The sequence below is a fragment of the Gavia stellata genome, chromosome 9 (genome assembly GCF_030936135.1).
Source record: "Gavia stellata isolate bGavSte3 chromosome 9, bGavSte3.hap2, whole genome shotgun sequence".
In the NCBI taxonomy this organism is placed as follows: domain Eukaryota; kingdom Metazoa; phylum Chordata; class Aves; order Gaviiformes; family Gaviidae; genus Gavia; species Gavia stellata.
Genome location: NC_082602.1, coordinates 14,643,139 through 14,715,227, shown reverse-complemented (window position 1 = coordinate 14,715,227; position 72,089 = coordinate 14,643,139).

Sequence of the window (72,089 nt, the reverse complement as noted above, 5' to 3'; positions counted from 1 at the left end):
CTAGAGCTGCTTCTGTTTATACCCACCGGAGGGTTTAAAGGTGGGCTTATCTCACAGGCTGGGTCATGAACTGCTGTGCTAGATAGATCCATAGCTGCTGCTATTGGTGATATTCCCCAGGTCGTAGTTTCTTGTATCATGGAAAGATCTAGCCTTCTTTACACTTTACCTGATTGTCTAGGTGACTTCAATAAAAACCCTAAAGCTGGTTTAGGAAAAAGAAAGAAGCATCAGAAAAGAATGGGGTCCTGAAGCTTTTCTTTTTGATGAAGGACAATTGAGTTGTATATTTAATGTGAACAAATGGCTTGGATTTGCTGCTTTGAGTCTGCATATAGTGAGGAAATATATTGCTGTGGGATTATTTCAAAAGTTCTGCTTTAAAAAAAACCACAAAAAAAACCTTGTACACAATGAGTGTACTGTAATTTCTACCACAAGGCCCTATGTAAGGCCTTTTTTTAAAAAAAAAATGTTATCTTGTGTTAGATGCTGGCAGGGTACACTGACTTTTTAAAATTCCTGTACTGCATGTAAAGTAAAGGTACAAATGATATGGCTACTTTAGAATGGTAGGATACTTTGTTTTCTGCGGGGACTCAGGTATATAGCTGCTGTCAGCTTATATCTGTCTTTTAAGGAAAATGGTAGGATAAGGGTCCAACACCTGGGTACATGCAGAGTTCACAACTGCACATAACAGTCTTTGCCCAAATGTCTTGTAATTGTAGCAGTTTATAAATGCGTTGGATATGGTATGTGTATTTCTGTGGGAGTGTATTGGGTTTGCGTGGCAGCGCTTTGGTAGCAGGGGGGCTACAGGGGTGGCTTCTGTGAGAAGCTGCTAGAAGCTTCCCCCATGTCTGATAGAGCCAATACCAGCCGACTCCAGACCCGCCGCTGGCCGAGGCCGAGCCCATCGGCAACGGTGGTAGTGCCTCTGGGATAACGTATTTAAAAAGGGGGGAAAACAACTGCGCAATGGCAGCTGGAGAAGAGAGGAGTGAGAATATGTGAGAGAAACAACTCTGCAGACACCAAGGTCAGTGAAGAAGGAGGGGGAGGAGGTGCTCCAGGTGCCGGAGCAGAGATTCCCATGAAGACCATGGTGAGGCAGGCTGTCCCCCTGAGCCCATGGAGGGCCACGGTGGAGCAGATATTCACCTGCAGCTCGTGGAGGAGCCCACGCCAGAGCAGGTGGATGCCTGAGGGAGGCAGTGACTCCGTGGGAAGCCTGTGCCTGGAGCGAGTTCCTGGCAGGACCTGTGGACCCGTGGAGAGAGGAGCCCACGCTGGAGCAGGTTTGCTGGCAGGACTTGTGACCCCACGGGGGACCCACGCTGGAGCAGTCTGTTCCTGAAGGACTGCACCCGTGGGAAGGACCCACGCTGGGTTCGTGAAGAACTGCAGCCCATGGGAAGGATTCACGTTGGAGAAGTTGGTGGAGAACTGTCCCCTGTGGGAGGGACCCACCCTGGAGCAGGGGAAGAGTGTGAGGAGGAAGGAGCAGTAGAAATAGCGTGTCATGAACTGACTGCCACCCCCATTCCCCGTCCCCCTGTGTCGCTCGGGGGGAGGAAGTAAAGAAAATCCGGGGTGAAGTTGAGCCCGGGAAGAAGGGAGGGGTGGGGGGAAGGTGTTTTTAAGATTTGATTTTCTCATTATCCTACTCTCATTTTGGTTGGTGATAAATTAAACTAATTTCCCCAAGTCGAGTCTGTTTTACCCTTGGTGGTAATTGCTGAGGGATCTCTGTGTCCTTACCTTGACCCATGAGATTTTCGTTACATTTTCTCTTTCTCCTCCAGCTGAGGAAGGGGAGTGATAGAGTGGGTTTGGTGGGCACCTGGTGTCCAGCCAGGGTCAACCCACCACAGGGAGAAAGGAAGAATTTATTTACTTCTGACTGTTTTAATGAGAAGGTGCTGGAGGTGCACAATGGCAAAGTGGGGAAAGCATTTTCCATGGAAAACCAGGCACAGATGTAGATTCTTTCGCAGGCTCCTTGTGAAAGCGAAACCCTGATGACCCTAATGTCCACCAGCTAGCAACTCGAAATTGCCAGTGGGCTTCTGGAACAGCATTTTCCTTTGTGCTGTAGGTTGCATGCTATGGCAAGCCTTAGCCATGCCAGCTCTGTGATACAGTTGGCTCAGGAGAAATTATATGTTAGGTTAGAGGAATGTGTGTGTGCTGTGGAGAGACCACAAACAGGCAGCGAAGTCTCTGGGGCAGTTTAAGCTGGTGGTTTTCAGCAGCATTAAACATGGTCAGTCAGTAGCTTCTATATTTGCATTGACTATTTACATATATGAACTAACATCACTGCACCTGATCACGTCTTAGTCTTCAGTACTCAGTACTGGTATCATGAATATGCACGAGCTATGCTGGTGGGGAAAGGTATGAAGGATGCGGTTTCACACAACCATGAACCTTGTGCTCTTGACATACTCTCCACAAATAGCAATACATTTTGGTAATGTACAAAACTTTATCTTGTTCATTGCTTACTACATGGGACTCTCAAGGTGTCGCATGTGCAACACAGGAGTACTGTACCACTGAGTCATTGCATCTGAACTCTCGGTTGAGAAAAGGTCACAAAGATAATCTGAAATTCAGCTCTCGTTGACTTCTTAAACTTGAAAGTTTAAGCCCTACCTGTCAAAATTGCTGTTCCTTGTGCATTGTAGTTACTGGTGCAGCTTGGGTGCAGTTTGAGCTTGAAAAGTGAGATACAGCCTTCCCTGTGCTGCCTGTTGTGCTTCCCAGTGCTAGTCGTGATTTCTTTGCTAGATCCTTTGTGGACAGAATCACAACCCCATCTGCTCTTCAAGCTGTTTCTTTATTTTTAGGTTCATGCTGTACTTGTGTCTCTTCCCCTGCAGCAGCAACATACTTTGCCTCTCTGACAGAGGCTTAAAATATAAGAATGGTGATACTGGTTCAGACCAGGCAATGGCTATATTGCTCCTTACCCTCACTGCTCAGTATGTTCTGGTGGTCTGAAACACTACCTTGCTCTGACAAAGTAACTGCATGCTCGCATACAGATTGGAAAATGCTTCCTTTGGCCCTTATTCAGGGAAACCCAGATTCCTGTCAGTCAGAAAGGTTTCGGTTTTGCTTTAACTTTTTTAAACCCTCTGTTGTGAGCGGGCATCATTGGTCAGCTTGCAATCTATTAGAAAAGTGCGTTAATGTGGGTTTTTTAATTCTTGATATTTCACCAAATCCCAGGACCATATTTGTCTGCTGCTTAATTCACTTTTGTAAACAGTGAGCACAGCACCCTGTTCTGATGCTTATGCTGTAGAGCCTGTTACATAAGGAAATACATATGAATACTTTGAAGCGTAAGGATTCGTCATTTTTGGGAGACAAACGATTGTCCAGTCTTTATCTCTGTGTGTGTATATATATTAAAAATATATAAAACTCCTGTGGTCATAATTCTTGGATTTATTATTGTTTTAGAATTATTAGAGAGGGGCTAACTTATTTTTTAGAACAACCTTAAGGAGAATGTGCTTTAAATGTTAATCGTTTTTAACTTCACATTACGTGATTTGTTAACATTAACATTTAATTTAATGGAGTCAAAAGATTAATGCCGGTGTTTATTTCTAAAAAAGGCAAAGATGCTGCAAGACAGCATTTAGTTCTGCTGTGCTTTAGAAAAATATTACTGAGGAAAATATTCACGCTGCAATCATACAAATATTCCTTTCCTTCCCCTTGCCCCTCCTGCAATATCTCCATTCTCTCATTCCTTATTCCTAAAAATAAGCCATAGGGTTCTAATGGAGACACTGATTAAATATTCTGCTCTGTAATTTATGCAAAAGCGAATCCCAACAGGAATCAGGGACTCTGAAAATCTGTTGTGAAATAATTATCCTGAATGACATTGTAGAAATGGTCCATGAGGATGTTGTCAATAATACATTACACAAAATCTGTTTGAAATAAACCTTGAAAATTACATGATATTCATGGGAACCTGAAAGAATTATCAGTAAACAAATTTAATCAGCTTGATGTTATGCATACCACTCAACCTCTTATTATCTGATTATCTAGGTTTTAGAATGCTATGGGGAATTGAATGACAATTAATACTAAGATAGAGCTGTAGGAGCTCATGTGGTGGCTGCAGGACTACCTGATTCTCTTAATTTTCGCTCAACTCCCTTCATTTGCATTCATTTCTTGCTGCCACACTCTTCAGTGACACCCACTGATGGTGACCTGGCTGTTTGTTGCTGCAGCCATTCCCTTAACAAGAAGGCACTTGTTAACAAAGAGTGAACCTGCTTGACAATGAAATCATTCTAATTCTTCCCACATACTGTGAAATGGTTATACCAATGTCTAGACATTACTTCTTGTGATATCCAAACTGCATTGAGACAATGGAAGCCAAACCACAAAATAAAGTGCAGCTTAAACTACAAATTAAATCATGTACAGATTTATTGATGCTTCTTGCAGTAAAAGGCAGGACCATGGTGAACTCCATTGCAAGTAAGTTCAGAAGAGGTGGAACCTAGTTGTGCTTCACTGAAGTCAGTAGAAATTTTGCTACTGACCTCACAAGGAGAAACAGGATTGGAATTTCATTCCCCTGACATCCGTGTTTTCAGGTTATTGGTTAGTAGATATCCACTGAGAAAGTCTTACACAAGACAAAACATGCGAGAGTACTTGATGGGAGCTTCAAAACTTCCCTTTAGTAAATAGGAAAACAGTGCAGACTTTATTGGTATGTCTTCTTGTTTGGGGTCACACATATGCTAGCACCTAGGACTTGACTTAACCTTAGTATACGCTTTCACAGTTGTGTGCATGCATTGATTACAGGGATTTTCTGCCTAGTGAATGTATTTGGATTAAATCACGTGCAATCATGTCCCTCTTCAAGATAGTACTTCACTCTGTTCAGTGGTTTTGAATATTCAGGTGAGAATGCTGCCAAGAAAAGAAGCATCCTTTCACAGAGAAGACGCAAGTTTTACTAAAAATGATTCCTTCAGGCTGGTTTATGTCAAGATGGCAGAAATGCAACCAGATGTATTTTTAAAAGGGATCCCGGAGGAGGCAGGGAAGCAAAAAATCAGTTGATATTCAATAAGGTTTATAGCTTTGCCCAAAGACTGTCTAACCTTCAGGCAAGTCACAACAGAAATGACTTTTGCAACTGCAAATGATAGATATACAATGATTTCTGAAATAAAGGGCAAGTACTTTATTCTTGATATTAGCAAGATGTGTTCTACTAATTTTTTGGAGTCTTGAAATATTTTTCCTTGACATTAAGATCACCACAAAATGTACGGACTATCTTGTATTTAGAAGAAGAGTGATATAACCTTTTGAAAGAATATTTGTCTTCGTGGTAGGGTTGTGAAAGAACTTAGAATGGAAGAGATACCTTTTTCTGTGATGTTTAGCTGTGCTGAAGCAGGATAGCATATGTTGAATGTGGCACCTGTCCATATTACATTTCAATCTGTATCAATCTGAATAAATATTGATTGAAACAATATCTGCTTCACAAACTCTTACTTTTCTTTCAGATCTTTTATCCAGTTCTATTTTCTCATTTTCCAAGTTCAATGGTTTTACCTTTGCAACACCGTAGCTGAGCTGTGGAAACTTAAAATGAAAATTAATACTCAAGTGGAGTAGCTATTTTTCTGTTCTTATAATAAGAAGAACACTAAAAAAATTAATGGCATTTTCTTAACCTTAGAAAAATATTACTTCAGGCTGGAAATAAATGAAATTGTGAGGCAGAAGATAACTTCTATTACCAAGGAAAAATGCCTTAACCCCTCTCTGAGGGAAGATGACAGAGGCCAACCAGCTGGTGTCAGGAGGAGACATGATTTAGGTCTACTATAGTTGTATCTAGTTAAAGTGATGTCTTTGCTTAACTGAGTCAGGTTCATATTAACAGAGACAATATTTAGTGTAGTCCACTAAAGGTCTTGTTAAAAACCCCTTCCTGTTAGTAAGTGGGGGTGGGGAAGGATGGGATGGGACTGCAAGAATTTAGGACTAGTCTATTAATAAGCTATTATGAGAATAACTTGCTAGGTTTTAATGGATTATTCTGGATTCTTTTAGTATGGAGAAAGGAGTGAAAACATGTCTAGAATCAAGAATGCTGTATGTCACCTAAGCTAGGAAAACACAAATTTGAAGACGACAAAAATTCTGGTTTCAATTATGAGGCTTTTATTTTACATAAATCTGTACCTAAATCAAGCAGCAACTTAGTGCTTGATTGTTTTGATTCCAAGCTATGGGTGGTCCACGTGCAAGGAGTTAACTAAGTTTCCTGGCAAAAGCTAAGAGCTATAAAAGTCTTTGAATTGTTGCAGGCATGCTCACAATAAGAAGTTGCATGGAACTTGCCTGCAATCGATGCATGAACTGCACTGTCAAAGGCTATACAGGAAGGAGAATCTCTAACAACTCCCTTTATTGAAGTGCTTTACTGAAACAATTGGTCAAAGACCTTTCTCTGGTGACTGGGGTTTAATTATAGGTCAGTACCTATACAGATGATAAGGACAAAGTTATCCAAGTCATGTGTATGAATTGGAATCTTTTTTTTCTGGTTGAGCTAGAACACTGCCTACCAAAATAACATGAAATGAGGTGCTCGTATCTTGCCAGCATTCAGGTTTCTTGGTGCGCTGTTAAAATCTGAGCAGTTCCTTTGCTTAGGAAATTACAAAATGTAGAATTGTAAAGATAAATCTATAGAAAAAAGACAAAACAGGTACCTTCTGACTCCTTTTACTAAGTACTTTGTTAAAGCTCACTTTGAATCACTTGATCTTTTCTCAGCCTGTTTCTTGTTGATAAGCTTAATTGGGGGGCATCCACTCACATTGATTCATGTATTTAAATCCTGAAGTTCCTTGCTGTTTATTTAGAAGCTGTGATCTTCCCCTATTCCCTTTGCAAGCTTGGTAAGCTCAATTTACCTTGCATGCGGAGGTTTATGAAGAAAACAGTACTGCCCAAAAGACTAAGATGTCTTACCTAGTATTCCGGTCACTGGAATACTCCAAAAGGCCTTACCTGATCTTATATGTAAAACTGTATCTCTTTCTCAGATCAGTTTATATAATTTTTCCCATTAGTGTGAAGTATAAAGGATACATCATTAATGACCTGATTCTGCTTCCCCCCCTGCAGTAGTGCTTCCATTTATGCAAAGAATATTGGATGCATAATGACTACAGGAAAATAGTGTTACGTATTGGAAAAGGTTTCTGCACACAAACAGTAAGTCTCTTCTTGTGTCTGTGTAGCACTGGTCATTACAGGTGTTTCAGTCAGCTGGGTAGCTGGTCTTCAATACTCTCTCTGTTGCTTACTGTGTTTCTCCTTCATTTAAGTAATACAGACAAACCTTTTAGTGTATGGTTGCTGGCTGAATAATTTTCTGAAATCAATAGAGTTTTAGCAGATACACTAGAGCATAATTTCATCTTTTAATATGTATTTTTATACAAATGGGATTTTGTAACACTGTGTAATGTCAGATTTCTTTGTTACCTTCAGAATATTTTGTTCAACACAATGCAATACAAACCAAGATTGGAATGCATCTAGCTATGAAAGGGTGGGGGGAGGGAAAGGCAGTAGGATGGCACTACACATTTATGGAGTAGCTACCCTGCTAAATGAGCAGATGAAAGCTTGCTCTTCTGTGTGGTTTGACATTATCTGACACTGGTTTCTTTCAGCTCTTGACAAAGTAGTGGTTAAAAGGAAAACATGGTTTGGTGACGGTCCTGTTCACAGGTAGTCCTGAGCAATTGGGCAAGGAAAAACTGAACCTTTATTGAAACTGATACACAGACAGACAGGTGAATAAGTGACTGGAAAAATGGTACATCACACAACATAGATCCCAGCCTCTGTCTCCTCACATAGGCAGTAGTATAAATAAAGATTCGGTATCCTCTTAGTATTTCTACAACAAACTCAAACTAGACTATTAAATTGTTCCTCTCTCCCATTCTGGCAGTTAAAATCTTAATATGAATCCAAAAGCCTCCAAATGTGACAGTGAAAATACAGCTTTGCTCCTGGTTTTCCCACATGAGTGGTATTCTAACAAGGCTAATGCAACCCAGCACTCCAGGTGTTTTTTTCATTATTTCATGTCCTGCAGAAGAACTATAGCCCACTTGAGAATGGATTCACTTAACTCAAGTAGTGGAATAACAAGCACAAAATATTTGTGAGAAAAGATGAACGATATGGATAAATATAATTCAGTGAAGTCTTGTAATAATGTAAGTCCGTGAAGAGTGGTTAATCTGGTCAATGAACTTTTTATAACCCATCTAAATTAACTATGCTAAATTAACTATCTAAATAAACTATCTAAATTAAATATGCTGTCTCATGTATACTAAATAAATTTTAAAATAATACTATATTGACAGAGAAAATAAATAAGATTTCTTACTTTTTCACATGAATTAGTACAAACTGTGATTTTAATCCCAAATAAGATCTGAGAAGGGCCGTTTAACTAAGCGAATCCATGTTAAGTGCTCAAAACTGAAACCCCACCTATTAGGTATTGTTTAGACTTACCTTGTCCTGTGATTAACCTCTGTCTTGTCTAGAATTGTTAGAACATGCAAGTCTTTGACTAGATATTCAGATTTCCTTCTCTGACATTACTTTACTTGTCAGAGACACTTTTTATTACCTTATTAGCTTCATGAAGTTAATAAGACTTGGCAGCTCTGGCACAAGGGTGAATCAACAGAACTTACTTTGCAAGGTCATGGTTCACTATTACATGAAACCTGAGAACATGACATCCTATTGCGGTGCATGTTAAACATACCTTAAATGTTTGTTTTGGTATGGGAGGGATGTGGAAATACTGTACTGGGCAGAACAGCATCATTTTCTAGTTTTAAAAATTAAACTTTTCTTACCTGATTCTTTTTTCCCTTTTTTTCCTGTGTTAGGAATGCCACCTTCCTCATCCACTTTTAAGCATGCTTCCTACATATGCATTTTGCCATGCATTGAAAAGGGAGCAGAAGAAATTCAGATACTCACAGGTATTCTATTCTTCAGTTTTTCTGGATGTGACTAAGCCCTTTTTTCTCCCAGTCTTTGATGCCACTGTCAATTGGCCTTCCTGCTCTGTTACCTTCTATTTGACATCCTGAAGCTTTCTCCCTCCTTCAAGCCATCATTAGTCTTCCTGTAATTTCTCTCTGACCTTCCCTTTGGGAAATAACTGAATCTAGCAATATGTCTTCTGAGTGAATATGTCAGTTTTTCAAAGCATATCTGTCACTGCCTTCAGTATCATTCAAGTACAAGGCCTTTGGTCATCTTGGATTTTTATTTCTCTTTTCTGTGACTTTTCTAATTACCATTGTCAGGACTGGACTCGGCTGAATAACTAGTAACCAGGTTTTGGGTGTCCTGGGTTGCCTTAGCCTCAGAAGGGCTGTTAGCTTGGTGTGCTCTGCCCATCAGTGCAACTCCTCACAGACATGCTCTGCTCATCTTTGCATCTGAGAGCTCACCAGCACATCAAGTGAGGTCCTGTCCCATGGGCTTTTGAGGGGAAGCGTCTGTTATGGCTGAGGTCAGATTGCAAGCCCAGGGTATGAGGGATGAGTGAATCTGCGTTTTGAAAAATCAAGCTTACAGGCTGTGAGGTAGTGCCATGACTTGGGGATATGATTGGAGCTCATCTAGTGATGCAGATTTACTTGTTGCTTATCTAGTTCTATATGTTTGTCCATATGTGTTTGTTCTTGTTTTAATCTTATAATAAAATTGGAACTGGCTTCATGCTTTACACCTTTATCAGACCTATTTTATACCAGTTTTTCAAGGACCAGCTGAAACCCGTTGCTTTCACCATGACATAGCCAGGGAAAGCGTTGTCCTTTTCCCACAACTTCTTAAGAGCCCAAAATAAAAGTAATATTCAGGCAATCATAATTGATCCATTCCAGGAAAGCTGTGGCGATCAAGCTTATTGATGCAGGCCTAAACCGTTCAGCAAATCCTTTTTATTAGCAGACCTTTGAACAGAATGGCAAACTAAAATGTATGTAAATTTGTGAAAAACTATCCACAATTACTCAACCACTTCTACAGCCGCCTGTAATGTTTCTCCAGCAATTGTCCATTGTTGTTTCCTCTGTTCTTGTCTGTATTGTCTATTTGCCTTAAAATAACTATTGCAGTCCAGCTGTGAGGTGAGTGGGTAAAAAAAGGATTTTATGTATACGTATCTGTACCTGTATGTGTATGTATACATACTGAATATTTGTGGTAAATGTGTATGTCTGAATGTCAGTCTGCATACACACATCTAGGTAATATAAATATGTGCACACTTGGACTCACTCACATAGAACCTAGTCCTATAAGCACTTACTAATGCTTCAGTTTATCAGTGAAATTAATGTGAATAAAGTCTCATGGTAGTAAAAGCCAGGTTTATGTATGAGGGCTTCCAGCATCAGCCTATGAGTTCCCAGGAAATGCTCAATGATTTTTAGGGATGACTGTGCTGAACAAGGGGAAGTCAATGCAGCCTGTAGTAGTAAGTGCACCAATTGGCCATCGTCTCCGTTATCTTTGAAACAAGGTTGGTTTTACCTTTCATATATGTGTACCTATCTCCAGTTAAAAGCAGCCACAGATAGAATAAGAGTTAGCACCTCCTTTCCTCCACTGTAGTTAATGATGATTGTTGTCTGATAAATTATAAGTAGATGCCTTGACTGTTGAATCACCTGAATGTGGACTGCAGGCAGAATTGGTATAGGAAAGCTGGCGTATTTCACTCCTGGCTCCTTGGATCTTTTATAAAAGCAATGCTTACTGTGTCAGTTGTACCATTTTGCATGTTTATAAAAGATAGCTAAAACATGTAAGTGCTGCAACCAAATACACAAATTTCCAGCATTTTCATACTGGCACTGGCAGTAACTCTGTGAGAGCACTTTGGGGAGGAGAGGTAAGTTCTTATTCAAAACTGAACTACTGTACACACATTTATAGTCCTGTGTCAGAATGGAACGGAGGAAATGTTTTGCTCTGGGAGAACGGAGTTTACTAGTGGATTCAAGTGTTACTTCAGCAAAATATGATAGTATTGGATGTGGCAATATCACGGTATTGTTTTATTGGCAATTAGATTCCAAACTGGCAGGGATGTATGAATATAAGCCTCAATTATGGGACCGTGGTGTTTTAATGCCATCTGTCAACAGTTTGCTCCTTATGCCACAACATGTGTACCTTTGGAGAAAAAAATGATTGAAGAGATGGAGTGAAGAGGTAAAGCACACCAAACTGTACTCTCTTTTTTAACAAATGCTGTCATTTATGGAGTTTGATGTGGTACAAACAAATTTACATTTGCAAAACCACACAAGCTGCGAGGTTTCCTGGTTCATGTGATATATTGTGAAGATAAGCAATATATACTGCTTGTGATCTTTTTGATACAAGAATGCTTGCGAAACCTGATACAATATGTGTATAAAAATGTGTCCATAATTCCTCTGAATTATTGGCTGTTGTAAATAATGTCTTGTAAATGAAGCAATCCTACCAGTATGGGGGTTTTACAGATGACTGTGGAACTCCTTGCAGGAGGGTGCCCAGTTGCCAGGTTAGGTCATTGTATTATGATTGTTTATGATCAATTTATGTTCTTGATTATTATTTTAAGTACTGGAGAAATTTGCTACCAACTGAACTTTTGTTAATTATTATTTTTCCACTAATGGGTAGCACTTGGATTCCCATCCAACTGCTGGACACTCTTGAGCTTCTGGCTCTACAAATACAATAGTGAACTTGCTAAGATGAGGTAAGACAGGTGGAAGCAGATACAACAGCTAAGGAGGTGGGTGTAGACGCACAGCATGTCTTGCCTCTAATTCCAGATCCCAGCACTGAAGTGAAATATCCAGGGAGCTAAATCTTAACTTCAACACTTATTGTAAATAGCACTTATGTAAGATGTATTTTAGTATGACACAATTAAAACAAAATTAATATCCCCTAAAAATTAGGACTCACTGTGCTTAGGGGCAAAATAAATGTGTTGGAAGAAGAACCTGTTGTAGAAATTAGAGTTGGTATCAGCTTGGTTCTGATCTGCAACTCAGTTCTTAACCTAATAGTTGGCAATAGTTTCCACATCCTCTTTCAAACTTGTTTTTCTTCTACAGATCCAAAAGCAGGCATAGATTATGTACAGTTTTTATTAAACCCCAAGAGCTGGGGATCCAATGTGTATGATGGTGGTGATGATGAAATTTTTGCTCTATCCATGTTCTTCTTAAAGGGGGAAAGAGAAACTTCGTTGTGTACCTGGGGAAGATGTAATATAAGGAAGTAATCGCTAACATACTGTGAGATGTTATCTCTAAAGCACTTTGAGTCACTGTAAAAGTATGTGATTGGATAGTATTTGTATTGTCTAGCTTTCTGTTCTCTGTGAAAGATGTCTCTATATAATGTGTATTATGTATTCAAATATACACAGGCACATATGATGTCTGAATATACATTTATATGAATTCATTTGAGCTGTTAGTGATGGTAAATACTTTTTTAATTGAATTAAAAACAGGCTGTATAATTAGTAGGTTTTGCTAAGGTTTTGCCCAGGATGGGGTCAGAATTGAGAAATATTGGAGGTGAAACACTGATAACGATTTAAATCTTTCTTTGAAGTCCCATATTATATAGCTTCTCCAGACTGTTTCTCTCTTCCTGCACATGAAATGTAATTTAGATTCCTTGGCTGTGTCTTCAGGGGAAGGAATATGTTAGAGTAGATGTTACCATTTTAAATGGAGCAATTCTGAAGGCTTTCAAATTAAATACCCTTTAGTGAAAACTGTGGTTGGGTGGAAGAAGAACTAGATCCCTAGTTTTTGTTGCTCAGCTGTTCCTACTTGAACAATAATCCCACTGATCTGGGTTGCTTCTTTTCTTCCTCTGCCAGATAGCACTAAGTGGGTTTTTTGTTAAGAAGCAGTCTAGAGACTGCAGAACAGAGCTGGCAGTGCTATAGCTTCAGTCACAAGCCTGATAGGGAGAGAATCTGCTGTCAAGCTAAAGCAAGCTGAGATGAAGGTTGGGTCAGGTTTTATACAGAGTGAGGCAAAGCTAGCATGTTAAAATAAGGAAATGGGATGGGGGGAGAGGAATCAACAACAACAAGAAGATAGCCCAACAGAGAGAATATAAGAAGTGCAGGAAAATTGTATCAATGAAAGGGTAAGAAAATTGGTGAGGCAGAAAAATTGAGGAAGGTTAGTTACAAATAAGGAAACCTATTTAGGAAGGGTGGGGTGTGTGTGAATAAAAAAATCTTAGTAATGATTGGATTAATTTTCTGTTTTTAAATTGAAAATATAAATGTATTCATTGATTGTGGGGGGGAAAAAAGAATAGAAATGGTGAGTGCTGTCTTTGATTTCTAAAATAGCTTTCCACATCATCCTGTTTGTCTAACTTTGACATTGGTATTGCATATTTTGACTATTTTCTGCCATGCATCAAGCCTCTGACTAGGCCAGTAGACTGCTGATAAAAATATTTGAAGATTTCTTCTATTTCCCACTAGGTATAAGAGTTTACTATGTTTTTACCTTCAGAATTGCTTAGAAATATTTGCTTAGGAGATAATGATGTTCTCCACTCCTCATGATTTGCTCTAGATAAAAGTTGTTTATGAATGTAGCAGTGCTTTGGGAATCGTGCATGGGCCCCAGCATAGCACACGCACGTCTCCATGGACTTGAATGATCTCACTGAAGTTGGCAAGACTCTTCTGATGCTTAAAACTCTTTGGGTGTTTCAGTATCTTGTTCAGCATCTTGCTGACCTGGCATCCTGACATATTCCTACAGGTTATTCTGGTTGAGTGAACAAAGAAAATGATAAGGTGAATTATAGGGCAAAGTAGATAGTTTTCTCATAGCTTGGAGTTGTCGCTGCATACAACAATGCTACAGGAGGAATAAATTTCTTATGAAAAGGATAGTAACATTGCTAAAGGGCCTGAAGCCTGTAATACCTGAGAAAATGAATTGGTTAAATAAGAAATGACAAAACAGTTGGTAGTTGAAGTTCACTCTTGCCTCTGAAAGGTCAGGTTTGATGCTTACTATTACCAGCTGCTCTGGCTTATTTTATGATAAAATCTATGCTTAGATATTTTTTTCAGACTTGATTAAAAAGGCTAAATGTCTGAACTTTACAGCTAAACATAGGCTTTCCAATCCTAATATTTCAGAATAAAAGTGCAAAAAATGTGCACCTTAAAAGCTGAAATGTAAGCTGACAAACTGTACCATGGAAATTTTTTATTTTGATCTGGATTTATGGTTTTGAACTGTGGGATCTTCCAATTAAACCTGACAGAGAACTTTTTATGCACTTGTGGCTCACTTGTCAAAGAACCACCTTTTCAGGGAAACGTGCTAGTTCTGATGCATTGTTGGCAATGTTTCTCAGTAGAATCTGAATGAGAAAGTAACTGAGAATGGCCCCTCTTGTCTCCCTCTCCATATACATACCTGCTTAGGGCACTTCTCTGGGTTGGAGGTTCAAGCTCTGCTCTATCTTTGACTCAAATTATTGGCAGCCTGAGGAAAGATCTCTTTTTGTCAACCCCAATTGTGTTAAATAATTCAATAATCTCTGTCAAAGAAAAGCTGACAGACTGTAGTCTTGTGACTAACATCTTGCCTGGCATGTAGGAAGAATGTGAATTCTACTCCAGAATTGGTGTGTGTACTACATCTTGATGGAAAACTCTTTGGTTGCTTGTCTACTGCTTATCCACAGATGGTTCTGCCTGTTCCTATTTCTGTTCTGCTTGCATAAACATTTCAAAAGGTCCTGGAGCTGACCAAAGACTGAAGAAATCAAGTGAAAATGGCCCAGAATTTTTGGCAAAACACACTTTCTGTTTTCACAGCTAACCATTCTGGCAATACTGGATTTCCTGGTTTAGAACCATGCTGGACTTGCTGTCCCTATCACTGACAATAAATACATTGTTCCTTAGGGCCAACAACTTGCAATCTCTCATGATTATGACATTCTCCATAGAGTTTTCAGAGATGATTTAGATATGGCATATAAGTACTAGTAAGTCATTAATCTAAATATTTGCGTTCCACTGTAAATTTTCTACACAAACTTCTACTGTGAAGCTGTGAAGGTAATACTGCTTGCCTATAAGTTAGGAATCATCCTCCTGTCTCTGCTGCTAAATTGCTGTGAGTGAAAGGTCAGATAACGTATAGGTTTAAAAAAAAGGAGAAAAGGTGTCAAAATGTTACAGTGTTGAAGAATAAGCTAACTTGATTTCCTCCATTTTTGCAACTGTACTACCACGGAGGTTGGTTCAGTGCTACTGCCCAGCAGCCGGATGGGACAGGGGCCATAGTTGAGCTGCCAGCCTAATCTATGCTTGCGGAGCAAATCTCAGATTTGTTTTCTGTCTCGAAACTTGTACTCTAGTAGTGCTAAAAGAAGCTATAAGTCAGTAATTGCACACAAAGTGTCTCGTGCATCCAAGCTACACCTACTTGGAGCCTAATGTTGACTTTTACCATAGTTCAGTCTGTCCCCTAGTAACATTTTTGTCACTCAAGTGATTGAAGGCTAAGTGGTTCTTCTGTGAGCTCTAGAGGTTTTTGCCACTTGGTATAGCAAGTGAGATGGTAAAACCTGGGGGAGGGTATTAAGATAGAGAAAGAAAGAGAAAGCTCCAAGTAGCTCTTGACAGATGGTGCTCGAAAATGAGTATCTCTTTGGCACCATGAATGCTCCCTGAGGGGTTCTTCATTCTCCGAGTCTTTCTCTTTCTTTTTTCCCTTCACTTGCTCCCTGACACTTCCCTTCATTTGCTGTAATTTAAATGAAAGCACAGAAAAGGCATATTTGGTTTTAATATGTAAAGAGCTACTCCTGGGTTTGAAGCAGCCATTTAACATGCAGGATGAGTGAAAAGAGAAATGGAGGCTGGGGCTGCTGGCTGTCAGTTCCTGCCACAGCAGTTGCTGCCATTGCTTGGCTGCTATCAAAGATTCATCAGGGGGGAAGTCGCTGCTTTGCAGACAAAAATAACAGATGGTCGTTCATGTTTGCCTTACTCTGGGGGCCTTGCCACAATGCATGAGGTCCAAGAGAATTTGCATTACTGGGGGTGGTTGCTTTTTGTGTGTGTATTCATGCATATTTGAACAGATTCTTTGTTTTTGGATTTTATAAACTTGCTAATGAATTTAATGATGAACCTATAGATTTCCTGAGATGCTTACAGGATGTGTTGGTTTTGAAGTGAGTTTTAATTAAATTTTCCAGTGCTCATCCACAATTTAGCACTGTTCTGTTGCAAAACAAGCTTCTTACCACAGGTGGCAGGGCATGGATGTGACTCAGAAAAAAGGCTCTTCCTGCTGCCAACCCAAATAAACATGGTTCATTTTGGAAAAATACTGATCACATTTTTTTGTCTTCAGCAAACTAAATACTGTGTAGGCAAAATAAATGTCTGTTTCAGCTGAAGATAAATAGAGCAGAATAAAATAATTGGGGTTTGAAATATTTTATCTTTATATCTTTAAAGTTACAACATTTTTTTCTTAAAACTAATTGGCTTTATCTTTACAGAGTTCTGTTACTTAAATCTTAGCATCAAACTCCTCAAAATCAAGTACCTCTCAAATACTGTGTATGGCCAAGAAATGTGACCTTTAGTCTTTTTGTCTTCATTTTTTTAATACTAAGGTTTCCTGTTAACAATGTCTCATTTGGTATTCGGACTTGTTATATAACTTAAAGTCATTGTCAGCTATCATTGAATGTATGTCTGAAGAACTGGCACTGCTAAGAAGCAAAGCTATTAATGTTCAACAACCTACCCCCCCATTTCTCACTGTATTAACAGTTTTCTTTTAGATATTTTCAGGGTTTCTTTCATGTCATAGGAGAGTTAACATTTTAACTAACAACTTGTATTTCTTGCATAAAGAAAACTTCTGCTTACCAGGATGGTCTGTGGGCTCGTTAGAGCACATGGCCAGATCTTGCCAATGCTGCCAATGAAATCCTTTCCATAGGTTGATCCAGGAGATGGTCAACAGCTCTGTAAAACCATTGTGCTCCTTCGTCCTTTGGGCTCTTGTTTTGTAAACAGGTTTGAAGAAGATTTGGGTTGATCTTCGCTTAAATTATTTTTGTATTCTATGGATATTGCCTTTGTGATTTGGAAAAGTATTGTTTCTTATCTAATGTGCAATTTCACTTCCAGTGGTTTTGATGGTGTTCCTGAAGCTTGTAATCAGCCACAACTACAGGGGCATGTTGTAAGCTGGTAATTCTAGCAGTATTTAATTATCTGAGTTACTTGGCTGCTTTGTCCTGCCCATGTATTCAGATGAACTGTCTGTCCAGGTTGGGTCAGGAAGGACTTAATTCGGAAGACAAACCACCATTGAGGGTTTATTTATTGTTGGGTGTGTTTGATTCTTTAAGCTGTTTGAAACTGTTTCCTTCTGTTTCAGGGATACAAAGCATTTTGCAGTGCCCTCTGCTTTTGTTCTCTTCCTGTTGTGGTGCTACAGACTTACCTTTTGCTATAAAAATAGTGAAGGGATGATTAGTGTCCAGTGGGACATGGGGTACTTGTGGATTATTCCACACTAGCAATGAAGTTCATAATTCTTAGCAATAGTACTCAGTGACACCATGGGTTTGGCTTCACTCTTTTCTTAGGTCTGCCTGTATATGACTCCAGCAGACAAAGAAACTATGAAACTTGTAAGAAAATATGGCATGTGAAAATTGTAATGCTTGGACTTAATTTTTTTTATGCTGTCAGTGATAGATTTGAATAGTACACAAACATACCATATTAAGCATACTTTATATAAAATAAGTTGGGGTTTTTTTTCCTGAAGGAAAACTACAAAGAACATGAGACTCGGAGTCTCTCGAGTGGAAAACTTCATGTTCATAACTTTCTGATTCCTAGCTCATTGAACTTTTTTCCTTCAGTAGGAATATTTTCATGGAGATATTTTTCCCTTCATCATGATGTGTCATGTGATAGGATTGCTGAAGTATGTGAAGCATGCATGATTTCCCTGGTACAGGCAGGCTGTAGTTCTGAGACTTTCATAGGACTAATCCTCTGGTAGGTGAATTATAGCTAGGAATGCTTCATACTTTTAAGGCAAGAGAAGGGTAATAAAACTGGGTCTTCCAGCCACTGAGCTTGAAGTTGAAGACTGGTCTCCCCAGTTTTCACTGGCAACTACAGAATGCATGCAACACATTCATATGACATTTTATTTTTATTGCTGATCTCAGTTTTAACTTGCTATTTTCCTTTGGCTATGGAAACAGGAGGCATCCATAGGGTGCAGCTGCATTAAATTTACATGCTGCTACAAGCGCTTATCTTCATTTAATACCAAATTGTAACTACAGCTTTAAACCAGTTTTTTTAATCCTGGTCACAATGTTAGTCTGTTTATTTTCTGAAGATGTCATGAAGATGTGTTACAACATGACGAGAGACCTTGATTTACTTTCTCTGTTAGGTCTAAAGGAAGTTCCTTATAAAGATCGGTTTGTCCACCTCAACTTTAGTGAAAACTTCTAGTCTGGGAAATGTTCCATGAGATCTGTGCCACAGTGTGTTACTCCGCCTCTGGAAGCAGTCTCTTTAAACAGATTTTTAAAAAATTATTTTAGAGTGTATATGTGAGTGTGCAGTTAATGTGGAGTGTACTTATATTCAGGAACTGCAGTGTATTCTATTGCAGGAGCAATGGTGAGGAGTAAACCACATATCTAGACCCAGTCTATTGTTTGGCCCCAGAGGGGTTCTGTCTGAGACAAAACAATTGTATACATGTATTTGGTGAACTTGTGCACACCATGCTGGCAATGCATGTTTGGTTTCCCCACATAGGTGGATGTGGTAGTTTTATACGGTACACATTTCATACTGAGATTGTGTGTGCCAAGGCAGTGATTCTTCCCAGTTGCTTTAACTTTGAAAGAATACTGAGCAAAAGTTGGTAATAAAACCCTATGCTAAAAACCTTGATTTGCTGCTATCAAAGAATGGCAATGAGGCTCTGTACCTTGTCAGGAGCCTGTAGATCCTGATTCCTGTCACCTGTCTGCTTTTAGAAACAATCACCTAAGTCTGGGAATTGTTCCGAGAAAGCTGTATGGGTAATAGTATTTTTAGACTCAATCACCTGCATCTGATAGGATTTCTAGTATGATGTGGTTTTCTTCTCCTCTTGAATGGCCAGTATGGCCTCAGCTGGCCACTGCTTGCTTCCTACATGGCAGAAGAGAAGGAGGTAAGACGTGCATTGATAACTGGGTGGTGGTTGGCTTGCTTGAATTTAGGAGTGAATTTCATGCTAATCCAGTGGCTATTCCAGCATGACTGAAAATGCATGTAAATAGGGTTAGATTCTTTAGTATGGCTGGCTAATTCTCAAGTGAATTTTGCTAGATGAACTGTGTAATCAAGTCATTGTATTATACAGCTACGAGACGTGTACTCCATGTATAGATGTTTGGTAAATGAGAATTATTACCATAATTTTGAGGTCAGTAGACCTTTTAATGTTAGAAGGAGAAAGAGGCTGCCTCTCTGCGGTGGTCATTGTGATGAAGGCCAATATAATCGACCAGCAAAAGCCTTTGCGCTATATTTTTAGATACCATGGTCAACTGGTAAAACACATTTTGCTATGTTAGTCAAGTTTTTTGAACTCTAAAACCATATAAATTAGTTGACAACACAAAATAACATAGTTGGTGGCTTGTTTGCCCAGTGATGAAATTACAGCTCTTCCAAACTAATGCTGATATACTTAGGATTTTTTCAGTAATGCTTCTCTAAATCTGCTTCTGGCTCAAACATAGCTATGAGCAAATTTTAAAACTATTATACATGTGACTAATAGTCAGACTGATGCTTTGTAGCATCAGTGAGGGTCTACTGAGGGTTGTATATATTTGAGCAGAGATTTCAACTCTGTTACTCGTTATTGCATGCAGTTGTTGTTGTTACAAGTCAAGTACATATCCAAAAACTTGAACACTTAAGATTCTAAACCTCTAGAATCTGTGGTGCTTGGTGAATACATTAGAATGAAAGAGGTTTTGAGAGAGCTATGTAAAAGCTTGATATTTCAGCAAGAATTTTCTGGAAAAATACTGTTTTCATTTTTCTATGACCATTTACAAACTTTCCAAACTCTTATACTGAAAAAAAATTTACTGATACACTGCATCCCAGGAAAATTCAAGTAATCTTTAGTGTCAGTACTCATTTGATCCAAATATGAAGAAGCTTTAAAAAAAACCACATAGGAAAGCAGAGTTTCCAAACCTTTTTTTTTAGCTTTTTAACGACTTGAGCTTCCTTGGCTCCACAGCAGACAAGTACATGGGCATGATTTAGAATTCAGACACCCAGATTTCATGCCTCTCTTCAAATAAGGCAAACTTTTGCTCCCTTATGTGGAAACTTTCCAAGGAGATGCCTGGTTTTTTGGAGAGGTTTTTGCCCCTAAAATACTGAATTTTTTTTCTCTTTCTGCTCCAATTGGAAGAGATAATAAAACCATCTGCATGCAGATGATTCTTCTTCATGCATTTCATCTTCCTTGTCAAAATAGTGTTGGCTTTCTTATTGTTTGAATGCTCGCAAAGTGTTTTGTGACCCTGAGATAAGAAGATATTAAGTGTAGTTTGGTGTAACTTGGCCATTTATAGTGTGGTCAAGAGGATAATGCTTTGCGGTATCATAACTGCTGTATGTGTTTGATGGAATCAGTAAGTTGGAAATTTTTAGTTAATAGCAGATGCTTCACAGGAATAAGAAGCCGTCCAAAAGGCAAAGAGGAAGTAACTTCCCAGGCAGTAGCATGAACTCTTGGGGTTGTGACGTGAAGAAAAGCTGTTGTACATATCAGCAAAGCTTGTATCTAGCTAGTCTGGGTTTGACAAAACTGTGGCGTGTTCAAACTGGGGATCTTTTCAAGTATATTGAAGGCTCTGAAATAACTCCTGGACAAAAATTAACTGTAGATACAGTTAACTTAAGAGAAGTTTTCATCTTAGTGTGTTAAAAGCTATGCTGTGAAGTCTCAGGTGACAGCAGTGAGAAGCAGCAGGGATTTTTCCCCTTAAAAAGGGTTAGTAGCTTTTGCATCTAGATTGTTCTTTTACAAGGTGCAGAAGGTAAGACCAGGTTGATGGTTACACTGTAAGCACATGCAAATAACATTATAACAGAAATAATTAAGCTAGCAGCTATGTATATTTACCTACAACAGTCCTGAAGCAGATCTGAGATCCTTAATATAATTTTAATATGAAAAGAAACTTACACACAGAGTATGAACCAAGGCAGTTATGTGCTGGGAAGAGGTGGGAACAATCTGAGAATGAGCTATAGAAGACATAGATATACTTGTGGTTTGGCTGTAGCTGACCACACATCTACCTAGTCAGTCTTTCAAGAATGTTTGAACTGCCACTGTAAGTTGAGTGAATGATACTGCACTTGTACCAAGGTCACTTTGTCAGGTTTGTTATTGACAAAGCAATACCAGCTCATGGGAAAACAAACCCTGCTGCCTCTCCCCCACCCCTGGACTACATCAGATCCTCAGGTAGTAGAAGCTGTTGTCTGGAAAGCTGGAGTCACAAACGAGTGAGTGGATTGAAGTCGCTAGGATGCAAGGTCTCACTAGTGAGAAAGGCTCGTCAAACAGCAATAAGAGACAATGAAAATAAACAGTAACTGCAATCTACTGTTGAACACTATAGGAGCAAATCCATTTACCACAGGAATAAAGTACCTTCTTGTTGTGATGAGTGGTTGAAATTGCTTTGAACTAGATATATGTTGCCTGGTGTGCTGTCACAAGGCTATGCAGAAGCTGCTAGAAAACCCAAATTAGAAAATCTATGACAACAGGTAAATTCTAAAATCTCTACTGAATGCTGGAGATCACTCCCACAAGTTCTGTGCCATAAATCAAGACTGAAGCAACAAAGCATCAACTTCTTGTCAAACTGTCCTGTTAAAATGGTTTTATCAAATCATTTTATGTTCATAGTTGAACACAAAAGCTCCAGACTGGGGCTTGTCATCTTGTTTACTTCCTGACTGCACCATAAACCTCCTGCACATCCTTGGGAGAGTTGCTCTATATAACCATTTCAGTTCTTTACTGGTGAAAATATGACTACACTTTTCCTTCTGTTCCCATTTTGTCCTGAGATTGCAGCTTCTTGAGTGGTCACTATTTGCATAATTCTCCAGTGGATTTCTCATTCTACCTGCAGCTTGTATAAAATGATGTAAAATAATTTTTAAAAAAATCATGTCATGAAATCATGTTATTCACCCATCCATTTTTATAAGGACTCTTTAAAAATAAGTTGGCTTTCTATTCCCCCCCAGCTTTGTATTCCACAGTTTAAAGAAAAAAAAATACAAATGTATTTGTCACAATGGTGACTTGTTGCAAGGGGTTGATGGTGTTTAGTCAAGCTTTTTAGATAAACTGAAGAAGAAATTTGTAATTCTCTCTACTTTCTCAAAGTGCTGCAGCTAGCAGACCATGGGAGTATATGAATAGGTTGTAGAGTGTGTGAACAAGTTGATCTGTTCACAGAACTCAAATGGGGAAAACCAAATGTTCAGGTGTAGGAACACCCTGCATTTGCATTTTCCAGCTCTATAGTGCATTTGTTTCCGTCTCTTGAGGATCTTGAGAGGTGTTCAGGTGTTGGTTATAGACCGCTCTGGGTTCAGGTACCACCGAACACTGTGTTCATTCATATGTATGATTTTGAGATGGTACCTGAGACAGTATATTCTGAGAAGTTCAGTTCAATTTATAATGTTTATAACCTGAACACATGGTGGTGAATGGATCTGGCAGGGATAGAGTTAAAGGCTTTAAATTCCTCTCTCTAGACCACCAGATGCTTTTCAATGTGCTAACAAGGATGGGTGGATTAGCAGGTGCTTCATGCAGGAAGGCTAATGAGGTTCATTGGCAATTGGGGATATGAAACAGCAGGGGAGGAGTAGGAGAGATTGGGGTCTGGAAGACAGCGTTGGTGGGGTTTCTGGCTGAATAAGACTGCCCAATCTATGCTGCAGCTGCCTTTTTGTTTTTGTTCTATGACTAATAGAAACTATTTTTATATATATTTTGTTTGCATGCCATTAGCAATGAATACTGTGGAGTTCTTTCTCCTTGCTTGTGAACACTGGCGTCTGCGGATTAATTGCTTTGTCATCCCTGGACTGCAATTCTAACTGTTTCATTGCAGTTTTGTGTAATTGTATTGCCTGTACTCGTTCTGTGCGCACTCAGTTAGTAGCTTTGTCCTGAGAGAGATTGTGTCCTAAACTGCCAATGACTCACCTTAATGGAGTGGACCACAGATGGTGCAAGTTTCCCTTCCAAAGTTCCTCTGTTCCAGCTGGGCTGTCAGGGTGAGTTAACCAGATTAATTTGGTCAGTGCAGCTGAGTCAATTGTGATGGTACCAAAGTCGGTGGAAGGCACTAAACAGAACAGCTCTGCCAAATCCTTAACTATTCAGGACCTGCCCATCCTCTCCCTCAAGAACGGAAAGTTTTAAAACCTCTTACTTTTCAGAGGTTTTTTTCTGGAGTCAAATGAAATTCTTTTCACTCCCTTCCCCACCCATGTAAAAACAGAAGTTCTTGCAAAGCATTGTGTAGATGCAGGAGCTTTACTTGTAGGCAGTAAGAAAGTTTAAGTTGTGATAGGGTCATAAGATGTGCTGCTCTATCAAGCTGAAATGCAACCAGAAATATCTGACATCAAGAAGGATCCACTGTCTGCCTGGTTTCTAGAAGAAATTTGGTATAGTTATGTTCGTTTAGATTACAAGAAATACTGTCTCGAAAATCCTCTGATGTGTAAGAGGAAGTACATGTTTTTAAACAGACAATGGTAATAAAGATGCATAGTTTCTCTTCTAACTCAGCCATACATACTGTTCTTTTAATTAGCCTCAGTCTTCCATATAGGGACTAAATCAGTTACAGCTTTCTACCTCTTCTAACCAATAATGTCAAAATCACTGTATCCAAATGGTCATATTTGGTTACAAATGAATGGCACTTTATTGAATTTTTGGGGTTTAGAAAATAGGAAAGATTAAATTGTCATTGCTAAAAGACGAAGAAAAAGGGTAGTAGGTAAACCCAAGAGCAGGACTTGCCACCACTTCGTCTGCAAAACACTAGCAGCATAAACAGCTGATGTGTGTATGTGTATTACCTTATTTTGTGTATGTGCATATGTTCCCTCTATGGTTAGAAACCTGCCTGGTGTTTCTGCATTTCTCTGTTCAAGGCATTGTGCAAGTTAAGCAAATCTTGAGTGGCAGTGGGCCAATTAGCAAGTCTGTAGTATTCATAACTTCTTTCTTCTTTTCCAGTTTGGGATGTGTCAGATGACTTGGGTTTTGATTCAGAGACACATTTAAGTCTACTAGGAAAAATAATACATAGATCAAATTTCGCTATCAAATGGTTCCTCAGGCCCAGATCTAGGAATGAGAAGCCTTATAGAGCTTTCTGGTTACTGCTGAGATCCATAAGGTCGTCAGTTTAGTCTGAAGTATCATTTGTTTTTTAGGGCATTCAGGTCCAGTGATTGAGTTGGGGTGGGCAGAGTTATCTAGGTTAGGATTTGATTCAATAAAGGTAGCTGCTTCTGGGCTAGAGTTGATATCGGGTTGTTCAGATTCCTGAGATGACCCAAAAATATGGGAGTTAGCAATATGAGGGGAATAAAGATGACACATGTGACCAGCTGGTTTATGTGACTTGTGCCTCTGTGCTGCCTAAGAAATGCATGAATATAGAAACTATGTTGACAGACAAGTTTGATGATGCTAATGAAAAGCGGCAGTTCCAAATCTCCAGTGCCAAGTGCATTACTGAATAATTCAGTCCCTTGTACTGTACATTTCACTTTAATTTCTCTTGGAAAGGGATTTATTAGTTAGCACAGTAATTCTACTACTGTCCTCTTCACATCTTGGCCATAGGATTGCAATAGGGTGTGCTTGGGAGCAAAAAAGAGATTTATAGGTGACAAAAGCTACTCTGTACTTCATCTATTGTGGATTCTGTGATAGATCCTAGGAGCTACTCTAGTTTACAGCTGAGAAGGGAAAAAGCGAGAATGTGTTTTCAAATCAACACATCACACAGCGGTTCTTCTTAATGCACGTTATTCAGAACATACATTCTTGTAAGGAGAATTTTTTTTTAGGCTGTGGATAATCCTCTATCCCCAGGAGTTTTTCTTGGCGTTCTGTATTGCCATGAGCTCAAAATTCCACCCAGCCACCTCTTCCTGTAATCTTCAGATTTTGCAGTAAATTTGGGCGAATTAGCATGAGAACCAAGGTGTCTGGAAAAAAAATAAAATTCTACTAATTCATTTGAAGCACAGTTGACAGTTTAAATTTACTGGGCTCCAACTTTGGAAAAAGCACAATAGCTCCCACAATGGAAAACTGGAAAACTTCCTCATGCAGGAACTCTTAAGACCTATCAAGTCCTTCCTCCAGATGCTGAGCATATATCGGAAGTACACAGGGTTTTTTTTTCTGTTCAAGGCAGCTTACTGAGATCCTTTGGTAACAAGGAAGAAAGCAGGGTTTGTGTTAAAGGTCAAGGTTTGAGTTCCTCCTCTGCTTCTGCCAGGGACTCCTTAATCTGCAGCAAATCATGGGACCCTTTCTGTGCCATCTTGTAGTTCACAGAGGGCTTTTGCAAGGAACATGTTCACTTAACTGTGTTACAAAAGTACAGTCTGTTTCTTTAGATGGTGTTGGTGTATTGCTGTTTTGCAAAGTAATCTCAAACTATAGTTGAAAGTGGTGGAAGGAGACTGGTCACAAGCACCTTGAGCTGCTTCCCTGATCGTACAGAAATAATACAGTCTCGCAGTATTTCTGTAGATTTATCAAACGTTATTCAAGTCATGGGCATGTCTTGATGCTTCAACAGTCGATAACATGGGAGCAGCTATCTTTCCTCCCCATTGTGAAGCTCTGACTAAAGTTTCAAACGATGAGTCGATACTATGTTTACTTGTTGGTTTATCTCATTAAAAATAATAGCCATCACCTCTCCTCTTCCAGAAGTAATTTTTTGCGTGGAATACTTATGTTTTCTGTGAATGCTTTTATTTTCTTCAGTAGAAGGGTGAGAGCCTAGGCTGTATATAGTTGCTGTTTCCCTGGAAGAGAAAGGGGAGTAGTGTGGGTGTGAGTGAACTGCGGATGATACTGTTGATATTGAAGTAAAGTGATAAGACTTGATAAGCTATAAAGGAGGTTTTTTCTCTTTAGGCTGCATTTGAAGGTATACACATACTACTTAAACAAGACATTCAAGTCTTGAAGACTACTTGCAGAACAGAAGTAGTAGTAGGTGGATTTGTACCCTAGGCAACAATAGCCTGTAGGCTTGTATAGCCTGGTGGGTAACTCCACATAAGCTCCACTGCAATGCTGTTCTAACTGGGTTAGTAAGGCTACTGTTTTCTTTGTCAATAGTGATAGGCTCTTACATGCAAAATATGGCCTTGTGTTCTGCTAATGGCAGCATTTTATGTATATGTTTCTTCAATTACTTTGATGGATTAACAACATCAGTGCCCAGATCTCCTCCAACATTTTTTCCTGTTCCTGCCTTTTCAGCTGACTTCGTACATCCAACTCTGAGGGTGTCTCTCTCTGACTTTGTTCAGTAAACAAGTGAGGAGATTAAGTTGAGTTACCCAGGGGTTGCATTCACCCATCTGCTCAAGTGGATCCCTGGCTCACTGAGTTGCTCTTTGATTAGGCAGTTTGGTTTTTTTACTTTCAGATAAACTTTTTTCTCAAACAGGGAGCTTTTTACACCAGGCATTCTCATGTCTTTCCATATTGTTACAGAACTCAGAGGGAAGTGTATGGTAACAAATAAAAAGGAGTTGAGGCAGCACACGAAATAGCCGTGAGAACTTAAAGACATACGGAAGCGTGGGGAAGAGTGAACAAGATTTCTCTACGGGTAGATGGAAAATGACTGGGGACTGGGGAGGAGGGTTATATTCCTCAGCTATAATCCTCAGCTGGACTCCTTAGAGCCAAGATCAGAGTAGTGCCCCTTATGCAGGAAAGCACTTTAGTTTAAGTCTCATTGTATTCAATTGCTGCTGGCTGCAGAGGAGAGCAGAGGTAACCTGCTAGCTTTGAATGGGAGAGCTCAGGTATTAGAAGCAATTGAGGCACAGAAGCACAGAGCATCATCTGACCTGCTGAGAGCAACCTTGTTTCTGGTACTCAACTGGTACATAGCTTCTTAAATGCATGCTCGTGTGTTTCCCCACTTTAGGGCAGTTGGTAGTTTAGACTGATCCTCAAGCACATGCTTAAGTGCTTATATACATGAGGGACAAGCAGCATGATAAACAGTAAAGAAGAAAGGACAGCACTCCAGAGCAGTTGACATCATGTGGTGACTCATGTCTGTTCAAATAACTGGATTTTACGCTGCTGGCAAGGTCAGACATCTAGGGTTAACTAATCCATGGTTACTGAATTGCGAGCTCTATCCTGTACAGCAGTCATTCTGCGGTCTCTGTAATGGATTAGCGACTTGGTGTGAGCTCCAAGTATGTTGCAATGGTAAAATGTCCAATGTGAACCTTGGGCAGGGGAATAGAGGAGAATAGTAATTAGGGACATTATGTCTTTGTGCACAGTTTGGTACAAAATTCCAGGCCAGTACTAGAATACTTTGTGCTTGATCCACACTTTCAATAGGACACTGGAGGGGGGGAAAGTGTAGAAAAGAACCATGATGTATTTGACGTCTGGTTTTCAGTGAGGGACTTAAGGAGCACTATATGTTTGGGTGGTGAGGAGGATTAAGCAGTACCTTGGTGGCTATGTTGTGGTACCTTCACTTGGAGGAAATTCTAGGATAATAAATACCTTTTTCATCTAACAGGAAAAACATAATAAGCACAGATGCCTGAAAGCTGGACCCAGGAAAATTCAAATTAAATGTGAAACACAAATTTTTGCTATGTGAAATCGATTAACTGTTGGATCAAAGTGTCAGGAGAATGGTGGAGTCTGTTTCCCTTAATTCCCTCAGGTTAAGACTAGAAAGTATAATCAAACAAGTTTCTGGCTTAAACATATAGGTAATTGGTTAAAATTTTAAGTGCTACCTCAAGCAGGAAATTATATTACTCTGTAATGGCATTCTTTAGTTTTAATATGTCTGATCAGTTGGGGAAAAAAGAAAAGAACATTTTTCTCTGTCACTGAAAAATTACATTTCATTAGAGTTTGATCTGGAGAAACCCGCCACTTTTGTTGGTTTTTATTTAGCTTTTTGTTGTTAAAGAAAAACTGAATTTCTTTATGCAAAGACATTTCTAGTTCATGAAAAGGTAATGTCAAGAGAAAGTGTCTTGTCTGTGCATGCATGCTGTTCATTTTATTTTGAAAATGCATTTCAAGAAGCTATATTGTATCAGTGGATTGTTGCAATCTGATAGCTCCAGATCAGGAAGAGAGGACTGAAGCTCCTTAGAGAAAGGTGTCTGGTGTTTGTTTACTGCCTACTGCTGTTCTTTTGAAACACATCTGTGAGCAGAATATTCTCAAGGGATATTTATAAAATAAGCCAGGAGCCTGTCAGCCACTCAGCCTTTTCTGTGTTCTGGTGAATAAGTTAAATTTCCTCTGTGTTTTCCTATCCCTCTTGTAAGATAAAAATAATCTGAAAACCACAGCAATGCAGACAATTATCTGGCAGCTGGTAACCTGGCAGCCCAAGTGTCCTTTTATGAAGAGAATTGGTGCTGCCAAAAATCTTCACGTGCTGGGGAACTCGGTTCATGCTGTCTTCGTGAAGTACTGGGAGCCTCTTACATGCTTTCATCATACAACTCTTAGATAACATTTGCTCATTATTAGAGACTCCTTCCTTACATCCTCAGCTTTGTGCAGTTTTGTAAAATGTTTCACCATGCTGGCCTTAGAGGGTTTTATTGACTCTGACTTTATGGAAGCACGTAATAAGTCAACTACTTCTGTTTACATGTGATTCATTCTCTGCCAGTGCTTCTTACGGGAGCTTTTCTGTTGCTGCTCTAAGAATAGTCCCTATTCTAAAGATCAGCAATGGCATTTGTTCATCAGAAGTGAAAAAACTGTCTCCATTAAAAAAAAAAAAATCAACAATCTGATACCAATAGTCAACTTTCATGGCACCTCCTGCCTGATTAAAACAACAACATTAATACATGGCAGTGAATTTGAGCTTTGAAATACGAATCTGGAGATCCTTTTCCAACTCTGGGCTTAGTTGCACGTAGGGTTTATACTGTATTTAATTTGAATTTAATTTTGTTAGTAAACTTCTAACTGAAAGTTATAAATTATTCAGTTAAAAAGGTTCTCTTGTAAATTTGGCTGTGAAATTCTGAATGACCCAGTTTCAAACACAGTTTGTTTGCCTTACTGTAACCTGTATTATTGAAACAAACAAAGGAACAGCAAAGGAACTGTTTCCTTTATGCTAAACAAAATGGAACTAGGGACAACTATTTATGCTTAGTGTTCTCTTTAGGCAAATGATAAATTTCATTTACCCGTATTGCATCTCGGTGATACTCTGTAAGTCGCTGGGTATTTTCTGCGTGCTGCCCTAGGCTTCAAGGGGGTAAAACCAAAACAATCCCCCCCCAACAAAACCCAGCAAAAACCCCAAACAAACAAAAAAAACCCAACACCCACAAAAAACCCCCCACAAAACCCAAACAAACCAACCCTAAAAAACCAAACAGAACTTGATCTGAAGTAGAAACACTAGAACTCACGCAAAGGGGGGTGGTGGTGGGGAGGGAAAGGACCCAAATCAAGAGGAGTGCAATTTCAGCTCTTTGATGTCTAAGTCAGTAAGTGGTAAATGTTTTAAAAACAAACACGCACACACCCCCCAAAACCAAGCAAAAAGAAAGGGGAAACCCCCAAAGCAGGCAAACAAGAATCCCACACAACACAACCACCACTTGGCTCCACAGAAGCACGTATGGGCAGACTTGACTTCAGCTAGTTCCAGTGTGGCACGGACCCGTGTAAAACCGAGCCCAGGCAGCCCCAGTGTCCTATCCCGAGCCCTGGGGGCAGCCGCCAGCCTGTGCCGCTGGAGCCGGGTGTCCCACCGGGCCCTGGCCGACTGGTCCCACCCCAGGGGACCCCAGACAGGGCGAGCCGTGGGCCGGGCTGGGCCGCCCGTCAGGAGCAGAGGGAGGCAGTGCCAGAGGGAGCTGTGGAGGATGGGTGAGGGTCCCTCCAGGGGCCGGTGCGGGCTGTCCTGGAGGCAGAGCCGGAGGCAGGGCCTCCTTCCCACAGTGCCGCTTGGGCGGGTGAAGGCCTGAAGTGGGCCCCGGGGCGGGAGCTGTGGCCCGGGGGGAGGCTGGTCAGGGCAGACCAGGCCTGTGGGTGCCCTCGGGGCCCTGGTGGTTCGTGGTCTCAGGGCTATGTAAGGGTCGGCCGTTTAAATGGAGACATGGTGATAGAGGCTGGCTGTGCTGCCACAGAAGAGGCAAAAGGAGGGGGGAAACTGGTCTCCCCACGAGCTTGGGGGACAGCAGGTAGGCTGGGCCTGCCTGGAGCTGCTTCGCTCCCTGCTGAAACAGGTTGGATCGGTCCTTGGGCTTCCATTGACTTATGTGGCATAAACAATATTCAGTTGATAGGAACATCAAACAGACAATGAGAAAACACACTCCTCAGCTGTGTAAGGCTGTTCACACGTCTTTTACACTGTGTGTTAATGCGTTTACGTTTTATGGAATAAGTCATTATGAAAACTTCGTTTTGGTTTGGGAAACAGACATAACATGAGGACATAGTTTGCCCAAATCTGCTGTGAGGATGTCCAGTGTCCCACTACAGTTTTCTAATCTACTGGGCAAATAATAAGCATTAAGGCTGCGGGCTGAAGTCCTTTCTACCTGTGTAATGAATATGTGTGTCATTGTTTGCCTGACCTGGTTAGCATAGAAATGGTTTATGAAGTGTACACAAAGAATAATGTTTCAACCATTGTAGATGTAAGCTAGTCTTTGCAGTTAGAAAATCAAGGCAAATAGGAGTCTCACAGCATTGTGGACAGTGTAGTGCTTTTAACTGACTTCTGAGCGTTTCTGCGAGGGCATTGCTGCAAGGCTGTAGTGCGATACCACGTGCATCGTGGCAGCTGTTATGTGAAACTTCATTCTGCACTTGCCTGTGTGATATTTAATGCCACAAGTGCCAACTAGGTACCTATTAGACAATGAACAGTACCAGCCACTTGCTGATGTTATGCTTCATGAAGCAGCTAATAATTACATTGGTAACATAGCTTTTCACTATGTATGTTTTGTGATAATGCATTAGCAGCAACAACTCAAATGGAGTATTTGAAATGTCAAGCTTTGCAAAAGTTCTGGGGCAAAACCACCATAACACGTCATCTTTATCCTGTCACAAAAATCACACAGAGTATTAAGCACTTGCTGTATTGCAGGATGGAATACGGGAGATGTCACTGAAGTGTTGTGAAAAACAGTCTATCAGAGACTTTGCAATGCATTTTGGGTGTAGTAACACACAACCAGTGGCCTTTGGCTTCGCTGCATCTCAGTTCTCTTCCATTTAGTCACCTGTGATCTTGATTTTTGTGCAACTAAATAAGAATTTCGGGTCTGTATTATGGTGGTGTATCTAAACTATATGTGTTGAACATCACCTTAAATTTTTTGCAGGTCTACTAATTTTCACTGAGGGGAAGTATATAACTTCACCAAGGTTCAGCTGGAAGGAAGCAGTGCATCAATCCCAGCTTTACCAGATTAGCCAGGCTCTGTTGCTACCTTGCAGATAAGAACCACATTGATACCCTGTATGTAGCTAGCCCATGATAAGGTGGTAACTGCATGATAGAGGTTTTCCCATTGGAGTATGGGGCAACATTGTTTCTGGGACCTTAAAAAGGTTTGGGCAAAATGTACTTGTATTCCAGGCTTGGAATAATGAGACCCTCTGGTTTATGGTGTCATATTAAGAGTATGAGCCTGACATGTGGCTGAGGGAAACCCTCCCATTGAGTTACAGGGTTCAGGATGGACCCCCTTGCTTTCTAAACTCCTCCTCAGAGCGGAGCTTAGGTGCAGCTGGATCCGGCCTTAGTCCCAGACTTGGTCAACGGTTTGTGTCTAAAGGATAATGTGTGTAGCCACATATAAGAGTCAACATTTGCCTGTCAGAGCCCTCTCACAGACTTTCACTGAAATAGTTTCGCAAAGTTGAAAAGATAGATTATTTATTAAGGTGACAGATACGACAAGTTTGGAATTGCTGTTGATAAATACACTTACTGCAAAAGTTGAGCTCGAGCTAGTAATTCAGTGCTTTTGTTAGTAATATTTTCCCAGGTAATGTCTGATGTATTCGGAGGCACAATCCTTACCAAAGAGGCATCCCTTGGGGAGGAGAGAGGTCCAGGCCCATCAACCCGCCTGTAGTTGAAGTTGTCTTCCTCAAAATGGAAGATACTAAATGCCAGATTTATGCTCTTGGCGAGATGGGACTGAGTGAATTATCATGTGCAGATTGGCTTTTAACAAGGCTTGTTGCATTGTTAAGCAAGAATGGGGTCAAGGGGAAAGGCATTCTGGCTTCACTGAGGCAACGTCGGGCTGTGAGGCCTCCACCTCACCCCAGGTGTCACTCAGTTGATATAGGGTCTTTGTTCAAGAATTGGACTGCAATCCATCATGTCTTTGCAAGATAAGTTATTCAACTCCTGCTTGTGCCCAAAGCTGGTGCTTGCCAGTGCCTACTGGTGCAAGATAAACATGCCGCTGGACTTGTCTCAAGTTGGGTTCTGTTACTTTTTAGCTAACAAGCCTGGTTTCCCACAATGGTCTGTATGTGTACCTGCTTGCAGGTCCTAGTTGTATGCAGAAAAGCTCCAGAGTAATTGCATAGGCATGTACAAGTGGTGATTTGTAAGAAAACTGAAGATCACAAACAGATTTTCCGGAAGAAAATTTCGTGCTTACATTGCTAAATTAAATATTAACAGTATTAGGAGCTTTCTCATGTGTAGGATTGAAAGAAAGATTTGGCAGTCTGTGTGGGCAAAAGAGTGTATGATACTTTTTCCATTTGAGAATGCTACCTGAGCTGGTGAATCAAATAACAATTGCATTGTCTGATCATCATGGTTTGAACTAAAAGGTACTATACAGTCTACAAATGTTCTGATAACTCATTTTCTAGGGATCAATCACTGTTTCAGTATGTGGTTGTAGTCTATTGTATTGCTTCAGTTCATTAAGAATGCTTTACATGATATCAGGTATTTAAAGTTGCAGATAGTTGTCGGTAATTTCCTTTAGTTTCAAATGTTTGTAAAAACTTGAGATTTTGTATGGTTTTATTTGACTCATGGTGTAGGAACTTCTATTTTACTATATGGGGAAAATTGTATCAAAACAGAAAAAAATACAAGAAGGCAAGCTCTTTCAGGAGTTAATTTTGATGAAGACTTTTTTCCTGTACTTTGATTGTAGTATATCTAAATTGTTGGCAGTTAAATATAATGATCTTCATAAACCTTAAGACTGTGATCTTTCTTTTCCTGTAACTCATCTATTCACCTAAAACATAGTGATACTAGAAAAGGCTACACCTCAACTTCAGTCCTTACCAAAAAAGCATGTCTCTTTTTTTGTAAGTAAGTCAGGTGCAACTACTACTGCTACTTAGGCAATAGTGTCAGTATCTAATGACAGAATTAACCTGGCATACCTAAGAAACGGTTGTGAGAGAATCGACAGCAGCTAAAGCTCCCAGTACTCAGTCTTGCAATTTCAAAACAAGTGCAGTGGCAGCCTGCTTCTGAAGGTATTAACAGAAAGGAAAAATGGATCTGGCTGCCCTGAGTTGATGTCTGCCATCATCCCCATGTGCACTGCTATCAAGAGCACCATATTTGTCACCTCCCCAATCCCAAAAGGACCTCAGTAGTACATTCCTGTCACATTGTTTCTACTGTATGTAATCTGTAGTTTGCATCCGTTTAATCTTTGCCTCTTCACATACAAGGCCATTCAAGGTATGTGTATATAACTTCCATTTTTGTTCCTGAATAAATATTTTAATCCAAATACCTGGTGATACATGATAAGTTTTAGCTGCTGCCTGAGACATGGGAGGGAGTAAATCTTCTGCCTTTGGAACAAAGTGTAACCTGGTAACTAGTAAATGTGCCACAGCTTCCTTTGGTTAGAGAGGGAATACCGCGTGTATTTGAATAGGCAGAATTTCATCTTGTCTATGGGCTCTGTATCTTTAACACCAATCCTGGCTGCAGCGCAGTCAGGCGACCAACTCTGAGGTTATCGGATTGTCCTGTTGGCTGGCAGAGAACAACATTCAAGCCCAGTGTATGAAATGGCTTTGTAAATCAGAAAGCAGATTTTCTTGCTTAGAATTGTTGCTCCTGCACGCAGTGGCAATCCCTGGGGTTTTCTAGAGCAGGACCTCCTCCATATGTTCTTGCTGGCTGCAAAACCAGCACTGCAGTGAGGGGGCTGTACTCATGACTGGAGACCCAGATGGAGGGCTGAGAGGCAGAAGCTACTGTTGCAGTTAATGTCAGTTCAGATGGAAAGAACTTGGATCAATGATTTTCCTGTTTTAAGACAACTCCAGCTGGTCATTTGTTGTAAATACAAGCTCTAGGAATCTTGGGAGTATAACAATTGAGTGTTTTGACATAACAGCGGTGATGGTGTGGAACAGAGCGGGCAGTGTGCTAATACTAGACCAAGAACCTTCACACAAAGGTCATGGTATCACGGAATTATTTTGATAGCTCATTTCATTTAAGGGAGAGTGAAACATTGTCTTTAATCGGCCTCTGGTTGGAGAAGTACTTCTGTTGAGTACAGCAGAGATGGGAGCTGGTTCCAAGAAGTGGAGCTAGGAAGCTAGGGTCATTCTCTGCATCACAGGTTCTGAGATAAAGGCAAGTTTCTGCCCATCTGAATCAGCGTGACTTCTGAGCAACTTGGTACCTAGAAAAACTATTTGTTTTTCTGACATGTTAGCATTCCTTAGTGGTCTGCATATAACATGCAGGTCAGTCTGTATGAGTGAATTAAAACAAGCAAACTAACCCCCCCAACACATTACCACCTATGTTTTAAAACATTGCTGCATAATCTATGATTACTTCATTAAATACCTTAAAACTTAATGTGGCATAGGAATCTGAAATCATACTTATTTTACAGTTGGACAAGCTGAGCCAGAGAGCATATCTGTTTCAAAAGTCTGATGTGACCTAGAGGCTCACCTCTTATTTTTAAGCAATAATTTAGGAAATTAACTCCTGTTGACTTGCAACTGGATGAACTTCAACTTTGAAAGAAATTTGAATGAAAACTTTATCTGTTTGTTCACTGTTTTGTAGTAGTCCAGCAGTTCATGCTTCCCAAAGTAATCTGAAGTTTCTAAACTCACTTCAGTCATGTTTGTAGTGGCCTTGCGTCACTGATTCCTTCAGGAAGGAATCCCTGACTTCTCACTCATACTCCCATGCTGTAATCACTTTGCCGTATATATTTTGAGCTGGGTATGTTGTTTGATATTATCAGAACTTAGATAATAGTCTAAGTGGTTATAGACTTCTTGCTGTGTCCCTCACCGAGACTTTTTTCATGCCTCATATAGAAAGAATAATCTTTCAATGTACACTAGTGCCTTTGGCTGAGGGGTGAGCAAGAATTACTGTACTGAGAAGGGCTTTGCTACTACAATATTTAAATGCAGTTTTACTGACTTTTTTTTCTTCTTTGATGCAACTTTCTCACTGTTGCTTTTATTTCCTGCTGATCCTGGAAAGCATCAGGTAAAACTGTGATGTTTGAATGCAGGCTGTGAATTGACTTCTGACAGCATAGGCTTCACTAAGTAAACTGCTGCTTAAGTGCCAGTAATGTGGTGCAACTGGGAAGATGTAAATGACAGGTGTTTTCCAACTATTTTGACCACCACTGCATATGAAATGCAGGGAGCTTAGTCACTCTGTGTCTCAAGTTTCTTTCTGCTGTCCTTGGCATTGGGATTAGGCTACGTGGAAGATTTGTCATCTACAACACTTTAAAATAAATGGTCTTTTTTGCAGAAACAGATATAAATAGGTCTTGGATTACCCTTCTGCTTTGCAGCTGTTTCTTGACTGAATGCACAAGGTATGCAGAACCAGCCCTGTGTGATCCTTTAGAAACATATCCACAGAATGGAATCCCAGATGCCAAACTGGGAAATTGCATAGTGATTTTCAGTGGATGGAGTCTGTCATTACGTCAAAGAAAGTCCTCAAGCATGTAGGTTGGGAAAAGAAATCTAGTCCTACTCTCTGTAAACGTGGGCTTAAGTCTGACAATAAGAGTTAGATTTCTCTTTGTTTTGCTGCTTTTGTGTGGATAAAATGTTGACTTTTGGACTTGAACGATCAGCAAGCCACTTTCAGAGCCTGTTGTGTGTGCCTATTGATCTTGCTGCTCTGCAAGTCTGTGTGGCCTCTTATCTTAGAAATGGAAACCAGTGAAGCATCTTTCCCAGTTTACCAGAGTGGTGGAAGATCTACTGCAAACTGGGCTCTGACATAAGTTTAAAAAAAGTTACTCTTCCAGAAAAGAAAGCTTTTCCCTCTCAGGAGCAGCATTTTATCCAGCAGGCTTCTACGGTTATGAAAGTAAATAGATTTCAAATGTATTTTCTATAGAAGGGTACTCATGGGAGATTATCTAATACTGTCTGGATTAACATGCTGGACTGAGAATGCTTTGGAGTCAGAAGAACACCATGCCCTATATTCACCAATCCTGTTTATTGCATGGTGGTCCTAAGGCTAATTGTTTGGCCATGAACGATTGATGTGATAACTCCCTTGATGTTAGTTCTGTGCTGGGTTCTCTGCCATGGTTCAGGTATGATTGTTTGTTGAAGGTTTTGTATTTTCAGTTAAAATATGTGATTAACGTCTTGCTACTTAGCATTAAGTGAAAACAAAAAAATCATTTATGCTTACAGAGGTCTGTTGTCCATACTTACCTTATGAGATGTAAATATTTTGATCCCAAACAGCTGCCATACTGGGTGGTTCCTGTTAGAAGACTAGTGAATCAAATGTGTTAGATAGCAGCAGTAGTGTCAGTGTTGTTATGGCTGCTTCAAATTGACATAGTTATGTATTTGTAGGAGCAAGGGAAGAAACTGCTGCTATCTCACTAGCTGAGAAGGAAAAGAACATAGTGCTTCTTGGTAAAGATGGCAATTACAACCTTAATGATTTTAAATTATTTCAATATTTTCCTCTTATTTCTCCCTCCTAAATTTTTTTCATGTTCAACTCAAATTTCATTTTTTCTGGATGAAAGGAATGAAGATAAAAGCTAGAAAGGAGTCATCTCTCAGGGGGGGAAAAAATAAAATCTTACTTTTCTCCCTTACAAGCTACCAGTGCATACATTTCATCCCAAATGTGAGAGAGAAATCTGGGAAAAATAAAGTAAGGTTGGATGGGGTATATTAAAACATGGTGTTTTCCTGGTCAGTATTTTTAGTTAAGTGCAGCTTGACAATACCTTAGGTCACTGCTGCTTCAATTTACTGGTTTTTCTGCTGAGTATATTGAAGGTGTACATCACGTCAGGATTGTTCTATGGGATGATCTGGCACTAGTACTTCTGCTCGGGTGCCAGGACAATAAATAAATAAATAAATAAAATTCATATGTAAACTTAGGAATGAGAGTTGTCATGACTTAACTGTTTATTGCGTTATTTGCAAGTTACACACATACTTATACATAAAAGCTCCATAAAATTATGCAGTGAGACAACTAAACAGGAAAAATACCCCAGAAATGCCTGCTTAACATAATAGAAAATTATTTATTTGATCAGTAATTGGTTTAAGCATGTCTGACTAACCTTTTCTTTATATTCAGTGCTTCAAGCCTATTAGACAAGTTTTCACCCGGTGACAAACATGATGGGAAAACACATCACTTACAGTAAGAAATAGTGCCACAGCACTGAAAAGACAGTAGTGGCTTAGTGATTAAATTGTGTTTGTTTCTCCAACCCCCGCTTCACAGCACACTCTCTTTTTTTTTTTTAATGTGTCACACAATGCCATTGCTCAGCCAGAGGCTAAAAGAGGGAATGTAGGTACACTGCATACCTGCAAGAGAAGCAAGAGACCAGAATGTTCCATCTTGAAAACAGCATCTGTATTATAAAGACAAGATCCTACATCTTCTGGCCCTGTTGTCCTTGTTATTTGCATCAAGGCACCAGCATGAATCAGTTCACTGCAGCAGCAGTCCAGCTGATGTGACTTGCATTATTATCGGGTACCTGATTGCAGTCTCTGGATGGATGGAGGGTTGGATGTGACTAGCATATCAATATGTGTGGTGCTGCTGCTGTTGTGTGATAGTAATCTGTGATGAGGACAGAAGCCCACTCAGCCCTGCAGAAAAGTTCTTTAAGGACATAATAAAACTCTGTTTTGTGAAGTTTTGATCATTACTATGATTTTGTACTCTTTGACATGCTGCCAGCTTGTCCAGAATATGCTTTGACAAACATGTTTAGGCTGTGTAGAATGAAGAAGGTACAAAGCTTCAGTTCTGAAATTGCAAATGTTTCCTTCTGACAGAGAATTAATTTGGAATTTGAGACAAATCTGTGTGGTTCCAAGACTAAACTAGTCCAAGTGTTGCATTCCAACATGGTATATCATGATTTTTCTTTTCAAAACTTCTAAAATTTCCTTTTATTGTAACTGTGTTACTTAATAAAATTTTGGGACAATGCTTATGATGTTTTGGATGCTGTGATAAATGGTTCAAACACAGGGTCTTGACTTTCTGTTTATTGATCCCAAATCTCCATGATTGTACTGTCTTCAGTGGAGCAATTCCTGACCTGTACTCGTTGCAGATTGTACAACGTGATATTCAAAAAATGCCTTCCCAAACTGAATGTGATTACCCAAACAAACCCTATTTATTTAAATTTCTGTGAGGGGTTAACAGAATAAAAAGTCCAACATTAGGTCTTTCCCTTGATATTCCTTTTGGAAATGAAGACAACTTGATAACAAAAAGAAATGAACAACATGCGAAAGAGATGGAAAAAATATTCTGTTCTGAATATGAAGTCCGTAAGAAATTTTTTAGATATGTACAGCAACAGAGAAATGACTCAAACTCAGAAGTCCAGACATTACCACTGTAGTGGAGTGCTGCACTTACTCTATTGGCCCTGGGGAGCCAGCCAGTGAAAGATATTTCTGATTTATAAATTGGTCCCTCAGTCACCTATTTAAATAAGAATATCTCACTGAGCAAATGGAGGACAATCCAAAAAACTTCTATTTACAAACCACTTGAAAACTTTGTGAGCTACTCACTTAGCATTGCAAAAAACATTTGTATTTTTTTTATATTTTATACTTCTTAAATTATTGAAATGCATGTTTCATAATGATACGATCTAAGGTAGTTTGTATTGCTCTTTAAGTACAACAAAAGATTGTTTGGTGGCAAGTTTTCATCCTCTTTGTAACTTGTGATTTTTTTTTTTAAATTTTTTAAAATTATTTGTTTAAGAGCTGTCTGGGCCAGTGTGCCCAAGAGCAGTGTCTCACCTGCTAGCCTGAAGATGACAAGAAGAAACAGAATTGCTAATAAGGAGGATATTGGACCTATGGCATGGATCATTTGTTTTGAAAGGTGGTAGGCAGTTGTCTAACGCACAATAAGTGTCACAAATAACATGTGGTAACAAACAAGATTCAGTCATAGCCCATGTATTACATCAAGGCTAAAAGATTGGACTGGAACTGGGAAGTTAACATAGCAGTCATGCTACTAGTCTTCCTTGTTGGGCCAATAACAACTTTCTTACTGTTGTTGTAAGCAAGTTTTTTTCTCTGTTGACTCTGGTTTGCCCTGAAGTATTTTCAATTCTGTCATTTCCATGGAGACATAGTAGTTGCCACTTGATGAACATGACAGTGTTTGGCCTGCATTACAGCAGAAAAATGAGAAAGCAGTTATCTGAAGCTGTTTGTGGTATTATCAGTGAGGTCAGAGCAGTCTGTCATGACATCTAAATGATGGTGGTTTGGTCTGCAACATAAAGTTTGCAGATCTCTTTGAAGGTGTGTATTTAATGTGGTTTTTTTTTTCCCCTTTCATAAAACTGGCTTTTTTACTTTATTTGAGAGCTGAAGCAGAAGTGAGCATATCCAAAGGCTTTAGAGAAGAAGCTTTTCTCTAAGACCTGTAGCACATTTCTGCAGAATTGCAGAGGCTGTAGATTTGAGCCTGAACAAAACCCCACTTAATTTTGGAGGCATTAATTTTCAGATCTGTCTTTGAGTGCAAGTTCTGTAAGATCATGATGGCTAAGTTTTTGGACTCTTCCAATTATTATTCATACTGCATTTTGAATATTTTGGAGAAAATCTAAAGTTATGTTCTTTGAACAGAAGCAGAACTATTGCACCTTTTCCACTGATAAAAGTATACTATATTGCAGTGAGCTCCCAGTATCATCCATTCTGTGAACTATCCTTTGTTAGCTGCTTTCTGATCCTTTGCTGAATTATTTATATCTTTATTTCAGCATCCCTCTTAGATAAGGCATTGGAAACTCCAGGACTTCTGCTATCACATTCACAGTAATAAGCTGCAGGATAAAACGAAGTGAAGCTTTCATAGTAAAATCCTAATTTAAAGTCCAGCAGGCAAAAGAGAAATGCATGTCCATCAGGGATATGAAGGAGAAAATCACATTCAGATGGAAGTAGTTTTTAATTTCTGTGTGTTGGACAGGACCTTATTGTGGCTGTAAAAATCATCTAGTTTCTGAAGATGAGGAAGGTGTTTCAGCAGAATGTCTTATTCAAAAGTAGGCTTGGGCTTTCAGACACTCAACACTTACTCTTGCTTGCTCTTTCTCAGTTTTTACCTCATAAATTATTTGTGATGACTCTCAATGCTTCCCTGTAGGCTCATAAGGCAGCATTTAAAAAAAGAAAAAACCCCTCTGTTTTCAAGTTGGATGAAAATACGACCAGGCCCAGTGAAGTTTCCAAAATAGGTGGTCCCAAGCTTAGGCATGGATTTAACCTTGAATCTAAATTACACCAGTAATCAGGGGCTAAGACAGGCAAAATAGGTCACTATAATTCAACAGTAAAGAATACTAAATTACATTAGAACGTCTAAGAGTGTCTATACTTTTATTCACCTATGACAGCCAAACCAGCCTCACAAAGTTAAAAAATTAATTGCTAGTTAAGTTTAATGGCAATACAAATATATTAATACTTGTTATCTAGAAACAGAATGCCTAAAAACCTGAGAGGTGTTAGAGAGGAAGTAGGAGAAATAACTTGAGGTATGGAAAGCTTCTCTAACAGTGAGAAATGACAGGACTTCTAAAACAGCTTAGCAGAAGGAAAGTTCAGTAACAACTTGATGACATTCTGTAACTGTCTACACAGCAATAAAAGATGGGAAACTGAACTTGCAGAAGAACACATAACTAGTATGTAGCAAGGCACTGGAAGCCCATGAAGTTCAAACATTGAACTAGACATACATTTTTAACCATAGGGTATAAATAATTACAGCAGACTTTTGTGGGCATGGTAAACTTTCTAGTACTTGGAGTAAGTATGTAAATCAAAATAGTATACTTTGGTAAAAGAGATGATCCTTTTTGACATTCATTAGGCAGGAGCGACTTCAGGAAATTGCAGGAAGTTGAAGTTAGTGTAAGAGACTGTAGTTGTCTTTTTACCACCTTTAATATTTGAGCCATTTATGAATAAACTGGTTTTTGACACTCACAACTAATTCATGCAAAATGATACTCCCTTCTCAAGCCTCATAAGATATTTCTGATAGGCCTCAAAATGTATTCACTATAAAGTATAAGGCCAAATTACTTTTTTCTGATTTTGGGAAGGAGAAGATGAATCTTTCTGGAGCACCTTGGTATTGCTGGCATCCCGTAGATGAATTGTTATCAGTAGATATATCGTGCTGACAGCTGATGAGAAATCAGGAGAAATTGATGGGTTTGACTTGCCAATGTATGTAGACTTAACACCACCTGTACTTACGTTGCATGTTCTATCTACAGTTAGAAAAATCTTATGTTTGGACTACCCAAATATCCTGGCAAGAGTAAAGCTCTGATCTTTCAGGAATCCATACTGTGCTTGATCAGTGTTGAATAGACGTTTCTGAGCATGATACTCCTAATGCTGCAATGTTGTACTGTTATTTGCACAATTTTTAACTGCATATATTTATACACTACCTTCCTATATTTTTTAAAAATAATAGTTACTGAAATTACTATGATTAGATAAATTCCTATTTACCTAGCTAGCATGGTAAAAATACCTTCCTATACCTCAGTACTCTGGTTGACAGGCAAAGAGCAAGAATTCACAAAGTAACTGAAACATTTTCAGTTGCAAAGTCATTTTCAATGACTTACATTCTGTCTGCTAGGAACAGGAGGAAGGAAAAACAGGAAGTGCAATATACAAAAGGATCTTTGTGTTCCTAATTGGCTGACGTGAGAAGTTTGCAAAACAAAACCAAATCTCATCCAATGGAAATGAAGTGCATGTACGAAGAATACAACCAAGGATGAAATGGAAAGCAAATGAAGTCAATCACGTAGTTTGGTTTGCGCTTGCTAAAAATTACTCCCTTTACTTCAGAATTAGGAACAGGAATAATCATGTTGTATGCTTAAAGAATTAAGACTAAAATTATGTGGTCTGTTTGTATTGGGAAAGCAAAGGGTAGAAAAGCCTCCTCCGCAGTAATCTTCCTAAAATCTGTGTGTTAGTTGGGATGCCCTTTGTATTCAGGGCAAGCAAAGTTGCAGTAAAGCAAGCAATTGAAGACCAGTGGAGCTGGCTCCTTACGGGGATTCTGACAGATTTGTCTGCTATCACACTGCAAATACTCTATAAACAGCTGCAGCTTTGCTAAGCTGTAGACGTTTCTCCAGTGCTTTTGTGGTGGTCCTAACACAGCAGTGAACAAGGATTGTTCAGCAGTTCAGCACTTTACAGTTTCTTTGGCTGAGAGTTGGAGATAAGAATGCATGTGCTTTGTTTGAAAAAACAGGTTCAAATTTCTGCAAAAAAGGGCTATTTAAGTATTTGGTTCATATCACTTGCTTTTAGATAGTGTACTATAGATAGACTACTCCTGAGTGTAGTCTTATATTTTCCCTTGAATTGTGCAGGCCTTATTTCTGCAGTAGTCAGTTAACTTTGGGGAAAGTATTCTGTCTTTCTATACATGTGTAGCTTTAATGCTTGCTTTGGGCTTTTAGATGTTACTAGCCTTAATAGCAAAGTTGTGTGACCGCATACACATTCTGGTTTATAACAGAATAAGCCTGTTAAATTTGGCTGTACCAGATTTAAAAATGTTTTAATTTCTTTTGGACAGAAAAAGTGTTATTGGGTCAATTGAAATACTTATATGTGGTTTAGATATTTTTTTGCAAGTGCTTATTCTTTTATTAATACAAGGTAAAGTTTTTGAAACAACCATAATCGTTCAGTCAAGCAGGTATTTTCAGGTCTTCTGAGTCGCAGTTTTCTTGTGTAATAATTCTAGCAGTACTAACAAAGCTCAGAGACTGTTCTTAATTTGGCACAACTGTATTTTCTTGAAATTTCTTAGCTCTAAATAGTAATAACATGGCTATTTGCGTAGCGTACATAGATAGAGGCAGCACAGAACATTCGCTTCTGAATGCTATTTCCCTTTTTTTGTGCATTGTTGTTTTGGTTGCTTTGGCTGTAGCTGCTAGCCTTTCCTTGAATCATGCATTTTAATTCCTCTTTGTGTTGCACAATGAACTATGATGCAGCCAGCCCTAGGTTCTTTAGCCAAGTCACAAGAACGCGCAGGTTTTTTCAAGAACTTTTCTTTATACGCTTAACAGAAACTAAGTATGTCTTTGTTTGCCTTTTCTCTTTCTTCTGTTTCTCATTTTTCACTTGTGTTTCAGTGGTGCTGGATTTTTCTGGTGTGTGGGGTGGTTTGGGGCTTTTTTGCATTCTAAAACCTATTCCACTGGGCAATGTCTGCAGTCCTGAGTGAGGACTAAAGCTGGATAATCTTTCATACTTGCTATAGTTGTAAGTGATTAATTTTTACAAATGGCTTTGTTCAGAAAACAGCAGCAGGTTGCTGTGTCTCAGAGCACTGGAGTCTGACTGCTGAGCTCAAATTCATAGAATTCAATAGAACTATTAAAGTTTTCTGCAGCTGGCTTTGGACTGGGAGATAAACTTCTGCAGATAAGCATTTAGTAGGAATCCCAGAGGGTAGGACTGGCCACTAGTGAATACTTGTGATCAATAAGAACAATCAAATAATGGATTTAAAATATGACCTTCAGTACCCCAGTATACTAAGCTAGGATATTTCATGATATGGATTACTACTCAAAATAAAATTTCTCCTTCCTGCATCCACTTCCCTTACTGTGCTCTAGGCCTTGAACTGCTATTCACAGTCTTGTTATGTGGCCTCTTAGGGCCTGCTGGTGCTTGTGAACCAGGTTCTTAAACCCCGTGCCTTGTGTTATAACTCAGGTTTCTTGAGGAGCGAGCAGATGCTCAATAAATGACGCTTTCTGTGTCACGTTAAAACAGGGTGTCTAGATCTCATTCCATCTTGTAGCTGGCCAAGTAACAGAAAATGATCATAGTACCCTCCTTTGAAAAGCCTTAGATCATTGGAGTTAGTTTTGGATAGTGAGCTAATATGGCGGTTGGACTCTTAATTTCAAGGGGTATGAGAAGATATTGCTAGATAACGCTTACAGCTTCTGGATGGTGCAAAATAAAGTACATACACAATGGAAAACCCCCTGGAGATTTCTGATTTTGCTATAGATTAAAAACTTGATGTCATCAACTGTGTCCATCCGATTCTACTCTGCTATACTGAGTTCCTTTTTACGAACTGCATATCATTAGCTCAGACAGGAGCATTTCGTGGCAAGTAGAGGTAATGTCTCCAGGACAGCTGAACTAGAGTGGTCGGTGCAGAATTGTGAATGCATAAAAAATGAATAGCTAACATGGTGGGAGAAGATCTTAGAAAGCATTAAGGAAGTCATATGGGGTAATATCTTAAAACAGGAATAGCTCAAGGTTGTATTAAGAAGCATTGTCTAAACTGTGTTCAGCATTCAAAGAAACTGCCACGAAATCTTTCCAGCAAACATCTTATTCAGGTTTTCCTTCTAGCATTCTAATAGAGATGATTTTTAGTGTTCTTATTTTGAAGAGAAAAGGTTCTCTTTTATGTGTTAATGATGGATAGAAATTTTGTCTGAGACTTGGGCGCCTTACAGTAGATGGTAGACATACCTTGAAGCAGAAGTAAATAACCCTCAATAGAATATAGAGGATGAGAGCAAATGCCGCTTTTGTTGTCAGTCCAGTGCCTTCACCACAAGACCACAAAAATTCATCTTGCTTGGTGTAAATAAAACAGTGGAGCAATAAGCTGGGCTTTTTTGGACACACGCACACCAGGCTGAACTGGAAAAAAAGAATACCTCAGAGTTGTTCTATTGTTTATCTTGGGGAACAAATAGTTCACTGCAGAATAGAGTGAACTTCAGATAAGAGCCCTGACAGTGATATAGTATGATATAGTGTATTACTACTTTATTTTTATAGCATCTTTTATGGGAATATCTCAAAGGCTTTATATGGTTAGATAATACAGATATAAAGTTAAATGGTAGCAAGGAGAGAGAAATTAAGACTTCTAAGGAAAGAGGGGACAATCTGTTTCCGGATGACGTTTGTAAGATGGATGGTAAATCAGTATGGCAGAGACTTTCCTAAAAATGTTTTTTCTAGATGGCAGGAAGTGTGGGAAAGTATCTAGTTAAAGTAAAGGCAGGCAGAGAAGCGCATGTGTAAAATTACTGCTGCACTGACGTTTCCTCTTGCTTTCCAGCACCTACTTTGCAGTGCACAAGCTGACTTTGTGACAGTTGTTTACATAAATACTTGCACTCAGACCTAGGTTTCATTGTGTTATATTTGTACTGGTTATAGTTAAATTACTCTTGATTTGTGCAGATTTAAGTGAAGTAAAAGCAAACTGTTAGAAGCTTTTATTCATGTGCGTCACTGTTCATGGTGAGTTTTACCTTTTGCCTCCCTTTCCCAGCCTTTTGGTGGATTTCCCTATAAGGCTGTCCCGGGCAAAACAGTCTTCACTTGCAGTTTTTACTTAATTTGTTGCCAGTTAACACAAACTGCAGTTTACGCTTGATACAGACTATTCTATTCCTTACCTGTACGTTTTTTTCCAGAAGCTTGTGCTCAGCATGAAATTGCGCTGAATGTGGAGACTCTCTTCAAGACTGAAGCCGGATTGAGTTTTGTGGGATCTGACTTGGAGAAAAATGCAAACAGGTTAGAGAGACAAATTTGTTTACACTGCTGTTTCTTGTCCATTTAAATTGATCCTAATCAAGTCAAGTACTCACAACTGTCAAGTCTATCATGAACAGGATAATAGCCTTTCAAGTTATGCAAATGTGCAATGTAAATGCAATCCGTGTGTATGATTAGGCACAGTAGTGCCTTCCACGGTGTGGCCAACTGATGCGTAGCTGCAACTGTCCAGGGGTCTGTTGCGAACTTTGCTACAGAGGTGAGGTTACGTGGGGGACCCTCAGTGTCATACGCCTCTACGAGAAGTCCACTTCCTTCCAGTACAGCATCTGTGTGAGTACCAGGCCTGAATCACTGACAAATTGCTGGGTAACTGCAGGGACTACTGGTTGGAATGACTCTGTGAGGCTCTGTAGTGATAGTATGAGCAAATAGTGTGGATTCTTAACATTCGGAAGTTAATACGTCTGTTCTGTGTGTTCTTCACACTTGCAAATGATAGGTATGTATACTTTATATATAGATATATATACACACACCTGACTTAGTTTTCTGTATTAATTAAGAAAGAACACGTTTTTTTAGGTGTAGAATCCACAGAATAAGCCTATTATGTTGCAATTCCATGTGGAAAAACCCTCAAAACCTAACCTAGGAAAATACTTTAAATGCTGTAATATGTTGTAAATATGGTCATTATCTGCTGCCTTACTTATTCATTGCAATTACTGAGTCTCTTTGAAAGATACACCCTCAGAGATATTCAGTAAATATGGTTTTTGTTTATCATGTTACTGTGTTCTTAAGATGACCAGGAATATAAACTGATTATGTATTTCTTGGGCATACATGCAGTGTAGACCAGTCACAAGAATTCAGGTTGGAAGATTGTTTTTATGGCCGTATTTGCTGGTCACTTACAAGTGATAATAATCAGTTTTAACAAGGACTGTCTACTTGAAAATGATTTATATGAAAAGGCTACATCAGAGGAACGGAACAAGTAATATACACTACCAAAAGCTACAATAAAGTGGTAAGGGACATAGGTGAATACAGGGTAAAAGGACGGATAACATTGAGAAACATTTACTCTGGAAATAGGAATTTAACTCATATCTCTGACTCTTCTCCTATGTTCTTAACAATAACCATTATTTTCTCATGAAATCAGGGACACAGGTTTTGGGTCTTTTGAACGTCGTCTTTCCAGTTTCTCTTTGTTTATAAAGAAGTACTGTTCTCTTCAAAATATGCTCTCCTTTCACTAAAATATTTTAAGATGATTTTCAGCAGTGTAATAAACGTGTAAGTCGCCCTCATCTTATTGATTTCCAATACACTTTGTACCTTTGAAAAACATCATATCTGTGTTTACTTTTGAGTTATATTTGTTTTCATTGTTCACTTACAAGGAGTACATTAACACCTTCTGGCACTACCAGCTGGAGAATCAGAGCTACATTATAAAATGCCTCCATATTTGAAAATAATTTTTGAAGATATTGACTATGGAAGAATTAGAATATACAAGGAATCTTGTTATGCTAAAGGAAACATTTCAGTGGGTTTTATTAATAGTTCTGTTGCTCAGTTTTCCCCCTCTGCCTGTATAGGAATGAGATTGAATTTTCTAGCTTTGGTTACTAAGCTTTCAGCTCCTGCAACTGCAGTTATTAATCAGCTGTCATAGCACACCATAAAAAAGTGATTTTAAAAACCACGTTTGCTTTTTAGGCTAATAGTACTAGGAGGTAAAGCTGAGAGTGGTGCATAATGCATATATTTTAATGTGCCTGTGATAAAGTTGCAGTCTTTAGTTTGAATGACTTGTATTAATTCTCAAAATAAATGTTCAAGACAATTTGCCAACAAAGCTGATTCCCCCTTCCCCTGTTTAGTTAACTTGTGTGCTGTAGCCTGATAGATTTGCCATGGCCTCATTTAAAGATTTCTTTTATGCCTTTTGATCATTTGCTAATAAGTATTACGAAGTAACAGCTAAGGACTCAAGGATTTGCTAAATATGAAAAAGTAACTTGGACAAAAATCCAAATGGGGGAAAAAAAAATTCACAGAAATTCAAGTGTTGTCTACATTGAGGTTTTAGTCTGCCTATGAATTTGTGCTGGTGTGATGTTTCTAAGTGCGTACAGGCAAAGCTGCTGCCTCTCATGCTTTGCGTCAGTGGAGTTTCCCCCCTTCTTGAAGTTTGTGCTATGCCCCAATGCCTGTCTAAGTATTGAGGTGACTTAAACCAGGGCAAGTCTTCAGTGTAGACAAGACCTTAACATTAAAATACTAACGTTTTTCCTTGACACTGAATTTATGACTCATGTTAGGAGTCATAGGAAGCTGAGAAATGAAGCAGAGAAATAAAACTCTCTGTTCATCTACAGAGCAGTTTCTGCAAAAAGTGTAGCAACCAGGCCCTGATACTGTGCCTCTATTGTCCTGCAATCAAAGCCAGTCCCCAACATCCGTGCCTCGCATTTGTGGCATCGAAATGAGATTGATCATACTTGATCACCAGTTTGTCTGAGGTTTTTTGTTGGTTATGAGCTTTCTTAACTTTAGACTGCAACACAGATGAGTAAACAAGCTTTGCTTATGATGTGTGCTAGTTATTTGGAAACCTGCTTGCATGAGCAGCAGTCTTTCTGTTAACACAAAACTTTGGAATAGATGCTTAATTGAAAAAAAAAATCTCTCAGGAAAAGCTTTTCTACTCTGTACCTTGCTGTTCCAGATGCTCACTTCTTTTGTATGTGTTTTATGAGAATGATGGGACTCTGTGCACTTGAACACCATGAGGGATTCTTATATGATTTAGTGGTAGGAAGAGTGAAGCACAGTCAAAGCAAGGGTGTATGGAAGAAAATTATGGCCTTTGTGCTATTTTAAGCAGTAGAACTATGATGTTGTACTATTTCAAAGTTGTAAATCACTGTTAAATAGCCATGGACACACATTATTTGATACGTAGCTGTTTCTAGATCATTGAAGGCTCATTTTGGACAGTTAGGTGTCAAAAGATTCAGTGTGTTGCTAATATAGAAATACAGCTACAAAAATAAGATTACTGTGTTACTGCTGATTCCCAATGTTCTAATTTCTTTATTAGCTATATATTTTTGCATCGATTATAATGTTTGTTCATTTTCCTATGTCATCTCAATCCAATTCCTACTGAACAATCATGACATTTACTAGCATGTAACTGAAAAACATATTTAACAGGTTGTCTGTGTTCAAAAATGAATATTCCATTCACTCAAATTCAGATAATAGTACTGTTGCTGCTTCCAAAGGAATCTCAGGAGCCCAGCTGGCAAAGGATACCTAGGAGAGATTAAGTCAGGGTTAAGTCTGGCTGATGTAACCACACCTGTAGTCACTGACTGACATCCTAGTTCCCCAGCTCTTGGGAGGTACTGACAAGAGGGTGAACATAGCATGTGTTTTGTGTGGGTGATTAAATAAAACCTTTCAATGACAGTCTTGGCAAACTAATAATGGGATAAACCCCCCATCTTTTTTCTTTTATCTCTCATGTTATTTTACAATAAGACTCTCTAGATTTGAAAAACAGAGTGTAGTGTAAAAATTAAATTATCATTAAAATGTTTTTTTCTCCTGCAATTTATTTCGAAGAATAGAAGCTTAGGATAGAGGTGAGAATAATCCTTAATGACAGATGGATAGAAATGATATCAAGGTCTTCTCATCATTAAAAAATATCTATTCAGGGTTTAACTATAAATCTTCAGTGCTCCTAGGCTCTTTTTAGGAAATCAGCTGTTAATGCTATCTAAGCATTAGTGTTTTAGTAATTCAGAAATGTACAACCAGGTCTTAGAAATGAAAGTATCCCATGATTCTCAGTGGGGAAAAAAAAAAAGAACCTAGTGACTGAGAAACCATTAATGAGCCATAACAATACCAGATTGTTGCATGTGTTTTGTTGAATATTTTCTGATTCGATTAACACAAGAGATAGAGGTTTTGTGTGTTATACCAAAATATGAGTGGGCAGTTGAAAGGATATAACTTGCTTTGCTAATGTCTGATTGAATATACTTTGAGTATGTGGTTCCTTTTATACCCCTGTATATATCAGTAACATTTGTACCTTGCAGTCTGGATCATGTTGAAAACTTTTAGATAATCTGTCACCATTGCACTAGTTCTACTATAGCTCTGCTGCTGCTGGGATCGGCATGAGAAGTGAACACATAAGCTGTTGGCACTTTTTTTAGCTATCGTGTTTCTCAGACCTATCTCCAAGTTTCAGTGTTGCACTTGAATTATCTTAACTAATGTACATTGCTTTATAAGCTCTGCAGTTGTAGCAATAAAGCTAGTACAGCCTCAGGAAGGTTTTCTACAAAATGTCAGAGATTGATCATGTGTGGTTTCAAGTGGGCTACAGTAAGGGATGCTTTTTTAAGTTCTGCCCACAGGGGAATTTGCTATTGTTAATGCAGTTAATAATAATCTAATTAATATAGAAGAAACTCAGATGCTTCCTAGAGCAAAACATCTAGAGATGATTAAAACATCTTCTTTGTCATTCATGCACTTTTCAGCAGTCATTTGAGGATTTTCAAAAGGCTGTGCAAACTGAAGAATTCTCAATGTTTCATTAGTCCTTTGCTCTAGATGCCTAGATGTAACACTTAATTTCAGAAAATGTACTTCTGTTAGCCAGCTGTTTATCATCAGAGTGATCGAAGTTTACCTCAAATTACTGAGAGTTTGTATACAGAATGTTAAATAAGCCAATCCTAGCATAATATATAAACATAAGCTACTTTAAATGTCCATCATAGTAATAAAGCCATGCTGAGGTTATGTCTGAAATGGCTAACAGGTCTAATTCAGCAACTGTCTTTTTGAGGTGATGACACCGGTGCTTTAGAGAACAGCCAAAATAATGAGCAGGTAGATGGTATCCTTGCACAAGGATTATCATTCTGTACAAAAACTCTGTTCTTGGGGCTAATTGCAATAAGGTGATAAATGATTTCAGATGCCAAAACAGGATCTCGATCAGAAAGTAATTACTGAACAATCTCATTCTGGATCTTTCTAAAGAGGGTGTCTGAAATGCTGAACTGTTTGAATTAGCGGAGTATGACAACTGAAAAACAGCTTGAAGTCGGTGTGGTTGTAGCTAAGTGATGAAACACAGCATACTTAAGCGACAGTGAGAGTGGTTCATATGTATTCCTAAATTTGTTTAGCACTTTTATTCCTACTCCTAAATGTTGAATAAGTATTGCTATCAAAACTTGTCTCTATAAATTCAGAGCCAAAAAAAAAGGACACTCAAGGCAAAAGTCAAAGGGCGCTATTGATAAGGACAGCTGGAAAGGCAGTGAAAGTTGAAACAGTTAACTTAGTTAAAATAGTGCATGCTACTGTGCATCACTGGAAGTGTCTGTTCTTCTGATTACCTTAAAATGGATATACATAATTAGCATAATAAGTATTTTTAAGACTTACTAATTATTTATGATGCATGGATTTAACTGTTGGTTCTCTGCTAATCTTCATTGACTTAGTGTTTAAAGGGTAAGTTAAGGATACTAAAAAAAGTATATTGTCCAGCTTGATGAACCATCATGAAGAGCTCCAGAAACAGTATTTTTATGAAGTTGACTGAAGTAACAAATCTTAGAATCAGATGCATGATCTAGATAGAAAAGCAGCTGTTATAATACTATGGTCCCCAGTGTTGGGAAGGGCACAAACTCTATTTCAAAGCCTTGCATTAGGGTCACATTCTTTCTCTTTTTAAAGTTCTTAACTCATGCAAGCAAATGAATTAAACTTCTAAAGGCTGGAAAAGTACGAAATTCCCCCAGGGGTGCAGAGAGGAACAGGAATGGTTTAGGGGAGACACCTTGGAACAGAATGCAGAGGGAGATTTGCTAGGAGAAAAGAATGGGGAGTTCTGATCACAGAAAAGATGAGAAATACAAAAACAATAACGGCATCTTAAGTGATCCCAGAGGGAAAGATTGGTTTCCAGTATAGAGATGCTGAATAGAACAGGTTTGACTATAACAAGCAGATAGGGCATTGTCAGAGTAGCTTGGCTATACATTATTTCAATCATATCATTCACTGTTGCCTCTAATAAATTAAATTAATAATGGTTGGCTGACATAAGCCTTGCAGCCATAAAACTCAAGATCCTCCTTTAATAGGCAGAAGAGGGACTTGCAAGCAGCATGCAGCTCATCTCCATTTTTGACCTTGTGCCTAAACAGAGACCTCCTAAAAGGAGGAGGAGAGTAGGCACTTTGGGACACTAATTCAACTTAATGCTGAGTATGATTGAAGCTGCCTCTGTAGGCAGTATATACTCCATAAGGTCTAGCAATAATGACATGTTGTAAATTCATTTAATTTTAAAAGCTTGCTCAAAGGTAGAATTACTAGACACACTTCAGCTTTAGTGTGGATCATGGGTATGGATTTTTAAATTTTTTTTAAATTTTTTTAAACCTACAGCCTCACTAGGCAGCAGTTACTTAATTATAGCTCTGGATTTTAACATCCAATAACTTGGATACAGATTGTGTTACTGTTGTGGGATCACTCAGAGCAGAAAGCATGTGAATTGCTTTAGTGGTTTGTCATTTTCCTTTGTAATAAGCGTGTTTTTTTTAAAAAAATACTAATTTTATTAAAATGAATTGTTCTGTGTACTTGCATCTCTGTAGTGTGTAGTCTAAATTCTGCCCATACAATGAGCATGCAGGGCAGTAGTAGAAAAATTACATGTGACCCATTGTCATAACAGGCATGTGCTTGCAGTCCCTGTAATTACCTATCTCTAGCTGGGCTGAAAAAACCTGTAACCTCAGAGTGAACTCTAGCCCCAAACCACTACACTAAGGGTAGAGAAATGGCATGCTCCAGCAGTCACTTAGAAGCAACACAACATCAGAATATACTCTCATAGGCTGATTTTCTCCTGAAGGCATGGACGTTGGTTCTTAGTTTATATTGGAAATGCAGTTTTCTACAGATTAATTGTCTTAAAGTGTACCTCTAGGCTTTACAAGGAGTTATTATGCTATTTTTTAGAAACATGAAAGTATAATTTGTTATTAAAGGCAATTATGATCTCTTCTGTCTGAAAACCGTCAGTCTTGGAGCCTATTAGCACCTTAGATTTTGCTAATAATGCTGCATTTCCACTAACAGAACTCTCACTCATCCCATTTCTGCTTTACTCCTGTCTTAGTAAGTCACTCTATACTGTTGTGATTCAGATACATTAAAATCTTGGCTAGTAACTTTACTTTCGTTTTGGGGAAGACCCTTGTGCATCTTCTCTGTCTATGAGACTCAAGTGGTTGTTAACTTTGACTAGTGACAAAATCCTTTTTCCCTATAGGTGATTACACCTTTCTATTTTTTGCAGTGTTCCTAAGCTAGTCTGCTCAAGAGTGAAGGGGTTAAGATGTAGCAGTGCAACAATTCTACTTAGGATTTTCTAATACCATCAGACCTGCAAAAAGGCATGTTGTTGCATGACACAGGCAGTGGCTTCACAACTATATAGAAAAACTTGTGTAGCCTGGGCCAAAAGGGGCAGAATTGCCCACCTCCCACCAGGGGCAGGGATCTTGCTTCCTTCCCTGGGCCAGCAATAATGCTGGTGAGGCTGTGAATCTGCTTTTGTCAGTTCTCTGCAGTTCAATTGCAGAGAGGTGATGGGACCCTCCAGTTTAAGGGCATAGGGATTTTGAATGGCTCCTCCTAGGGTCTGCCTGTACTTTGACCTGATCTTCAGTGAGCCACCTTTGCTTGGACTCTCTTATGAAATCGGGGAAATGCAATTAGCTGCTGAACTTTCATGATTTTTCTCTTCTTAAAAATGTTGTGAAGCAACATTGTGTTAATTTGTTGCAAGCAATAATAGAATGCCATGTGAAAGCATTTATTATTTACCTGATTTACTTCTGATTAGGCTTTTAATTAGCACTTACAGAAGCTATTTTTGTTCTAAGAATATCTGCAGAAAAACGTTGCATGAATTTGCTTGCAGACCTGCACAAGCATACTGCACTAAATCTGATGTAAAGCTGTGATAACAGTTCATTGTGAACTCTGAGTGGGCTATATAGTCCAAAGTTTTATGACTCATAAATACTGAAACTAAAAATCATAGCAGAAAATTCATGGGCAAGTGATAGGTAACTGTACCTACTGTGGTGAGGAGCTGTGAGGATTAGATAACTCAGACAATTAGTACTTATCTGCTTAACTTGTTTCCTGAATGGAGATGAACTTATTAATACACTTTTGCTTTCTAAATATCCAAAGGGAGTGGTATGTCATAATGAATGTAGTTTTAATGGTGGCAAATAAACCTTTCTCTTAAGGAAGGACCAGGAGGCAGATGTCTTTTAAATGTAGGAGGCTCTGCAGTAAGGAAATGTATCTGAATGTAATTCAATAGTTCTTTTAGTTCTAGCACCAACCCCTAATAGAAATGCACTGCAGGGAGCTAAGAGGGTACTTCCCCCCCCCCCCCCCCGCCCCGAAACAGATTCATTAAAATATTGCTTTACACTAGGGTCTTGATGTTGTTACACTGATAGGTCTTTCCTTAATGTATTCCAAATGTAAGCTAATTTTGCATGCATTAACAGTTACAGAATTTAAAAGCTGGTATAGAATAAGTTCTGTTAGTCTCCTAAACAAGAACACTGCATTTCCAATAGCTTGGGAAGGTATTCAGTCCAATCTTGCATTTAAATGTGAGCTATCCTCCTACTCTGATTCATTAGTCTGCCCCCTGCCAGGAAATAACAGTGTATTGGCTGCTTCCTGGGGAAGGCAGTTCTCACCTATGGAGATAGAGAAGCAATAATAGATAGCTGGGGAGGGGGGAGTTGGTGTATGTGTCACTCTGTGTCTGCCAAGAAGTAGTTCTCTTTTTCATTAAAGGGTATTTGGAGATCTGCAAGTGTTTCTATCCTTGGTTTCACAAAAAGAAAAAATCTTGTTCTCTTCTGTAAGACAAGGTTAACCTAATGATGAGCAATCCACCACACCTGCTTTGTCCTAAATGCCATAATTAATTGTGTGAATATTATTGGAAAGGTCTTTGAATATGGTTTGTCTCTTAAGCAGAGAATCCTTGTTTATCTGTTAAAAATTGGTATTCGTCCCTGTTATTGAGGCCTAACAAGAGTCAATATTGAGCAAGTCTTTTTTTGCTGCCCCACTCCTTTTTGGTGTTTTTGGTTCTGGCTCAATAGTCATAAAGAGTAAGTACACCTACACCATTCCACAGCATGTCTTTCATAGAAGTGACTCAGCAGGGATGTTCAATTCTCTCTGACCTCCGACAATCCCTTAAACTTCTGTAAAGGCAGAAAAATCTCCTAATATGAACATTCTTGTGGTGGATTTTTATAGCTGCTACTCTACATGTTTCAAAATGGTAAGTTCAGTTCTTAATTCTAAGGAGAGGATCAAGTGACAAGAGAAGTGAACTCTGTACTTAACTCACAGCTACCTTCTGGAATAGTTTTTCCACAGCCTGACATTTCCCTTACTGTGAAGTATATCACTCCCCATGCATTAGGCTCTTTTAATTTCAGAAGCCTGCCGGGATTGATGTTTCATAAATCCATCTACATGTGTAATCCTTTCCTATTACTCGGATAAATACTTACTGTCCTGCTCCAAACCAGAGAACTAGAGAAAAATGAATCAGTTCTTTCATAGGGAAGGAAAAATTCTGTCTACAGCCAGTATCAGTCATCTCTTTCTAATCTTTTGAAACTATGTGAGTAATAATTTTTTAGCAGAACTGAGATAGAATCAGGAAATTATTTCTTGAAAAAACACAACCTATAAAGTTACAACCAGAATATTTTGTTCCAGCTTAAGGGGATTTTAGATCAGGCCTGTAGTGCAATTTTAACATGCAGACATTCTGATCTAGTCATCTCATTGTTGCTACAGGATGTTACAACCTTTCACCAAAAAGCTGACATCATTTACTTGTGCCTGGGCTTTTAAATCTCAACTTCGAGTGGCTTTGGGGTAGCTAAGTATATACAAGATGCAAAGTGGTGTACCAGAGCTGTGTGGTAAGCAAAGTCCTTTCTGTCAGTGCTTACTAATTTGTGTTTATGTAAATAAAAACTGAAAACAGTCCAATAGTGAGTTGGAGTGTATCTGTAAGACCATTTTGTTCACCTGTTCTTTATGCTTTGCAAAAGTTTTATGCTTTGCATAATTAAAAACGTCAAATATTATAATAGCAATTGTAATACTGCATATTCTAAAAATCCCTTTTTTCTCAGTACTGCTTTCTACAGAGCACATGCTTACATGAACCCTACCCTAGGCTAAAAATGGAGGAGACAAAGCAGACTACTCCATCACCTTTATAACATGATGGTACAGCTATAATTTGTGCTCAGACAACTTTTTTTTTTGGTAGTAAGACATAATAGAATAAAATCTGTAACTACTTAAGATTGTAGGCTTCTAATTCATGGCTAGAGTACCTAGTGGCTACAATGATATAAATAATGAAAAAGCACCTGGCGGTGCTTCCACCCAGGAGATCCCTCTTCCTGGTGGACCAGTGGTGAACAGACACCCATGGGAGCTGAAGCAGTGCCGAGGCAGGGTTCCTTAGGAGCATTCACTGTCAAAGCAGGAGTTAGTGCTACGGTAAGATGAGGTTGAGCGTAGCTCAGGTACAAATGGTGGTGTTGGGTTGATGCCACCACGGGCATGGTGGTGTTGGGTTAGTGGTTGGACTTGATGATCTTACAGGTCTCTTCCAACCTTAGTGATTCTGTGAAATGTGAGCAGCTTATTAAAGTCATTGAAAATAATGCCCATGTTTGGAAGTTGGCAAGTCACTGACACAGCACTGATGCGGTACTCTTAGGCTTGAACGATAAAGATCTCGGGTGATTTTTACAGCATCTTACAGATATTGTAGTTTTTCTGTGAAAATGAAGTGGCAATATGTTGCTTCATTAGCCATGTTAGTTGTGATGTGAACATCAGAGGAACTAATTCCTAATTAAGGTTAGTGGGTTTTAAACATACTTTTTTTTGTTGGTGGGTTTTTATGTCCAAATAGGGTTTATCCCAGGAACAGTTATTTGTTTTATTATTTGCATAGTAGTAGGTGGGTAGCTGGAACCTCACTTTGCTAGACTCTGGACAAGCCTATATCAGAAAAGAATTTGTGCCACAGCTGAAGAAATCCACAATCAGACCTGTCAATCTCATTTTTTAAGTATAAGGTTCAGTTGGCCCCTTTCTCCTTGCTGTGTGGCGCCAATACCTCATGTACTTGCTGCGTGGCCTGTAAAATGCTAGCTGTGGAGAAGTACAAGAATGTTACAGGCCAGCTAACTTAGAACTTTCTAGAGAATGCTAAAAAGAAAAGGATCTCACTGCAGGACATGTTTGCTGGCAGCAGACTGCCACCATGGTACCTCCACTGTCCTGTGACCTAGTTCAACCAGGTGTGTCTGCTTCCAGTTGCTTTGCCTTAGATGGGAAGTCTTTTGTGCTGGAATTGAGGTATTCAGGGAAGGCAGCAGGGCAAGACAAGGAGTGATTCAGTTTTTGGGACACTAATCTAGCACATGTGACATCTAGATACAAATACTTGTGCTGTCACGTCTTCCCTATAGAAAAGCTATTAAGAGTGTCTTTTGAGCCACTGGACTTCAGGCTGTTAATGTCTCTGTTCCTCTGCTTACAATATTAGCAATGCCTTATTTATAGGGCTAGAGTGAAGTTAAGCAAATTAAATGAATCGTGTTTCAGATGTGCTTATGAGGACCGTATAAATGTCATAAAAATGTGGATGATTTGCACAAAGTCTATGGAAAAAAGGGGCCATGTATTCCACAATTGCCAATATCTAGTGTCCTATATGCTTGAACAGTCTGCCTGTATGATATAGTCTTCCCAGAATTTGCTTATGTGCTGGTTTATATGAACATGCAGCTCTGAAAATACAGATTTTTTTTTTTCAATTCCTGTTTTTACGTGGATTAACATTTTATGAAACAAAATAAAAAAAAATGTTAGTAGTCTGAAGGGGGATGTAATTTTTTGCTAGAGGATGAAACATTCCATTTCTTCTTAGGAGATGTCATAAAACAAAGAAAACATGAGATAAATGAAGGTATAATTTTATATTTACAGTGTACAACACTTGCCAAAAGGTGCCGCTTCTTTAGTCAACCTCCTATGCCTCAAACTGACAGCAATTAGGACTACTGTAATGAAGGGGACCCTGAAGAATATTAGAATGAAACTTGTGCTAAAATATGCCTAAGCTTTATAGATCAGACCTAGCACTTTGAATATCCTTTTGGAATGAGAAGACTCCTGGAATATGTAAAACATTAGCTTTAAAAATGCTCTCTAGGGAGAGAATACATTTCGATATTTGGGTTCTGATTTTGATTTCTGTAAGACAAAATACTATAGGCAAATATGGACTCTGAACTGCTGCTCTGGGAGATAAAACTGTACTACTCTGTCAAAAATTGGTTTTGCTTTTTGTCTTCCCCGTCCCCAAAATTACACTTTATGAGATTCTGGTGAGAATGTTCTGAAACTACTCTTGACTCATGAAATGAGAACTAAAGATTTCTCAATCAAGATGTAGCTTTATCACAAAAGAATTATTCAACTCAGTGTTGCAGAACTTTTTCCCTTACAAGCAAGGGGTTAAACTTTATAGTAAGTTTGGCTGTGAATTTGGACACTGTAGTCTAATGGGATTTCATTTCATGTGCACAGTAACATAGGCTGTAAGTGGGTCTGAAGCAGCCTAGCTGATGGATGACTTTTCTTCCTAAGATGGCACATTGCCACTGGTCCCAGAACCTCCTTAGCGCACGAGAGGAGATGTGGCAGGTGCGATGTTCTCACTAAAGGTCTCGGAATACCTTCCCTTTCTGGCTGAAAAAGGATGGATATGTCCATGTTGTCAAGTCTTGCTATTTTTAGTGTAAGTCCCATGACAGTTACGGTTTTTTAAACTGTAATTTATACAATACCTAATTTTCTTTCTAACAGGTACTGAATTTCCTTCTGAAGTACAACTAATGTCTGGAGCTATTTATTTCTCTGCATGTTTTGTTTGCCATTAGCATTATCCAGTTGGCTGGCTCAGTCACAAAATAGGCAGGAAGACAGAGTAAAGCCAGGAAATGGTAGCTAAATTGGCAATACCCTGAATCCACCGCCTGCATCTTTTAGAGGACTGCCTTGAACTTGCATGGCATTAAAAGGTATATGCATGCTTTCTGAAAAATTATGCCCTTTTAAAAGGAAAAAACCCAAAATCTCCCTGGAGTTTGTTGGAAAGAGTGTGCTTCTAAAAAGGTCCTTGGGCACTATTTAAGATATCATTGCACTTTAAAAAAATCCACACACCTGCTCCCTGAAGCCAAAACCAACCAGCCAAAAAACTCCAAAAATTTCCTGCCTTTTTTGCTAATTTAGGCACATTCATATGGGGTGTTTTACCCAATAATAGCTACAGTTGCCAGTTGTCAGTATTTTCTGAGGTAGGGAGGTAAAACTGTAAAAATTGCCACTAGCTTTACTACGGCAGGCAAATTTCAGCTTACCATCTCTCTGGCTGTCTTTAATACTAGCTGCTGAGAGCTGAATTTCCACTTGTGATAGTTTGAGTAGTTTTGGCTTTTTACTAAAACAGTGAGGCCCTAGATTTAATGGTATGTCTGAGTAAACCTCTATCCAGACATAGAAAACATAATCCTATGTTCATTTTCACATCCTATTCTAAATTGAACACAAGGTTAACATAATTTTTCTTTTTGCTAACTATTGGGCAGAGGGGGAGAATACCAAACAACATGGTTAGTAATTCAAAGCTAAGGTAGATGTCTTAGTGTCATGTGTAAGTAATATGTGTATCTGTACACTTTTAGCTTGAAGATGTGCAACCATTTTTTCAAGGAGTTTTTTTGTATGTGTCCATAGATAACATGATAGTGGGGAGCTCTACCCTTTTGCTGATGTGTTGGATTTGAGCCTTGTGACACCCCTATGTATTTTCTGGGGCATTCTCTGGGCAGAGGAATGTGATCTTTATGTGGATCGCTACTTTCAGAGGATACACAAACCTTGTTGTATGGAAAACATGAAGAAAATATGAAGAAAAAGGAGTTAGCATGGTTGAGAGGAGGAGAACTGGAGTAAATGTTGAGCTAAAGGTGTTATGTGAGAAAGCTTGGTATAGGGAAAGGTGAAGGGTGAGAACATAGATTGAAATGGGAAGAGGAAGAAAAGAGAAGAATTGTTAAGACTACCAAAGGGACAAGGAGGATAGAGGAAAAAAGATATAGTAGAGAGTGAACATCTCAAAGACCAAAAAGTTTGTGCCCAGCACTGCTATTCACAGCCCTGGATGGAGAGCAGGGCAGCAGTGTGATGATGTGAATTTGGTTGCAATATTTAAACAGTTGAGTCTTCTACTTCATTGGTACAGGAACTGATTGCCCCATATGCAATTTTTTAAAATTTGCATACCAGTAGTCTTAAAACATATTAAGCACAAAGAACAGGCTTTAGAACTCACATTTGGTGGAGTGTTATTGTTCCAGTTCATAATCTTAAAGGTTGTTTTCCAAGTGTACTTTGGACAAGCATAGAGCCATACGAATTATACACAAATCTTCATATTTGTAAAATACTTCTTTTTTTTAGAAAACTGACTTTCTGCTTCATTCCTATTCTTTTTACTCTTGCCTTTCAGAAAAGCAGCTGTTTGAGTATGTCTTCTCAAGTTGCTTTGTAAAGAGTCAGGAATCAAACTAGTTACTTCTGTTATTTAAAATGAGCTCCTTTGACACACATAAAAGCATTCATCAGTGTTCAGTAAGTGTCGCTGTTGTAACAGAAAAGTAAAAATAAACAGTTCATTTATGGTTTTAACACCATACTCCGAGACATTAATCTGTAGCAACTGAATATGAGTTTGCGATTAAAATCGACTATTCTAACACTGTATTTCTAGCTGGAAACTATCTGTCATTATTAAATTGATTTCTTTGAGCTGCAATTTACTGTTAAGACGAACATTTTTAACAATTACATTTACAGTGCAAATCATAACTGTGATTTATGGCTTAAGTAGTTAATTTACTGCAGTTGATGGTGCACCTTTGCTGCCAATTACCCAACTGTAAATTTACAGGATTTCAAATTTATTTTTCACGTAGCACCTCAGCACTGAGAGAAGAAAGCTCAGCGACAAACAAATCAAATGGGCAGATCTTGGGACAAAGACTGTGTTTTCTGCCATGAGAAATCTGGAGGCAGCTCACTAATTGAAGGCTTCAATTATTTCAGCCTCTGATGTTACCTGCCAGGTGATTTCCCTACTAGACTATGGACATCTTGTAGCAGTGAGTGCTCAAAAAAGCAACATGCTCCATAAACACTCGCTTTTCAAAGGCAGACTATTGAATGAATAAGAACATAGTATTGGGATTTTCTGATTGCCCCACCAACTAGCTGCTTAGTAATTTCAAGCAATTGTACAGTGGACAGTTAGTTGAGAGGAAACCATAAAACATCTTCTGCATATATATACATATGTATATATACATATGTATGCAAAATACACAGTTTCCATATGACACAACATTACTAAATATTTTATAAAGACTTCAAATATGTATCTGTGTATATAAGACATAGAAAGCCAACAGGGTAGATCAGTGACAGTGGATGTGTTAATGAATTTACTAGATGATTCTCTGGATTGTAGCACTACAAAACTAAGAACAAGCCAAAAAAAAACCCAAACAAATAAAAAAACCCCCAACACCAAAACCCCAAGTCACAAACTGGCTCTGGTAGCAGCCTGTGCATATTAATCTGCATGAAGAATGTTTCAGCCAGAAACCTGGTGATAGGTTAAATTGTAGCCACAAGAAGAATATGCATCTGCAGCATGTTACTGTCATGAAAAGCATCGGTACCCAAATTCTTTCTTGAGCTGCATACAATTTCCATTTGTTCAGAGGAAGATGTTTTCTTCCTGTTTTTATTCTTTTACACAGAATTGAAACTATGCATTGACTGGGAAAAGTGTATCCTCTCCAGGCTTCTGTAGGTAGCCAGTAATGTCCTGGTATACAGGATTCATAAGTGCAATTATAACGAAAAGAAACAGTGATCTAGTTTGGTATTAGGTTCTCTCTATAAAAGGCCCCATCAGATATATGTGGATTCAAATATCAAGGTTGAGTTTCTGTCTATGAAATTTTCCTGCACTATCATTTGGTCACTTTCATAAATTTATTGAGCTCCAACTTAAAAGTAATGTTAGGTTTCTTGTACTAGCTACTCTGAAAGTGTCCTCTTGCAGGACTAGTTGGAATAATATCCATGACTAAAGTATAGCTGTTTGATCCTTAATCTGTCTTAAGCAGTTTTTATCCCTCTTTCATATTTATTTCTAAACATACCTCTGAAGTCAGATATTCTTTCTCAGCATTTATTGTGGTAGCAAAAGAAAGCTGTCCTTTTTTAATATCTCTTTGCAGACACTCCATTTTTCTAATCACTATAATAGGTCCTCTTTGAATTTGTGCCTGTTTAAATTCATTGTTCTTGCATACACAATGAGAACTGCATATAGTATTTTAACTGACATCTTACTGAAGATTTGTAAAATAGCACTCATTTGATAGATCCTGAAGTCAGGGTATCAACCTGCATATTTCAGAGCCAACTTTATTCCTAGGCTGCAGATAAATATGAGAGATAAGATCAGTCCTGAAATCTTTCTGAGGTAGCATCTAATAGTCTATTGCATTTAATTGTTGAATATGAATGGATATTCTTGGAAGTGGTGCAGAGATGGTGGCAATATGGATTACATGCAGCTATATAGTTTTTAGGCCTCTGTTCTCTGTGCTGATAAAGGACTTGGGAGTGTGCTTTATGCGATGATGGATGGTGGCTTAGTGAAAATATTCAGAAATTTTAGCAGAGATTTTTCTTGTTCTTAGTCTTGGATGTATCTGACATACTTTTATAAAAAGGGGTAAGTCTGTCAATTTTTCTTTCAACTTTGGGGGCATGTAATAGTCAGGAGAGACCCCTGCTGATTTACTTTTGCCAATAGTATTTTTGTTTGAATGGAGATTGCAAAATTTATTGTAATTTGGAACTGCTTCCCTGAAATCCAGTTGCCCAGCAGGGTAAGAACTCATTTACCTTCAGTACAACCTGCAGATTTTGTCTACTTAGCTCTTCCATCTAAGTAATACTGTTTTCAACACACCCATACAATTTCAATTCCTTGTACACGCTGTAGAAAGAAGTCTTTTCTGCAAATACTTTTCAATTTTTTGCTGCTATTGTTTTGTGGGTGGGTGGAGGTGACTTCAGAGTGAAAATGAAGGTACCAATAAACTTTTATCCCAGGAGTGAGAAACTGAGCAAAAGTTTTAAGAAGCACAATTCTGTATTTGTCCTATAAAGTAGGGGTAAGGCAGGATTTAGGCACCCATATCCATTTCAGCACTGTTGGCACGCACACTAAGTGGGAGGAGTACACAGTTGGTTTCTTTGCTGGGTTTGGATACGCACACATGTGTATAGGTGTACATAATCTTGTCTGCTCATGTATAATTAGTGGTCTATCTTGGGAATTTTTATTAATTGCATTATATTACCTTTTAGCACTCCTCAGAATGTGATAGGCTGTGATAATTGTCAAGCGAGGCCTCTTTGGCTACAGCAGTATGTGATTCACAGGTCACTGGTGCAGTCAAAAATAGAAACACAACTTGATGTTTGCCTTGAAACCTGAAAGCTAGAATTTTGGAACTCTGTTTTCTTTGGCTATTTCGTATGATTTCTTTAATTTCATTGATGGTTCAGACAGAATGTTCAAATGTTAGTTTTTAATTAGGGATTCCTAACAGCACTGGATTTGGGAGCTTTCATCAGTTCCTGAACTGTAAAGCCATGTGCTCAGTCCCTCTTTAAAGGCAGCTGTTTCCTCAAGTACATGAATTCGGATTTGTACACTTCATATTACTCAAGTAAGGTTAAGAATGCTGCCATTAATATTTCAGTGCCTCAGTTTATCCATCTGTAATAAGATATTAAAACTTTCTGATTTCACAAGGGTGTTGCCAGTTTGAATTCATTAATGACTACAAAATATTTTTATCATCTTGAATGTAAGGAGTGAATCAGTGCCAAGTATTAACAAGCACGAGTGCTCTGGAACTGTCTCATACTGAACTCCGAGTATGAGCAATGCAGCCTTTCCATCACATGACTTTCCAAAGAAATAGTTTACCTGGAATTACAGCATGTTGGGATTTTTGAATGTTAGTGGAAAGGCTAATTTCTGTGCAAACACAAACTTTTATGTTGTGACAGCATGAAGTTTTGGACTCAGTCACAGGAGTAGGGCTTGAAAGAGTGCAAAGGCATGGAAAGCCTCAAGGCTTAGATCTCACCTAGTGAAAAGATACAAGAGCTTAGAGCTTAGTTATTCAGAATATGAATAACTGTGCAGGGGATATTGTAACAGCCTTCAGTATCTACTGGATTTAAAGTTCCTTTGCACAGCTAGGCAGCGTGAAGGGCTCCTTAGGGATATAGGAGTATCTGGCCCTCCAGTACTTTCAGCTGATCTATCTTCTTGAGTGAAGTCAGTTCACAATACAGAAAAGCGCAGTGTCTTTTTTTAACAAAAAAAAAGTGGGGGGGAAGGGAAAAAGATACATGATAAATGTACAAGTAATTAATATGGATACTTTTTCATTACTGTCATTGCTGCTGTGGCTTTTAACAGTTTTACCTGTGATGTGACACTTTAAACTAGAATTTCCTCATGATTTAGAAAACACAAATCAATCAGCACTTAATCTATTTTTACAAAATTAAAAGTCATGTAGAAATGTGAGTGAAAAATTAGAAATGGAAGTAACCCAGAAATATCCCCAGTTCTGTTAATAACAATAATTTACATTTATATAGCATTTTTCATTATTTTCACTCATTTCATTCACAAGGCATTTTGATAGCTACCAGGCTGACATGCTTGTATTGAGGAACTTCAGTCACCTCTGAGGTACAGGTGGTGATCAAATGGTATGCAGCACATTGCAAAGCTTCATGGAAGTGAAACATTTGGCTCCAGGATAGGATCCAAATGGTGAAAGAAAGTGCTTGAGGGCTCCTCTGTTGTGATTAGATGGGATCTCAGCCTGATCTGTTTGGTCAACTTACAGAGTTTAAGTCATTTGTGAAAGAATAGAAAGCTAATTCTATCTAGATGTGGATGAACACGTAGTTTCAGTATATTTAGCTCATTTCAGTTATGTCATGTTGAAATGGATTGTTATCAGCATCGGTGTGAAGAAACCTAGCTTTGTCTTTGACTCAGTGTATGACTTAAGCTACACTGGCTCATCTTTTGGTGAATGGACTGTTACACCCATTGCTCAGGATCCTGGAAAATACTAGGAAGACTTTTTCAAAGCAATTGCTTTGAAAATATCCTGCTGTCTCTCATCTGAGTTGTAGCTACTTTAAAAATGGGTTGTATTGTCTTTTGCGCACACTGTAGGTACGTTCTGCAGATATTTTAAAATGCTTCAGCTAATTATTTGTCTTATTCTCATCACCACAAAATGCGAATGCTCAAATTAAGGCTCCCTATCACCATGACTATTTTAGAGTTTACAGTGGGGTTTTATCTTAGTTGTTTTTAAGTTCTATAGGAGCATCTTGGGAGTTTAGCTGTTGATACATGGGTTGTGGCTGTGCAATTTGTTCTGTTTCTTCAACTGCAAAACCTTTAGTCTGGAACCTGTAGGACGTTCTTGTTAGAACCTCAGTAGTAACATATCGCTCTTGTTAATGAGCTGTTCATAAGTTGCACTCCTAAAGGCATTTACATGTAAGCGTATGTATCAGTGTTCATAGGAGGATTTTCTTATGCAGATTTTCGTATTCAGTGATCCAGGAGGCACTACAAAAGCAGATAGACACCAGAACAGTAGACTATTTATATCCCTCTGATTCCAGCAGAGCTCTGTTAAATGGTGTTTATTTGTTTCTTTGTTCCTTTCTTCTCTCTACAGCTCTTTAGTCTCTTGTTTGAATGAAGGGGTTTGGCTGTGTATTTTATTATGTGAATTTCAGGTAGTGAATAGGCACTGGTGGCTGGCTGGCAGGATTAGACAGTTTACAGCAGGTGGCACTATTCGGTGACTTTTGCTTAAACAGTGTTTATTATTTCAATACACATGAATATGTTGATATATGATCATTTTTCTATTGGCTTTTTATGGAAACACTAAATAAGGTACACAATCTGAAGAAGTATATACATATGTGTCCTTTCTTCTAATGAATAGTAACAACTCTAGTGTACCTTCCTAAGCAGATCAAACATGTCTGTTAAAGACTGTTTTGTGTTGTTATTAATAATGAACGAGATCTATTTTACTAATTTTGGGAACGATGCTTGGACTAGATATGATCAACTCCTGTGAAACATTTGGAAGGTGTAATAGTGTTTAACTTCAACGTAGCAAGGGTTAAATATTTTTAAAGGGCTTAGAGGACTCTACAAAAACAAATTCTTTTTTAACATGCAGCTGTATTTTAATGTCGTCTTTACTTTTGTCATCATGTCATGAGAGGGAAAGCAATACCTGGTGTTGCTTAGATGATACCCCTGTTTATGGTGGAAGGGAGATATGTTGTTGCATTGTTTTTCCAGCGTAGTGACTTAAACAATGAATGCATGTTCCATTAAACACACTCATGAATAAATGTGTCTAGGTGCATGCACATATGTACGCATTTTTAAAATCACAGTCTACTCTCACCCTAGTTTTGCAGTGGGGAGATTTCTTTGAGCTACTTGACTAACATGGGTGCTAGTAAAACCAGAATTGAGCTGATTAGACTTATACAAGAGAAACATAAATATCATTCTTGCTTATTTCATATTTATTATGGCTGTTCAATAGCTGTAGTTAACTTAAACATGACTGAAATGCTACAGATAAATTGTTTCTCTCTTTTTTAAAATAAAAAAAGGCGGTGGGGGGAGAGAAAGCAGTTTGCCAGCAAGCACTGGTTTCTGCCGCTGCTCTTTTTCTAATATAACAGAGTTATTTTTAGCAGTAGAAAGTGCAAAACATGTTTAAGAGAAATAGGCTGGAAAATGCGACATGCATAACCCATCTTTGTGGGTGGATGAGGTTTCTCTATCAGGGTTGCTCTGTTTGGTCTCATTTGCATCTTCTTGCTGAGTTCCATGCTCTTTTGAATTACAGATGTGTTTTGCGGCTTAGAAACCCTATCCAAGCATATCTCTACATGACTGGAAAATATATTTAAATGATATAACATACAAGCTAGTGATGTTGTTATAATCAATTCTGGGAAGAAATAATTCTTGATGTTTTGACTCAATATTTGTACTTTCTGTTTATCAACCTTAGACTAATAGCAGAGTTAGAGTGAGAAGGATGCATTTAACGTGGTCTTAAAATAACTTTGTATTTTCCAGGAGCAGGAAACAAGCAAGTACTTAATGTTTATTTCTAAGGATGAACAGCATGTTTCTGAACAGAACGGGGAAGGGGGACTTCAGATTTGTATTTTGTTGCTGCCTCTATTTTCCGTTCTGCCACTGGACTCTTGGGGCAAGTGTTTTCATTTCTGTATGTATTGCTTGCCTTAACCTTCAAAATGAGGATAGTGATTATGAACTTTTTGTTTAACCACTTACACACATTTGGATGAAAAGCATTGTCTAATGGTTTAATAATTTTCGTATATTTTGCTTCTGCCATCTGCCTGTTTGCTGGTCTGCTTATTCAAACAGAAGGACCCATGCTACACCCTGAAATTTTTTTTCATTTTCTCTTCAGTGTGTTCAAAATTGAGAGCTTGGATGATGCCGATAAATTGGTGATTGGGTAACTTAATATTATGTGGAAGAAAGTAGTTTCTCTGAGGACTACGTATTTACTAGTGGTCTGAAAACTGGAGAGTACAGGGAAGGTCTCTACTTCTCAAGTCACGTATTAGGGAGAAAGTTGAGAGGAAAATTTCTTTCATGTATTATGGGAATCTGCAGCTTCTATGGTCTTTTGATCAGAAAGGGAGAACTTGCCTCTTCCTTGCAAATATAGCTGGTTCCCTCACCAAGTTACTGATCCACACCCCAATCAGTTTGCCTGCCTGCCAGCTCAATGGGTATACTTACCAGGTTGGAAAATGGATTCCTTGCTCAGGTGAGACAGTGTCAGTCTTTTCTTTCTTTTCTTTCTGTATCCAAGCTTATGGTCACTATGATTAATTTAGTTTGGGGTGGTTTTTTTTTTTCGTTCTCTAAAAGTTCTCAAATTGAAGATGCTTGAGCTCAGTAACCTTAATATAATTGACCACAATAGTAAACTATTAAGTGTTTCCAGTCCTGCGATATCACCATCAGATGTCTTCTACACAGTTGTTGCAGAGAATATAATGCTGAAAGAAAGATTTTCTTTTTTCCCCCCTCTATTCATTTTATTTGCATATACCTTTCCCTTTTTAATCTTTTTTGGGGGGGAGGAGGGAAAGAGTAGTAGTCTGTTTACTGCAAAAAGGATCAATGTATACTTAGGGTATATCTTCTCAAAAACAAAAAAAGTATGGTGTCATCTAAATCTCTGCTAACTCTCAAGAGGGAGGGAATTTTTTAATGAAATTTATCAAAAGCCAATTTAATTTTTCCTTGAGAGAGTTCACAAATAGGAAGGTGACCCTGAGCTTTGCTTTCCTTGATCAGGAATATAGATGGTTTACCATAATGGTATTTAAAAAAAAAAAAAATCACACACATACGCAAAAAGCTTATCTGTTCCAAGTATTTGCTCAGGCTGTATTTTTGCCCTGATGGGAGAATGCAGGGATTCAAAAAGATTTCTTCAATAATTAAAATAAGCTCCAAAATTCACACCACACTCCACCAAGAAGCCCGTTCCTATTTTGTTTTTTAGCTCTGATGGAGCCCAAACTAGAATATAAAGAGACATAGAAAATGTAAGGTATGCCACATCTCTGTAAACCTTTGGTTCGTGTACTGTATGATCACACTAAAGTCAGCAGCTAAGATAAAAAAATACCCTGGTTTTGTGCGTGTTGAGTTCTTCATCGGTCATACCACAAGCTAAGCAGGCTGGTATCAGTGCTGGGGTAGACAACTTGCAGTATTAGAAAACCAATACATAACATTTTCCAGTAGAGACAATACTGAATTAATAATAATTATAGACAACATTAAGAGCTTTTTTTAATTTTCTTTTTTTTTCTGGAAGCCTCATCTTTGGAACTAAGAATAAGAATGAAGTGTAATTGTTTATCGGGAATGTTGGAAACCACTACTCACACTGAAGATATTTCATAAATAGTTCTTGTCCTTAAAAAAGGACTCAAGAAAAAACATCTGGTTTATCGGCTTTTTAGTTTGTGTGGCATTTTGGAGCCCAGTTTGCCTATTAACCATGCAAGAACTAAAATGCATACATATCCTACTACATATAAAGTCTCATACAGTCATATAAACTCAATATATTATATTTCTTAAGTGCAACTTTTAATACAGAACTGTTGAAACCATTAGATTTTTATTCCAGGATTACAACAGGGTCTGTAGAGAAAGAAGGAGAAATCATCTAAACTTTGGTTTTGTGTACAGAATAATTCTGATTACTTGAACCTTAATTATTTCAAATTTTGTTTATAAAACTTCCATCTATTAACTGCTGAAACCATCCTTGAGTACCTGAAATCCTGATTATTTAAATGTGTCCATTTTTCCCAGTGACTTTGAGATAATCAAGGTTGTAAGCTCCATGCAAACTAGACACCTAGCATTTGGGATGATAATTCCTTGTGATATCTCAAGGTCTTTGTTACAGAAAAAGTGTTTAAGGTGTTGAAAGAGACTATGGCAATGAGCATATACAGCACTGATTAGCAAGACTCTGGTTTCAAATGTGCAAGTTGACAAAGCTATCTGAAAAGAAGGTAAGGGTGTCTGTAGGAAGGACCACGGTGTGTTTTCCAGGCTGACCAGGTACCATTATCAGCTGTTCACATTCGCGGGGAAGTGATGTTTATGTTACCTTTCCATTAAGTAGTCCTGCCCAGATGCTGCCTTGCATTTAGTGCGGTTAGACAGCTGAAAACGAGAAAACAAATATCTGTGAGGGAGGGGGGGAAAAAAAACCCAAACAAACCACAAAACCGAGACCTTGATATTTATAAATTACTTATTTTAAAATTCACACCATACCTCTTGTTCTAATATGCAGAACATTTTTTTTTCTAAGTGTTTTATTTTATCAGTTTTGGATGCCTTGATACACACCCTTGCTTGTTTCTCAGGAACAGATGTTTAGATCTTACTGCAAAGTTAGCATCTCCAGTTGGGTGCTCAGAGATGCTTTTAAAAGTGTAGCCTATATAATGTTGACATAATACTGCATTGCTCACTGTCCCATATCCTGTTTCCTATATTCACTTCTTTTGTGAGCATATGAACAATTAGAGTTCAAAAGGATATGTACAAGGCAAATGAAATGACAGAGATTCATTATCTTAGAGCCATTTGTAAAGTAACCACTTTGAGGTAGTTTACAGTTCACATAGTGTTGCGAATATTGGTATGAATTTCTCTTTGCTTCTCCAGGTGCTAGTTTCCAGAGACAAATATAACCTCCAATTCCCAGCACATTGATCTGTCTAAACACAATTTGACATGCGTTGCTATTAGCTTAGCACCTTATCAAATAATGTGCCCTGATAGAGATAAAAGGTTTTACAACCTTGCTGCCTTTGTTTCTCTGTGCGTTCACCCACAGAGACAGCTCTGCAGCAGCTAATAATTAACACAAAAGACAAAGACAAATCTATATGGCTCAGTGTTGGAGGCTCCAACGTGCATGTTAAGCAGTCGGGGAAGTGAAATCTACAGCAAGAGGGTCTAAAATGGGATCTTCAAACGAGGCTTTAAAATGAATTGAAATTGGGCTTTGTGAGTCTCGTTTTTACATGATGGAGCAGATGTCAAACCGTTGTCTGGAAATCAGCACAGTTCTGTGTGTCAGAGCATTTACTCAAATCTTCAGAGAAGCTCTAGCTGCTTTGTTAGCAGTAACCCTGTGTCGCTTTGCATGCCAAGTGTAA